The 69,575-nt window shown below is 48.7% G+C and overlaps 10 non-coding genes across 10 annotated transcripts; all 10 read left to right on the top strand.

Moving 5' to 3' along the window:
- Nucleotides 1-15,242: 15,242 nt before the first annotated feature.
- LOC141168107 (U4 spliceosomal RNA) lies at nucleotides 15,243-15,382 on the top strand. The gene has a single exon (XR_012251858.1). It is a non-coding gene; the product is annotated as a U4 spliceosomal RNA (small nuclear RNA).
- Nucleotides 15,383-29,491: 14,109 nt separating this feature from the next.
- On the top strand, nucleotides 29,492-29,631 carry LOC141168166 (U4 spliceosomal RNA). Its single transcript, XR_012251915.1, has one exon. It is a non-coding gene; the product is annotated as a U4 spliceosomal RNA (small nuclear RNA).
- A 2,951-nt stretch (nucleotides 29,632-32,582) lies between these two features.
- LOC141168453 (U4 spliceosomal RNA) lies at nucleotides 32,583-32,722 on the top strand. Its single transcript, XR_012252189.1, has one exon. It is a non-coding gene; the product is annotated as a U4 spliceosomal RNA (small nuclear RNA).
- A 1,909-nt stretch (nucleotides 32,723-34,631) lies between these two features.
- LOC141168291 (U4 spliceosomal RNA) lies at nucleotides 34,632-34,771 on the top strand. The gene has a single exon (XR_012252033.1). It is a non-coding gene; the product is annotated as a U4 spliceosomal RNA (small nuclear RNA).
- A 3,565-nt stretch (nucleotides 34,772-38,336) lies between these two features.
- On the top strand, nucleotides 38,337-38,409 carry TRNAK-UUU (transfer RNA lysine (anticodon UUU)). The gene has a single exon. It is a non-coding gene; the product is annotated as a tRNA-Lys (tRNA).
- A 7,158-nt stretch (nucleotides 38,410-45,567) lies between these two features.
- Nucleotides 45,568-45,640, top strand: TRNAK-UUU (transfer RNA lysine (anticodon UUU)). The gene has a single exon. It is a non-coding gene; the product is annotated as a tRNA-Lys (tRNA).
- A 3,946-nt stretch (nucleotides 45,641-49,586) lies between these two features.
- Nucleotides 49,587-49,726, top strand: LOC141168159 (U4 spliceosomal RNA). Its single transcript, XR_012251909.1, has one exon. It is a non-coding gene; the product is annotated as a U4 spliceosomal RNA (small nuclear RNA).
- A 3,493-nt stretch (nucleotides 49,727-53,219) lies between these two features.
- TRNAK-UUU (transfer RNA lysine (anticodon UUU)) lies at nucleotides 53,220-53,292 on the top strand. The gene has a single exon. It is a non-coding gene; the product is annotated as a tRNA-Lys (tRNA).
- A 1,172-nt stretch (nucleotides 53,293-54,464) lies between these two features.
- On the top strand, nucleotides 54,465-54,538 carry TRNAK-UUU (transfer RNA lysine (anticodon UUU)). The gene has a single exon. It is a non-coding gene; the product is annotated as a tRNA-Lys (tRNA).
- A 2,373-nt stretch (nucleotides 54,539-56,911) lies between these two features.
- TRNAK-UUU (transfer RNA lysine (anticodon UUU)) lies at nucleotides 56,912-56,984 on the top strand. Its single transcript has one exon. It is a non-coding gene; the product is annotated as a tRNA-Lys (tRNA).
- The last annotated feature ends 12,591 nt before the right edge of the window (nucleotides 56,985-69,575 follow it).

Genomic DNA, 69,575 nt, shown 5'->3' with positions numbered 1-69,575 from the left:
TTTAGTATTATAATGTGCTCATGGTATGGCGGTATACAGTCTTTATTTGGTGTTATTATGCGGTCCTGGTATGGCGGTATTTAATCACAATTTCTTATTAGATGGTCACGGCATGACAGTATTGCTTCTCAGCTGCTCTAGCGCCATCATCAGGAAGTCCCTGGTAATGCAATCCTCTAACACATAAGTGAAGGTTTCCCCAGGACGCAGGAGCAGACAGTCTGTATAGTAGGAGGTGGTGACACTATGATCAGATGGAGGATAAACCCTCTCCCCTCCCCCAGCCTGGGGGGCTTTTCTTTCTTCCATTACAGATTTAGGGGAGGGGTGTTATTAGCATATCTACTCCCAGAATCCTTTGCTCCCACAGCCCCCTAATGACTTTGTCTCTCCTCAGTGTAGATGTGACACCCCAGGGGTCTGGTTGCCACAGTGATAGAGATATTACGTCTGAGAGCAGGTGGGAGGTCTCTTGGTCAGGAATCCTATGCATGCCACACCTCCTGCACAGTCCTGGGAGGGGAAGAACTTCCCCTATATAAAACTGGGGCTGAGGCAGGGTTAGTGAGTAGAGAAGAAGTAGAGACAGAGAAAAGAAGCAAATATAGGAACAGAACATCAGGAGCTCTGTGGGAGCAGTGTTACAAGGAGTCAGGGGCTGGCAGCTGCAGAGCTCGCCCTGACTGAGAAGATTTCTTACCGGACCTGGAGTCCGAGGCTGTGGGGACTAACTCCTACCCAGCAGCAGAATCCGTCAGGCAGGGGATTCCAGGTCCTCTGGCCAAGAAACCCGAAGGCACGGTCACACGCATGGGACCAGCACCGCCGTCGTGGAGCGGAAGCTACTAGAAGGCCCCGAGTCACCGGCCATACGGGTGAGCACCACACGGTACACTCAGGGACGTGGGCTACTTATACCCGCCTCTAGCAAGGTAGCCAGAAGAGTACAGTTAGTTTGGGAGGCCTACAACTCCGCCTGGCCAGGGGAGATCCCATCTGCTCAAGGACTGACCAGGCCCCAATCGCTAGCCAGTACTCCGGGAGGGTCTATCTTTGTCACCAGTAAAGACCCTGAACTACACCGTACCGTCTCCGAGTGGTTCCTGCTACCCCCATCATCCACGTCGGCTGCCCTGAGGCCATACCCCTCCCGTTGGGGGTTATACTATCACGCTGCACAATCCTACCACCGGCCTCAGCGGTCTGCCCTGCAGCAGCAGCTCCTTAGCTGTACTCAACGGTTGGCGTAGTCGTCCAACATCTACCGTTGATACATCGCCGCTCAGTTTGACTCCCTGGGCACGGACCGGGTCACCGCCACGAGACTACAACCCTCAACAGATCCGGCTCCGGGTAAGCTCCCGCGTGCGCAACGCAGCGCGACACAGGCCCAGGGGCGCGTCAACTTTTGGCGTAGTCGGCAGGATTTCGTGCCCGCAACCACCGGGTACTGCGTGCCTGAAAAAGACTGTTCAAACTTACCTGTGGTGAAGATTCCCGCCATCCGGCGCCATCTTCAGCCTTCTTCCCGCCATCGGTGAAGATTCCCGCCATCCGGCGCCATTTTCAGCCTTCTTCCCGCCTTCCGTGGAGTTTTCCCGCCGTTGGACGCCATCTTGAAGACGTCGCGCGGGAAGAAGAGGGGCGTGGACTCCGAAAGCGCGCGAGAACTGAAGCCCCGCCTCACGTCCGGACGTCGCGTAAGGTCCTGGAAGGAGCCCAGCAGACGCCGACGTCACAGGAGCGCTACGGAAGGTCCTCAACCCTGACGATCTACTGCGGAGCCGCGGCCTACGGAAGAGGATCATCGCAAGGTAGGCCACGGTCCACTAGGGGGGAGGAGGATGTCGGATACGGAGGAGAGCTTCACTGCCTCAACCCCCGCCAGCGCCACCGCTGCTGCAGTCATGCCTTTCACCATGCCCTATATCCCGGGAGCGGCCTGGCTACCCCAGTACTCAGGGGAGTCACATACCCTGCATGACTTTAGAGAAAAGCTGGATAGCCTCTTCCAGGTGTACCCCCTCACAGAAGAGCAAAAAGTGAGCATCCTGGTGGCCCAATTAACTGGGGCAGCCCGAAGGGAGGTAAAGTCCTGGCCACCTGGGGGGAGGACTGTCGCAGGGATACTAACCCGGCTGAGGGACACCTTTGATACCCGCACCTCAGCCGAGATCAAGCTTAGATTCTACGGGTGCAAGCAGCGAGCATACGAGAGTATAAGGGACTATGCCCTGAACCTACAAGAGGCCCTGAGAGCCATTAAGCAGACCGACCCTGACGGCGTGGCAGACGAGGACAGGCTGTTGACTGAACAATTTATAGAGGGTTTATATTGCAATGCCCACCGAACCCAGTTGCGGGCAATGGCCTTACAGGACCCTCATCTGGGATTTGCACAGTTCAAGGACAGAGCCATCCGGGTGCTCCGAGAACCGGCACCAGGTGGCGTTGTGACCCACAGACGCCCCACTACCACTTACCACCAGGAGGCGGCACCCTTGTCGGCAGGGCCTGTGGGAGCTGATGCGCAGGCTTTGAACAATGACCCGGCTCCAGACCTGCACCATCAGGTCCAAGAGCTAGCTAAAAGCGTTGCTGCGCTAACCCGAACTGTGCAGTCTTTACAGGTTTCCACTTCAGGGAAGATCCAGCTGGCACCCGGACCGGAGGACATCCCGTGGTGTCGACCAAGGAGGACCCCACCGGCCAGAGGGAGACCCAGCGACCGATACAACGAGGACGGACGACCCATCTGCCGCCGCTGCAATCAACCCGGACATATGGCAAGGTACTGTCCTTTAAACTGGAACAACCTGGGGTAGAGGGCCAACCCCCAGGAAAAAGATCACCAGGCCCATCGAACTGGCACGACAAATATGTGGGAGGACGTCCAGTCTTACCCGTGGTACTGGATGGCATTCCTATGAGTGCCCTACTGGACACCGGGTCACAAGTCACCACCATCCCGTACGTGCTCTTCAAGCAGTACTGGAATGACTCGGATATCACCCGCTACCCTGACGACGACTTGAGTATCATCGCCAGCAATGGTCAGCCCGTGCCACAGATTGGATTTAAAGAGGTGACCATTAAAATCGGTAGAGTCGAACTGGCAGCACAGGGACTGATCATTGTAGACATTGACAAACACGAGAGTCACCCAAAGATAACTCTAGGAACTAATGTAATTGAAAATTGTCTTGCAGAGGTGATTTTCCTTTTACAGCAGGTTGCCAAGAACGCCAGCTCCGGCGAGCAGCGAGTGCCCGAAAAAGAGATCCGGGCACTGATGCGACGGCAACAGGTGGAACTCTCCGGCGGTGAGATTGGTAGCGTGAGAATGTGTGACCCTTTCCCTATTGCCATGCCCCCAAAAAGTGAAATAATGATTTGGTGCCGGGCAGCTATTGGTCTGAGAGGTAGAGATTACCAGGCAATGGTAGAACCAGTTTACTCAGACAGTAGGCCCACCATCTTGACAGCACGGGGGGTGGTTAATGTACGCCATGGGAGGGTGCCCGTTCGCATAATCAATATCGGGAAGAGGGAAGTGTACCTGCCCCGGTATGCCACGCTAGCCAAATTATATACCATTAACCAAAATGCTATACAATCTGTGGAACCCTTGCCTCCATCTCACCCGGAGGAAGGTAACGGCTCTAAGAAAACAATGGAGGACTGGTGTCAGCAACTACATTTGGGTACTGACTCCACTCCCTCACACCAGAAACAGGGAGTCTATCGGGTGGTTCAAGAGTACGAGAGAGTGTTTAGTAAACACCCGTTAGACTTCGGGCGAGTCAAGGGGGTAGAACACCACATCCCCACGGGAGACCATCCTCCCATAAAAGAGAGGTATCGACCCGTACCCCCTGCACACTACCAACACGCCAAGGGGATGCTTAGAGACATGAAGGAGGCTGGGGTGATCAGGGATAGCTGTAGCCCCTGGGCAGCTCCACTAGTCTTAGTCAAAAAGAAAGACAACACCATGAGGATGTGTGTAGATTACCGGAAAATCAACCGTATCACACACAAGGATGCGTACCCCTTACCAAGGATAGAGGAGTCTTTGGCTGCTTTAAGATCTGCTAACTTCTTCTCTACCTTGGATCTCACTAGTGGGTACTGGCAGGTTCCTGTAGCAGAGGCGGACCGGGAGAAGACCGCATTCACCACCCCGATGGGACTTAGCGAGTTTACCTGCATGCCGTTCGGACTCTGCAACGCACCAGGAACCTTCCAACGATTAATGGAGTGCTGTCTGGGCCACAGAAACTTCGAGACGGTCCTGTTGTACCTGGACGATGTCATCGTATATTCTAAGACTTATGAGGACCACCTGAAACACCTGGCGGAAGTGTTCGAAGCTCTGGCAAGCTACGGCCTAAAGGTGAAACCCTCCAAGTGTCACCTCCTGAAACCAAAGGTGCAGTACCTGGGACACGTGGTGAGCGCTGACGGAGTGGCTCCCGACCCTGATAAGATCACCGCAATTAAGGAATGGCCAAGTCCCTCCAGTGTAAAGGAAGTGCGGCAGTTCCTCGAGTTGGTAGGCTACTACCGCAGGTTCATCCCCGGTTTCACCAAAAAGGCAGCTCCTATGCAGGACCTCCTGATAGGCCAGTCCCGGAAGGCCAAGAACCAGAAGCCGCCCTTCAGATGGGAGAAGTTGGAAGAAGAGTCCTTCCGCCAGCTGAAGATGGCCCTCACGGGGGATGAAATCCTGGCGTACCCGGATTACAGCCAGCCCTTTATCCTCTACACCGACGCAAGTAACATCGGGCTAGGAGCCGTGCTGTCCCAGATCCAGCAGGGGAAAGAGCGAGTAATCGCTTACGCCAGCCGAAAACTGCGACCCACCGAAAGAAACCCTGAGAATTACAGCTCATTTAAGCTAGAGTTCCTGGCAGTGGTGTGGGCAGTCACCGAGCGCTTTAAGCACTACCTCGCTTCTTCCCGGTTCGTCGTGTACACGGATAACAACCCGTTGACACACCTGGACACGGCAAGACTCGGTGCCCTAGAGCAGAGATGGATGGCCCGCCTGTCCAACTACGAGTTCACCATCAAATACCGGGCAGGACGCTCCAATACCAACGCGGACGCCCTGTCCAGGATGCCAAACCTACCGGACGTAGGAGAAGATCCAGAGGGACTGGAAGAAGTCGAACTCCCCGCGTTTCACCGTCATGGGACTATCCAGTATTCCCATCGGGTAAGGAGTAAGCAAGGCGCTACGCTTAACCCCTTACCTCACTACAACTGGGCGGAAACGCAAGACAGTGACCCTGCTGTCCGGCTGGTGAAGGAGATGCTGACTCAGCCAGAGGCTCGCCTTGACCCAGACGCTCCGGAGGAAGCCAAGCAACTGTGGGCAGAAAAGAGTAGACTGTTCCTTTACAAGGGGAAGTTGTGCCGCAGGATGGTTAACTCCCGGACGCATGAACTAATCTGGCAAGTAGTGGTGCCACGACGAGACGCAGCCATGGTGATGGAGGCATACCACGATGGAGCTGGGCATTTCGGATGGAAGAAGCTGGAGTTCCTGCTGCGCGGGCGGTTCCATTGGGTAGGCATGAGGGGAACCATCGAGAGGTGGTGCAGAGACTGTGGCCCGTGCAACCTGAGGAGGAAGGACCGTGCCAGCCAGAAGACTCCCCTGCAGTCCATCGTCACCCGGCAGCCGTTGGAACTGGTAGCCTTGGATCATGTAAAACTGACCCCAAGCAGAAGTGGCTACGTCTACGCGTTTAACCATCGTGGATCATTACTCCCGGTTCTTGGTTGTCATCCCCGTCAAGGACTTAACGGCTCAAACAGCAGCTACAGCCTTCCAGCAGCACTTCTGCCGTCCACACGGGTACCCGGACCAAGTGCTGACGGACCAGGGACCTGCCTTTGAAGCGGAGGTCTTCCAGGAATTCTGCAATCTGTATGGCTGCCGGAAGATAAGGACGACACCCTATCATCCGCAAACTAATGGACTTTGTGAGAAAATGAACCAGGTGGTAATGGATCTTCTGAAAACGTTGCCCCTGGAAGAACGCAGTCTGTGGCCTGAGAAGCTGCCCGATCTGGTGGACCTATACAACCACATCCCGGTAGGTTCCACCAACTGTACCCCGGCTTACCTAATGAGGGCGAGACCTGGTAAGTTACCTGTTGACCTGGAAATGGGAGTCCTGACACCCGAGGACACTTCACCAGAAGCAGACTGGGACACAGAGAGGCAGCAGCAGTACCGGAAAGTACAGGAGAGCGTGGAGCGAAGTCTCTGTCAGGCTAGGGAGAGACAAGAGAAAACTTACAACCAGTATGCTCCCGCTGTTCCCCTGGTGCCCGGAGAGCAGGTCTTGAAGAGGAAAAGACGGCTCCACAAGTTGGACGACCAGTGGGAAAAGGACCCGTACACCGTACTGCCCTCAAGCCACGAGAACCCGAAGGTCTGTACCATCAGTAAAGACGGAGGGGAGACCACAGCCATTGTATCCCGGGATCACCTGAAGAAGTGTCCTGAACAGCTACGGAACCCTGAAGAGGAACAAGAAGACCATCGACCCGTAGAGGAAAGGGAAGATATGGTTAGTACTGTGCTCGGAGACTTCCCTCGGTCTTGGACTCAAGTCAATGGTGCAGTTGTGGTACCCGTACTCACCTTCCTCCAACCAGCATCCCAAGCACCTACGGAGCAACAGGTAGAGCTGGAAGAACAGCCGGTCCAGGAGGCAGAAGACCCCACACCAGCAGACCAGGAGGATCAACCCTCTGCTTGCAGTGAGCCTGCCATATCCCTAGTGAGCCAAAGGGCCCGTAGACCGCTGCCCAGTTTACCCTTAACAGCTCCTACACCCTGTAGTTCAGGGCCAGACAGTCAGCTCCGTAGGTCCACTAGGGCCACTAGAGGCCAGTTACCCGCACGTTGGAGGATTTGAAGTGTATAAATTGTTTTATTTGTGGTCACCTGTTTTTCTTGTTGCTTGTGTATAATTATGTGTTTCTAGTTGTTTATAGGAGTCTTTGGTGGATTTACCGGGAATCCTGTGTACATAGTTGGAGCGTAACCCAGGACGGACTAAAGACTGTTAAGGACTCGGGGCAGGACAGACCCCTACCTGGTTACGTCTCCCTGTTTTGGTGAAATGGACACCTTGCTTTCTTCAAAGACTGCACCCGGTTACGGACATGCCGTGACCACCTTTATGTGTTTCTTTATTGTATTGTTATTGTTATATCTTGTTATGTTTTTCTAAAATATGTTTAGTCCCGGAGTACTAAATTTCACTAGGGGGGAATGTGACACCCCAGGGGTCTGGTTGCCACAGTGATAGAGATATTACGTCTGAGAGCAGGTGGGAGGTCTCTTGGTCAGGAATCCTATGCATGCCACACCTCCTGCACAGTCCTGGGAGGGGAAGAACTTCCCCTATATAAAACTGGGGCTGAGGCAGGGTTAGTGAGTAGAGAAGAAGTAGAGACAGAGAAAAGAAGCAAATATAGGAACAGAACATCAGGAGCTCTGTGGGAGCAGTGTTACAAGGAGTCAGGGGCTGGCAGCTGCAGAGCTCGCCCTGACTGAGAAGATTTCTTACCGGACCCGGAGTCCGAGGCTGTGGGGACTAACTCCTACCCAGCAGCAGAATCCGTCAGGCAGGGGATTCCAGGTCCTCTGGCCAAGAAACCCGAAGGCACGGTCACACACATGGGACCAGCACCGCCGTCGTGGAGCGGAAGCTACTAGAAGGCCCCGAGTCACCGGCCATACGGGTGAGCACCACACGGTACACTCAGGGACGTGGGCTACTTATACCCGCCTCTAGCAAGGTAGCCAGAAGAGTACAGTTAGTTTGGGAGGCCTACAACTCCGCCTGGCCAGGGGAGATCCCATCTGCTCAAGGACTGACCAGGCCCCAATCGCTAGCCAGTACTCCGGGAGGGTCTATCTTTGTCACCAGTAAAGACCCTGAACTACACCGTACCGTCTCCGAGTGGTTCCTGCTACCCCCATCATCCACGTCGGCTGCCCTGAGGCCATACCCCTCCCGTTGGGGGTTATACTATCACGCTGCACAATCCTACCACCGGCCTCAGCGGTCTGCCCTGCAGCAGCAGCTCCTTAGCTGTACTCAACGGGTGGCGTAGTCGTCCAACATCTACCGTTGATACATCGCCGCTCAGTTTGACTCCCTGGGCACGGACCGGGTCACCGCCACGAGACTACAACCCTCAACAGATCCGGCTCCGGGTAAGCTCCAGCGTGCGCAACGCAGCGCGACACAGGCCCAGGGGCGCGTCAACTTTTGGCGTAGTCGGCAGGATTTCGTGCCCGCAACCACCGGGTACTGCGTGCCTGAAAAAGACTGTTCAAACTTACCTGTGGTGAAGATTCCCGCCATCCGGCGCCATCTTCAGCCTTCTTCCCGCCATCGGTGAAGATTCCCGCCATCCGGCGCCATTTTCAGCCTTCTTCCCGCCTTCCGTGGAGTTTTCCCGCCGTTGGACGCCATCTTGAAGACGTCGCGCGGGAAGAAGAGGGGCGTGGACTCCGAAAGCGCGCGAGAACTGAAGCCCCGCCTCACGTCCGGACGTCGCGTAAGGTCCTGGAAGGAGCCCAGCAGACGCCGACGTCACAGGAGCGCGACGGAAGGTCCTCAACCCTGACGATCTACTGCGGAGCCGCGGCCTACAGAAGAGGATCATCGCAAGGTAGGCCACGGTCCACTAGGGGGGAGGAGGATGTCGGATACGGAGGAGAGCTTCACTGCTTCAACCCCCGCCAGCGCCACCGCTGCTGCAGTCATGCCTTTCACCATGCCCTATATCCCGGGAGCGGCCTGGCTACCCCAGTACTCAGGGGAGTCACATACCCTGCATGACTTTAGAGAAAAGCTGGATAGCCTCTTCCAGGTGTACCCCCTCACAGAAGAGCAAAAAGTGAGCATCCTGGTGGCCCAATTAACTGGGGCAGCCCGAAGGGAGGTAAAGTCCTGGCCACCTGGGGGGAGGACTGTCGCAGGGATACTAACCCGGCTGAGGGACACCTTTGATACCCGCACCTCAGCCGAGATCAAGCTTAGATTCTACGGGTGCAAGCAGCGAGCATACGAGAGTATAAGGGACTATGCCCTGAACCTACAAGAGGCCCTGAGAGCCATTAAGCAGACCGACCCTGACGGCGTGGGAGACGAGGACAGGCTGTTGACTGAACAATTTATAGAGGGTTTATATTGCAATGCCCACCGAACCCAGTTGCGGGCAATGGCCTTACAGGACCCTCATCTGGGATTTGCACAGTTCAAGGACAGAGCCATCCGGGTGCTCCGAGAACCGGCACCAGGTGGCGTTGTGACCCACAGACGCCCCACTACCACTTACCACCAGGAGGCGGCACCCTTGTCGGCAGGGCCTGTGGGAGCTGATGCGCAGGCTTTGAACAATGACCCGGCTCCAGACCTGCACCATCAGGTCCAAGAGCTAGCTAAAAGCGTTGCTGCGCTAACCCGAACTGTGCAGTCTTTACAGGTTTCCACTCCAGGGAAGATCCAGCTGGCATCCGGACCGGAGGACATCCCATGGCGTCGACCAAGGAGGACCCCACCGGCCAGAGGGAGACCCAGCGACCGATACAACGAGGACGGACGACCCATCTGCCGCCACTGCAAGCAACCCGGACATATGGCAAGGTACTGTCCTTTAAACTGGAACAACCTGGGGTAGAGGGCCAACCCCCAGGAAAAAGATCACCAGGCCCATCGAACTGGCACGACAAATATGTGGGAGGACGTCCAGTCTTACCCGTGGTACTGGATGGCATTCCTATGAGTGCCCTACTGGACACCGGGTCACAAGTCACCACCATCCCGTACGTGCTCTTCAAGCAGTACTGGAATGACTCGGATATCACCCGCTACCCTGACGACGACTTGAGTATCATCGCCAGCAATGGTCAGCCCGTGCCACAGATTGGATTTAAAGAGGTGACCATTAAAATCGGTAGAGTCAAACTGGCAGCACAGGGACTGATCATTGTAGACATTGACAAACACGAGAGTCACCCAAAGATAACTCTAGGAACTAATGTAATTGAAAATTGTCTTGCAGAGGTGATTTTCCTTTTACAGCAGGTTGCCAAGAACGCCAGCTCCGGCGAGCAGCGAGTGCCCCAAAAAGAGATCCGGGCACTGATGCGACGGCAACAGGTGGAACTCTCCAGCGGTGAGATTGGTAGCGTGAGAATGTGTGACCCTTTCCCTATTGCCATGCCCCCAAAAAGTGAAATGATGATTTGGTGCCGGGCAGCTATTGGTCTGAGAGGTAGAGATTACCAGGCAATGGTAGAACCAGTTTACTCAGACAGTAGGCCCACCATCTTGACAGCACGGGGGGTGGTTAATGTACGCCATGGGAGGGTGCCCGTTCGCATAATCAATATCGGGAAGAGGGAAGTGTACCTGCCCCGGTATGCCACGCTAGCCAAATTATATACCATTAACCAAAATGCTATACAATCTGTGGAACCCTTGCCTCCATCTCACCCGGAGGAAGGTAACGGCTCTAAGAAAACAATGGAGGACTGGTGTCAGCAACTACATTTGGGTACTGACTCCACTCCCTCACACCAGAAACAGGGAGTCTATCGGGTGGTTCAAGAGTACAAGAGAGTGTTTAGTAAACACCCGTTAGACTTCGGGCGAGTCAAGGGGGTAGAACACCACATCCCCACGGGAGACCATCCTCCCATAAAAGAGAGGTATCGACCCGTACCCCCTGCACACTACCAACACGCCAAGGGGATGCTTAGAGACATGAAGGAGGCTGGGGTGATCAGGGATAGCTGTAGCCCCTGGGCAGCTCCACTAGTCTTAGTCAAAAAGAAAGACAACACCATGAGGATGTGTGTAGATTACCGGAAAATCAACCGTATCACACACAAGGATGCGTACCCCTTACCAAGGATAGAGGAGTCTTTGGCTGCTTTAAGATCTGCTAACTTCTTCTCTACCTTGGATCTCACTAGTGGGTACTGGCAGGTTCCTGTAGCAGAGGCGGACCGGGAGAAGACCGCATTCACCACCCCGATGGGACTTAGCGAGTTTACCTGCATGCCGTTCGGACTCTGCAACGCACCAGGAACCTTCCAACGATTAATGGAGTGCTGTCTGGGCCACAGAAACTTCGAGACGGTCCTGTTGTACCTGGACGATGTCATCGTATATTCTAAGACTTATGAGGACCACCTGAAACACCTGGCGGAAGTGTTCGAAGCTCTGGCAAGCTACGGCCTAAAGGTGAAACCCTCCAAGTGTCACCTCCTGAAACCAAAGGTGCAGTACCTGGGACACGTGGTGAGCGCTGACGGAGTGGCTCCCGACCCTGATAAGATCACCGCAATTAAGGAATGGCCAAGTCCCTCCAGTGTAAAGGAAGTGCGGCAGTTCCTCGGGTTGGTAGGCTACTACCGCAGGTTCATCCCCGGTTTCACCAAAAAGGCAGCTCCTATGCAGGACCTCCTGATAGGCCAGTCCCGGAAGGCCAAGAACCAGAAGCCGCCCTTCAGATGGGAGAAGTTGGAAGAAGAGTCCTTCCGCCAGCTGAAGATGGCCCTCACGGGGGATGAAATCCTGGCGTACCCGGATTACAGCCAGCCCTTTATCCTCTACACCGACGCAAGTAACATCGGGCTAGGAGCCGTGCTGTCCCAGATCCAGCAGGGGAAAGAGCGAGTAATCGCTTACGCCAGCCGAAAACTGCGACCCACCGAAAGAAACCCTGAGAATTACAGCTCATTTAAGCTAGAGTTCCTGGCAGTGGTGTGGGCAGTCACCGAGCGCTTTAAGCACTACCTCGCTTCTTCCCGGTTCGTCGTGTACACGGATAACAACCCGTTGACACACCTGGACACGGCAAGACTCGGTGCCCTAGAGCAGAGATGGATGGCCCGCCTGTCCAACTACGAGTTCACCATCAAATACCGGGCAGGACGCTCCAATACCAACGCGGACGCCCTGTCCAGGATGCCAAACCTACCGGACGTAGGAGAAGATCCAGAGGGACTGGAAGAAGTCGAACTCCCCGCGTTTCACCGTCATGGGACTATCCAGTATTCCCATCGGGTAAGGAGTAAGCAAGGCGCTACGCTTAACCCCTTACCTCACTACAACTGGGCGGAAACGCAAGACAGTGACCCTGCTGTCCGGCTGGTGAAGGAGATGCTGACTCAGCCAGAGGCTCGCCTTGACCCAGACGCTCCGGAGGAAGCCAAGCAACTGTGGGCAGAAAAGAGTAGACTGTTCCTTTACAAGGGGAAGTTGTGCCGCAGGATGGTTAACTCCCGGACGCATGAACTAATCTGGCAAGTAGTGGTGCCACGACGAGACGCAGCCATGGTGATGGAGGCATACCACGATGGAGCTGGGCATTTCGGATGGAAGAAGCTGGAGTTCCTGCTGCGCGGGCGGTTCCATTGGGTAGGCATGAGGGGAACCATCGAGAGGTGGTGCAGAGACTGTGGCCCGTGCAACCTGAGGAGGAAGGACCGTGCCAGCCAGAAGACTCCCCTGCAGTCCATCGTCACCCGGCAGCCGTTGGAACTGGTAGCCTTGGATCATGTAAAACTGACCCCAAGCAGAAGTGGCTACGTCTACGCGTTAACCATCGTGGATCATTACTCCCGGTTCTTGGTTGTCGTCCCCGTCAAGGACTTAACGGCTCAAACAGCAGCTAGAGCCTTCCAGCAGCACTTCTGCCGTCCACACGGGTACCCGGACCAAGTGCTGACGGACCAGGGACCTGCCTTTGAAGCGGAGGTCTTCCAGGAATTCTGCAATCTGTATGGCTGCCGGAAGATAAGGACGACACCCTATCATCCGCAAACTAATGGACTTTGTGAGAAAATGAACCAGGTGGTAATGGATCTTCTGAAAACGTTGCCCCTGGAAGAACGCAGTCTGTGGCCTGAGAAGCTGCCCGATCTGGTGGACCTATACAACCACATCCCGGTAGGTTCCACCAACTGTACCCCGGCTTACCTAATGAGGGCGAGACCTGGTAAGTTACCTGTTGACCTGGAAATGGGAGTCCTGACACCCGAGGACACTTCACCAGAAGCAGACTGGGACACAGAGAGGCAGCAGCAGTACCGGAAAGTACAGGAGAGCGTGGAGCGAAGTCTCTGTCAGGCTAGGGAGAGACAAGAGAAAACTTACAACCAGTATGCTCCCGCTGTTCCCCTGGTGCCCGGAGAGCAGGTCTTGAAGAGGAAAAGACGGCTCCACAAGTTGGACGACCAGTGGGAGAAGGACCCGTACACCGTACTGCCCTCAAGCCACGAGAACCCGAAGGTCTGTACCATCAGTAAAGACGGAGGGGAGACCACAGCCATTGTATCCCGGGATCACCTGAAGAAGTGTCCTGAACAGCTACGGAACCCTGAAGAGGAACAAGAAGACCATCGACCCGTAGAGGAAAGGGAAGATATGGTTAGTACTGTGCTCGGAGACTTCCCTCGGTCTTGGACTCAAGTCAATGGTGCAGTTGTGGTACCCGTACTCACCTTCCTCCAACCAGCATCCCAAGCACCTACGGAGCAACAGGTAGAGCTGGAAGAACAGCCGGTCCAGGAGGCAGAAGACCCCACACCAGCAGACCAGGAGGATCAACCCTCTGCTTGCAGTGAGCCTGCCATATCCCTAGTGAGCCAAAGGGCCCGTAGACCGCTGCCCAGTTTACCCTTAACAGCTCCTACACCCTGTAGTTCAGGGCCAGACAGTCAGCTCCGTAGGTCCACTAGGGCCACTAGAGGCCAGTTACCCGCACGTTGGAGGATTTGAAGTGTATAAATTGTTTTATTTGTGGTTACCTGTTTTTCTTGTTGCTTGTGTATAATTATGTGTTTCTAGTTGTTTATAGGAGTCTTTGGTGGATTTACCGGGAATCCTGTGTACATAGTTGGAGCGTAACCCAGGACGGACTAAAGACTGTTAAGGACTCGGGGCAGGACAGACCCCTACCTGGTTACGTCTCCCTGTTTTGGTGAAATGGACACCTTGCTTTCTTCAAAGACTGCACCCGGTTACGGACATGCCGTGACCACCTTTATGTGTTTCTTTATTGTATTGTTATTGTTATATCTTGTTATGTTTTTCTAAAATATGTTTAGTCCCGGAGTACTAAATTTCACTAGGGGGGAATGTGACACCCCAGGGGTCTGGTTGCCACAGTGATAGAGATATTACGTCTGAGAGCAGGTGGGAGGTCTCTTGGTCAGGAATCCTATGCATGCCACACCTCCTGCACAGTCCTGGGAGGGGAAGAACTTCCCCTATATAAAACTGGGGCTGAGGCAGGGTTAGTGAGCAGAGAAGAAGTAGAGACAGAGAAAAGAAGCAAATATAGGAACAGAACATCAGGAGCTCTGTGGGAGCAGTGTTACAAGGAGTCAGGGGCTGGCAGCTGCAGAGCTCGCCCTGACTGAGAAGATTTCTTACCGGACCCGGAGTCCGAGGCTGTGGGGACTAACTCCTACCCAGCAGCAGAATCCGTCAGGCAGGGGATTCCAGGTCCTCTGGCCAAGAAACCCGAAGGCACGGTCACACGCATGGGACCAGCACCGCCGTCGTGGAGCGGAAGCTACTAGAAGGCCCCGAGTCACCGGCCATACGGGTGAGCACCACACGGTACACTCAGGGACGTGGGCTACTTATACCCGCCTCTAGCAAGGTAGCCAGAAGAGTACAGTTAGTTTGGGAGGCCTACAACTCCGCCTGGCCAGGGGAGATCCCATCTGCTCAAGGACTGACCAGGCCCCAATCGCTAGCCAGTACTCCGGGAGGGTCTATCTTTGTCACCAGTAAATACCCTGAACTACACCGTACCGTCTCCGAGTGGTTCCTGCTACCCCCATCATCCACGTCGGCTGCCCTGAGGCCATACCCCTCCCGTTGGGGGTTATACTATCACGCTGCACAATCCTACCACCGGCCTCAGCGGTCTGCCCTGCAGCAGCAGCTCCTTAGCTGTACTCAACGGGTGGCGTAGTCGTCCAACATCTACCGTTGATACATCACCGCTCAGTTTGACTCCCTGGGCACGGACCGGGTCACCGCCACGAGACTACAACCCTCAACAGATCCGGCTCCGGGTAAGCTCCCGCGTGCGCAACGCAGCGCGACACAGGCCCAGGGGCGCGTCATAGACAGAGCCCCAGATCCGGAGGCCGCAGCTCCTCACAGATGGCCTCCAGCTTTGCGCAGTGGCAGTATCATAGCCCATGAGGTTTATCTGAGGCGTGATTATTGCTAGTTGAAAACTTTTCCCAATACCCCGCCATGAGGGCTTGTAATACAGTCAGCATGGCAATTTTTGACAGTCTCCCAGGAGACTGAGTAGGTGGTTATGGTAGATCTAAGTGTGCTGATAGTTAGGTAACAGTTCTCTAGAAATGATAACATTGCAGGTATGTTTCTATACCAATGAGAATTTGTTCTCTGCAGAAAGAATTATTACTTGTCTTTATTTTACCGTATTGTGAGCTTAAAAATTGGAAATAAATGTCATCCTGACAATCTTCTTTGGGTTTTATTTTCACGGCATTTAGATTGCAGTAAAAACAACCTAATATCTTTGTTCCTCTGCTCAGTGCGGTGATAGCGATATCACATTTATATACGGGGATTTATTTTTTACTAGTTACAAAAAATCTTGCCTCTGTCTCTGTATTCTGAGCCAGAACTTATCATTTTCCGGTTGATGGAGACGTACGAGGACTTGTTTTTTCGGGGCGAGGTCTAGCTTTCATCAGTACTATTTTGGGGTCTATATGACTTTCTTATCTCTTATTATTCCAACGTATTTTGGGAGGTGACCAAAAAAATCCCAGAGAATTTGCCATTTACACTTTCTTCTGTTTTGGCGTGCAGTGTATATAATAAATAGTATTTTTATTGGTTCAGACATTTATGTACCCAGCGATACCAAATGTGTTAATTTTTGATTTGTTTTTGGAAAAGGGAGAGATATGATCTTTATACACACACACACATACAGTGCTGGCCAAAAGTATTGGCACCCCTGCAATTCTGTCAGATATTACTCAGTTTCTTCCTGAAAATGATTGCAATCACAAATTCTTTGGTATTATTATCTTCATTTAATTTGCTTGCAAGGAAAAAACACAAAAGAGAATGGAGCAAAAATCAAATCATTGATCATTTCACACAAAACTCCAAAAAAGGGCCGGACAAAAGTATTGGCACCCTCAGCCTAATACTTGGTTGCACAACCTTTAGCCAAAATAACTGCGAACAACCGCTTCCGGTAACCATCAATGAGTTTCTTACAATGCTCTGCTGGAATTGTAGACCATTCTTCTTTGGCAAACTGCTCCAGGTCCCTGATATTTGAAGGGTGCCTTCTCCAAACTGCCATTTTGAGATCTCTCCACAGGTGTTCTATGGGATTTAGGTCTGGACTCATTGCTGGCCACCTTAGAAGTCTCCAGTGCTTTCTCTAAAACCATTTTATAGTGCTTTTGGAAGTGTGTTTTGGGTCATTGTCCTGCTGGAAGACCCATGACCTCTGAGGGAGACCCAGCTTTCTCACACTGGGCCCTGCATTATGCTGCAAAATTTGTTGGTAGTCTTCAGACTTCATAAAGCCATGCACAGGGTCAAGCAGTCCAGTGCCAGAGGCAGCAAAGCAACCCCAAAACATCAGGGAACCTCTGCCATGTTTGACTGTAGGGACCGTGTTCTTTTCTTTGAATGCCTGTTTTTTTTTCCTGTACACTCTATGTTGATGCTTTTTCCCAAAAAGCTCTACTTTTGTCTCATTTGACCAGAGAAAATTCTTCCAAAACGTTTTAGGCTTTCTCAGGTAAGTTTTGGCAAACTCCAGCCTGGCTTTTTTATGTCTCGGGGTAAGAAGTGGGGTCTTCCTGGGTATCCTACCATACAGTGCCTTTTCATTCAGACGCCGACGGATAGTACGGGTTGACACTGTTGTACCCTCGGACTGCAGGGCAGATTGAACTTGTTTGGATGTTAGTCGAGGTTCTTTATCCACCATCCGCACAATCTTGCATTGAAATCTCTCTTCAATTTTTCTTTTCCGTCCACATCTAGGGAGGTTAGCCACAGTGCCATGGGCTTTAAACTTCTTGATTACACTGCGCACGGAAGACACAGGAACATTCAGGTCTTTGGAGATGGACTTGTAGCCTTGAGATTGCTCATGCTTCCTCACAATTTGGTTTCTCAAGTCCTCAGACAGTTCTTTGGTCTTCTTTTCTTTTCTCCATGCTCAATGTGGTACACACAAGGACACAAGACAGAGGTTGAGTCAACTTTAATCCATGTTAACTGGCTGCAAGTGTGATTTAGTTATTGCCAACACCTGTTAGGTGCCACAGGTAAGTTACAGGTGCTGTTAATTACACGAATTAGAGAAGCATCACATGATTTTTCAAAGGGTGCCAATACTTTTGTCCACCCCTTTTTTAGGTTTGGTGTGGAATTATATCCAATTTGGATTTAGGACAATTCTTTTTGTGTTTTTTTCATTGAAGACAAATTAACCGGTTCAGGACCGCCCACTGTACATAAACGTCGGCGCTGCCTGGGCTCTGTGCAGCGCCGACGTTTAAAAACGGTGGGTGGTCCCGCAGCGCTCAGGACCCCCAGGGTCCTGCTAGCGCTGCGGTACCGGTTCAGAGCGATAGCTCTGACATGTGACATCATGGGGACCTGATTGGATCAGGTCCCCATGATGTTAACCTGTTCCTATCTTCTAGATGCCGCGATCCATAGCGATCGCGGCATTTAAAAGATAGGGACAGCCGGTGGTCGGCGATCGGGACCCCCCACATACCTGTCAGCGGCGGGGATCCCGGTGCTGTGACCTCTGACATCATCGAGACCTGATTGGCTCAGGTCTCGATGATGTCAGCGTCACACCAGCCAATCAGAGAGATCACCAGGGAAGTTTGTTTTAGCAACAAACTTTCCCGGGCGATCTGCCTGATAAATGCAGTTTCTCCTCCGATCTCAGTGAGAGAGCAGAGGAGAAACAGTGTGACAAGAGCTGTCAGCCTTGCCACTGTGAAAGTAAAAAAAAAATAAAATAAAAAAGAAAGTAAGAGTTAGGGTTAGTGAGTCTGTCAGATCAGTCAGTCCTGTCAGATCAGTCCAGTCAGATCTGTCAGTCAGTCAGTCCTGTCAGATCAGTCCAGTCAGATCTGTCAGTCCTGTCAGATCTGTCAGTCAGTCAGTCCTGTCAGATCTGTCAGTCAGTCAGTCCTGTCAGATCTGTCAGTCAGTCCTGTCAGATCTGTCAGTCTGTCAGTCAGTCAGTCCTGTCAGATCTGTCAGTCAGTCAGTCCTGTCAGATCTGTCAGATCTGTCAGTCAGTCAGTCCTGTCAGATCTGTCAGTCAGTCAGTCCTGTCAGATCTGTCAGTCAGTCAGTCCTGTCAGATCTGTCAGTCAGTCAGTCCTGTCAGATCTGTCAGTCAGTCAGTCCTGTCAGATCTGTCAGTCAGTCAGTCAGTCAGTCAGTCCTGTCAGATCTGTCAGTCTGTCAGTCAGTCAGTCCTGTCACATCAGTCCAGTCAGTCCTGTCACATCAGTAAGTCAGTCCTGTCACATCAGTAAGTCAGTCCTGTCAGATCAGTCAGTCAGTCCTGTCAGATCAGTCCGGTCAGTCCAGTCCGGTCCCGTCCTTTCAGTCCGGTCCGTTCAGTCCAGTCAAAAAATATAAAAATAAAATGGCCCGTCAGACTTATACCGCAGAGAAGGTGTATGCCCTGCTGTGTTCTGACACTGATGACAGCGCAATCTCAGATGGAGATATGGATTTTGAGGGCTTTAGTAGCGGCGACACTGAGAGCCCAGAAATGAGCAGTGATTCTGTTCCATCCTCAAGCCCAAGGACCAGTACAGCAATAGGGGCAAATAGCGCTACTGGAGAAACGTCTCCAAATCAGGGAACACTGCCCAGTACAAGCGCTGTCCCTGCTACTAGTGAATTGGTGCACGCCAGTGTACAAGGGGCGTTGCCACATGATCTAGCATTTCCCAGATGGGAGGCTTCAGATTCGGCTGCTCCATTCAGCCCTGATTTCAACGCCATTCCTGGTATAAATGTGGAGGTGGAAGATTTTGGACCAATTCATTTTTTTAATTTGTTTTTTACAGACAGCTTGCTAGAGCATATTGTCGTGCAAACAAATTTATACGCGTCCCAATTCATAAGCCAGAATCCCCGATCTTACTATGCTAGGGCAAATTTATGGACACCAACTAATGTCCCGGAAATAAAAAAATTTTTAGGACTTACATTTGCCATGGGGCTTGTTAAAAAACCGAGCATTCGATCCTACTGGTCCAACCACCCTGTTCAAGCCACCCCTATGTTTTCAGTCATTCTGCCTAGGACCCGTTATGAAATGCTCATGCGGTTTTGGCATTTTAACGACAATAGTCAATGCCTGCCCAGAAATGCCCCAGAACATGACAGGTTATATAAAATTAGACCCATCATTGAAAATTTGTCAGAAAAATTCTTAAGCCTCTACACCCCAACACAAAATATTTCTATAGATGAGTCCCTTGTAAAATTCAAAGGAAGACTGCACCTCAAGCAATTTATCCCATCTAAAAGGGCAAGGTTTGGAATAAAGCTCTATAAAATGTGCGAAAGTTCAACCGGATACACATCCGCTTTTCGCATATATGAGGGGAAAGATAGCCAACTAAACCCACCAGGATGCCCTACTTATCTGGGGACATCTGGAAAAATTGTTTGGGAGCTGATAAGTCCATTTTTTCAAAAAGGCTACAATCTATATGTGGACAATTATTACACCAGCATACCCCTATTTAAAAGTCTGGTTGAACACAACATCGGGGCTTGTGGGACCATCCGTAAAAACCGTCAGGGGTTTCCACAACCATTGGTCAACCAAAAGTTTCAAAAGGGGCAGTCAGGGGCTGTACGCAACGGAGAGCTGCTTGCCCTGAAATATAGGGATAAGAGGGATATTTTTGTCCTCAGCTCGATCCACACAGATGCCACAAGGGCCACTGTAGAACTAGGACCCACCACTCCGAAGCAAAAACCTGTGTCAGTCATTGACTACAACAAACACATGGGGGGTGTGGACCTTGCAGACCAGGTTCTACAGCCATACCAGGTATCAAGAAAGTCCTATACCTGGTATAAAAAGTTGGTTATTTATTTGTTTCAGGTGGCCACATACAATTCTTTTGTGTTGTACAAAAAAGCAGGAAATTCAGATCCTTTTCTTGATTATCAAGAAAAGGTAATTGAAAATCTTGTCTTTCAAAGTGTTAGCCCCGCTCATCCATTAGAATCTGAGGATGTGAAAAGACTCACTGAGCGACATTTTATTGCACTTATTCCAGCAACGGAAACAAGAAGGAACCCCCAGAAAAGATGTCGTGTATGTACTAAGAGAGGAATGAGGCGTGATACCCGCTACTATTGCCCACAATGCCCATCATTGCCAGCCTTATGCGTCACTGACTGCTTTAAAATCTTCCACACAGAACCACGTTTTTAAACTGTAAAAATGTATCCCAATTTGTCATTCAAACATTTGGTTCATTTAGTGAATGACACATTCGAGTAGAGCTCACTTAATTTCCAGGGGGGGTTCTCCAGAATCTAAACCTTCCATTGCGTGCTTGTTTCTGGAAATCATCCATTGAGTTAAAATGGTCACTAAACCCATAGATGAATTCCCAGAGGGGTTTCATTTCCAAAATGGGGTCACTTCAGGGGGGATTATTTAGCTCTGGTACTCTGAAAAGTGCCAGAACAGCATAATCCCCCCTGAAGTGACCCCATTATAGAAATGACACCTCTGTGGGAATTCATCTATGGGTTTAGTGACCATTTACCTATCTACTTATTTTCCCACCACTAGATTAATTTATACAGAGGAGTAGATTGTAAAATTCGGTCACTTGTTGTGGGTTTCCTCTGTTTAGGCACCTCAGGGGCTCTCCAAATGCAACATGGCGTCCGCTATCCATTCCAGTCAAATTTCCATTCCAAAAGTCAAATGGCGCTCCTTACCTTCCAAGCCATGCCGTGCGCCCAAACAGTGGCTTTGCACCACATATGGGGTATCAGCGTGCTCAGGAGAAATTGCACAACACATTTTGGGGTCCATTTTTTCTGGCTGCCCTTGTGAAAATTAAAAATTTGAGGCTAAAGTAGCAGTTTTGTGTTAAAAATGTGTTTTTTTATTTTCACACTTCAACATTATAAAATTCTGTGAAGCCCCTGGGGGTTCAAGGTGCTCACCACACATCTAGATAAGTTCCTTGAGGGGTCTAGTTTCCAAAATGGGGTCACTTGTTGGGGGTTTCCTCTGTTTAGGCACCTCAGGGGCTCTCCAAATGCAACATGGCGTCCGCTATCCATTCCAGTCAAATTTCCATTCCAAAAGTCAAATGGCGCTCCTTATCTTACAAGCCATGCCGTGCGCCCAAACAGTGGCTTTGCACCACATATGGGGTATCAGCGTGCTCAGGAGAAATTGCACAACACATTTTGGGGTCCATTTTTTCTGGCTGCCCTTGTGAAAATTTAAAATTTGAGGCTAAAGTAGCAGTTTTGTGTTAAAAATGTGTTTTTTTATTTTCACAGTTCAACATTATAAAATTCTGTGAAGCCCCTGGGGGTTCAAGGTGCTCACCACACATCTAGATAAGTTCCTTGAGGGGTCTAGTTTCCAAAATGGGGTCACTTGTTGGGGGTTTCCTCTGTTTAGGCACCTCAGGGGCTCTCCAAATGCAACATGGCGTCCGCTATCCATTCCAGTCAAATTTCCATTCCAAAAGTCGAATGGCGCTCCTTACCTTCCAAGCCATGCCGTGCGCCCAAACAGTGGCTTTGCACCACATATGGGGTATCAGCGTGCTCAGGAGAAATTGCACAACACATTTTGGGGTCCAATTTTTCTGGCTGCCCTTGTGAAAATTAAAAATTTGAGGCTAAAGTAGCAGTTTTGTGTTAAAAATTTGTTTTTTTATTTTCACACTTCAACATTATAAAATTCTGTGAAGCCCCTGGGGGTTCAAGGTGCTCACCACACATCTAGATAAGTTCCTTAAGGGGTCTAGTTTCCAAAATGGGGTCACTTGTTGGGGGTTTCCTCTGTTTAGGCACCTCTGGGGCTCTCCAAATGCAACATGGCGTCCGCTATCCATTCCAGTCAAATTTCCATTCCTAAAGTCAAATGGCGCTCCTTACCTTTCAAGCCATGCCGTGCACCCAAACAGTGGCTTTGCACCACATATGGGGTATCAGCGTGCTCAGGAGAAATTACACAACACATTTTGGGGTCCATTTTTTCTGGCTGCCCTTGTGAAAATTAAAAATTTGAGGTTAAAGTAGCAGTTTTGTGAAAAAAGTTAAATGTTCATTGTTTTCTTCCACATTCCAAAAATTCCTGTGAAGCACCTGAAGGGTTAATAAACTTCTTGAATGTGGTTTTGAGCACCTTGAGGGGTGCAGTTTTTAGAATGGTATCACTTTTGGGTATTTTCTGTCATAAAGGCTCCTCAAAGTCACTTCAAATAAGATGTGGTCCCTAAAAAAATGTTTTTGTAAATTTTGTTGTAAAAATGAGAAATCGCTGGTCAACTTTTAACCCTTATAGCTTCCTAACAAAAAAAAATTTTGGTTCCAAAATTGTGCTGATGTGAAGTAGACATGTGGGCAATGTTATTTATTAACTATTTTGTGTGATATATCTCTCTGATTAAAGGGCATGAAAATTCAAAGTTTGAAAATTGCAAAATTTTCTAAATTTTCACCAAATTTCCGATTTTTTCACAATCAAACGCAAGTGATATCAAAGAAATTTTACCACTATCATGAAGTACAATATGTCACAAAAAAACATTCTCAGAATCAGGGGGATCCGTTGAAGCGTTCCAGAGTAATTACCTCATAAAATGACAGTGGTCAGAATTGAAAAAATTGGCCCGGTCACGAAGGCAAAAACAGGCTCTGGCGCGAAGTGGTTAAATGAAGATAATAATACCAAAGAATTTGTGATTGCAATCATTTTCAGGAAGAAACTGAGTATTATCTGACAGAATTGCAGGGGTGCCAATACTTTTGGCCACCACTGTATATATATATCTATATATATAATCGTCTTATCCCGTCTGTCTGTCTGTCTGTCTGTCTGTGTGTCTGTCTGTCCAGGAAATCCCGGGTCGCTCATTGGTCCGGCAGCGGCCAATCAGCGCCGGGGGATTTCGAAAAAAAGATGGCGGCCGTTAGCGGCTCATCTGCGGGACGGAGCTCAGCGGCGATGCAGCCGGGAGATGACCGGCGCGAGGCGCTCATCTCCCGGCCGGCAACAGCAGAAGGAACCCGACCGCCGGACCCATCTGCGGGACGGAGATGCAGCCGGGAGATGAGCGGCGTGAGGCGCTCATCTCCCGGCCGGTAGCAGCGGGAGGACCGCCAGCGCCGCTGACCTCCATGCCGAAGGGAGGACCGGGGACCAGCGCTGCAGGTCGGGATACTTCTGCTGCGAGCGCCCGCGACCAATCACCGATTTGGGCGTCACATTCAAATATCGGCCGCGACCAATCATCGATCTTGGCTCCACATTTAAACACCGCTGTGCGGATTGGTCGCGGACACTATTTAAATGTGGCGCCAAAATCGGTGATTGGTCCTGCCCAGCGTCGGCGACCAATCAGCACAGCGGTGTTTAAATGTGGAGCCAAGATCGGTGATTGGTCGCGGCCGATATTTAAATTTGGCGCCCAAATCGGTGATTGGTCGCGGGCAGCGTCCGCGACCAATCAGCACAGTAGTGTTTAACTTTGGCCGCAAGATCAGTGATTGGTCGCGGGCCAAGTCGGCGACCAATCACCGATTTGTGCGGCAGATTTAAATAGCAGCCGCGACCAATTGGATGTCACGCCCTAGCCGCATGGATGTCAGCGGCGCTGCCTGTGCGGATACTTCCATTCCGAGAACCCGGGACATGAGCGGGCGCTCGCAGCAGAAGTATCCCGACCCGCAGCGCCGCTCCCCGGTCCTCCCTTCACACCCTAGCCGCTGATGTCCCCACAGTATCCGCATGGTGTTACAAAGGTCCGGACATTTGTGTTAAAAATCGGTGATTGGTCGCTGCCGCTGCCCGCGACCAATCTGCGTTTTTTGTGCCAAATTTAAACAACTCTCTGCTGATTGGTCACGGTCACCGGCCGCGACCAATCAGCAGCATTGGGGCCAAATGTAAACCCCGCTCTGCTGATTGGTCGCGGTCGCCGGCCGCGACCCATCAGCATTATTGGTGCCAAATTTAAATCCTGCTCTGCTGATTGGTCGCGGCCGTCAGCCACGAACAATCAGCGAGATTGGCGCCAAATTTAAACACCGCTCTGCTGATTGGTCGCGGTTGTCGGCCGTGACCAATCAGCAGTATTGGCGCCAAATTTAAACCTCACTCTGCTGATTGGTCGCAACCACCGGCCGCGACCAATCTGCGCTTTTTATGCCAAATTTAAACACCGCTCTGCTGATTGGTCGTGGCCGGCGACCAATCAGCGATTTTGGCGCCAAATTTAAACCCCGCTCTGCATCACTCTGCTGATTGCCAAATTTAAACACCTCTTTGCTGATTGGTCGCGGTCGCGACTAATCAGCGATTTTGGTGCCAAATTTAAACACCGCACTGCTGATTGGTCGCGGCCGCCATCCGCCAACAATCAGCGAGATTGGCGCCAAATTTAAACAACGCTCTGCTGATTGGTCGCGGTCGCCGGCTTCGACCAATCAGCGATTTTGGCGCCAAATTTAAACAACGCTCTGCGTAGTTAAACAACTACCTCTTGAAGCTCATCAAGAGAATGCCAAGACTGTGCATAGCAGTCATCAAAGCAAAAGGTGGCTACTTTGAAGAACCTAGAATATAAGACATATTTTCAGTTGTTTCACACTTTTTTGTTAAGTATATAATTCCACATGTGTTAATTCATAGTTTTGATGCCTTCAGTGTGAATGTACAATTTTCATAGTCATGAAAATACAGAAAAATCTTTAAATGAGAAGGTGTGTCCAAACTTTTGGTCTGTACTGTATATATATGTATATATATATATATATATATGTGCGTGTGTGTGTATAAAGATCAAATACAATATATATATTCGTTATATACAGGTGCATCTCACTAAATTAGAATATCATCAAAAAGTTAATTTATTTCAGTTCTTCAATACAAAAAGTGAAACTCCTATACTATATAGAGTCATTACAAACAGAGTGATCTATTTCAAGTGTTTATTTCTGTTTTGGCGTTCCATTATGTTGGTCTTTTTGCACATAGTACAGGCTCTTTTTGCACATAGTACAGGCTCTTGTTGCACATAGTACAGGCTCTTGTTGCTCTCATGTTATGTGTATGGTCCGAGCAAAAGTGATGGGGAACTGTGCAGAGATGGCGCTCAGCCTTGTTGCTCCAGACGGGATTAAGGTGTGACTGCATAGGTGACCCCGTGAACATCGGATGTCCCCCCCCCCCCGTTCAGGGTCAGTCGTAGGGGGCACACAAAGCAGGTGGGAGCTGTGCACATCAGTAGTTATGGTGTGCAGCCTTAGGTCACTTACAGAGGGAAGATAACCTCTGTGACTGACCCTGGCAGGTCCAAGGAGGCATTCATCCTGATTATGTCTGGTATTACTGCTTAGCTCTATTGAAGAGAATGGGGTCTAGCTACAATACCACATACAACCTGTGCACAGGGGTGGCGCTGTTTTTTGTAATTCCGAACAATTCCTATAAACTAGCAGTTGCATTTGTCAGACTGAATCATGTGGGTATAATAGATGTGGTTTCCTATTGTGTGGAGGTGGGAGACCTGACTTGTCTGCAGGCTGACGGTGTTAGTAGTGACCAATGGAGATGGAAGTGTCGGCTTTCTCTCTCTCACTTCTCCTGTTTTAATTATTTTTCCTTTTTCCCAGTTATAATGAGTTCCATATGTTCAATGTGCGGGTGATATTTCCCTCTCCGGAGATGTCTGTGTGGATTTTCATTTTTCTTTATGACAGGGAGGTGGGAAAGTGAGGGGGAGGGTGGGCGAGCTGTAATTTTTATTGGTACCATTTTGGGGTCCTTACGACTTTCAAATCTGTTTTAATTCTACCTTATTTTGGGAGGTGACGCGACCAAAAAACAATAAAATGCGATTCTGACATTGATATTTTTTTCCTCTGTTTCAGTGTGTAGCATATGGGATAAGTAATATTTTATTAGTTCAGACATTTACCAACCTGGCGATACCAAAAGCGTAAATTTTTGACATTTTGGTAAAAAGGGGTCAGATTTTATTTTTTCCTGTCCCATTAAGGGACTTGGTGTTAGAACCCTCCTGTTTGTTTTTTCCATCTTGTGTTTTGCGGTCATGTGACCATCTGCCTTTATATTCCAGCTCCGCCCTTTTGGCTGTGCTGGACTTCAGTGTTTGACTGTTTCTCTAGCCTGGTGCTTCGGTGCCTTTCTCTGTCAGTTCGCTTGGTCCTTCTGGGACCTCTAGTACCTTTTTGTCAGTTAGTCTTTTTGTGTTCTGCAACAACTTCTCTGTTTAGGAGGTGTCCCATTTTTTGTCCCAGTCCTTAGTTCTTTTAGGGACCCCTCCCCTTATGCTATAGGTCTTCGTTCAGACTAGCCGAGGACTAAGGCGGGTCTGTTCGCTAGGAACAGTCAGCCTGCTACATAGTAGGGATTCAGCTTAGTCTTACTGTAGGGACAGCTTTCCCCTATCTTTCCTTAGTACTTGTTGCAGATCATAACACTTGGACCTGCAATTGCTTAATAGTCACCTCCATACAGCCAGTCTCTGTACATCCTATTCTGGCCGCACAGATGGGTGATCGATGTAGTCCAGTCAATGCTCGTGTTGGTCACTGCTGTAGTCAGTGATTGGCTGCAGTGGTTACATTGTAAAAGGTTTTAAAGTAAAACAGTCTACACCCCCTCTTATAAAAGACCGCTGTTGCATTTGTTCTTAGGCCCTCTAAGTGAGGTCTGAACCTCATGCATTTCTTCATGTTGCTGCATTGTTGGCGCTCCATTATGTTGGATGTTTCTCACTTTGTGAATGTAATTATTATAGACTGTTGCTGCACTTATGTTATGTGTATAGAACGTGAGGAAGTGACGGGGGACTATGCAGAGATGACGCTTGGCCGCGTGGCCTCCGGCAGGATACTGTTTGACTGCCTAGGTGACCCCGTGAACATTCAATGGTTTCCGCCACTCAGGGTTAGTGGTTACGGTGTGCAGTCTTAGGTCACTTACAGAGGGAAGATCACCTCTGTGAGTGACCCTGGCAGGTCCAAAGAGGCGTTCATCCTGTGGGCTTCAGTGAGTGTGCATGTAATATAATGTGTTTATATATGGTATCAGTGGTAGATCCCTTCATACTTCCCAGGTGCAAGAACTATTTGCACAGTAAAAGGTGTCAGATGACGATTGGTTCCAGACTGAAATGTTAGCACTCCAATATTTTCAACAGAGCCCAGATAGCTCAGTCGGTAGAGCATCAGACTTTTAATCTGAGGGTCCAGAGTTCAAGTCCCAAGCAGAAGTATTTTTTAATAAAATTGAATAATAAAAATTATTGAAACGACTGCATGAGGGACGGTCTAATCTGTGATATAATATATATTATAATATACAGCATTATAGACACAATATTGAGGGAGGCGGCTCAGTATGGAGGACGAACGGTGATCTCATCTGATGTAGCACGCAAGGTCACCTGCACAGTTTCCTATATTGTGACATCCACAGATTACACCGTCCCTGATGGACCTGGCTTTATACGGATTTCGGGTAAATATAAATGACCGGAGAGGCCGACCCCAGGCATTGTGCCTGTTAATTGTTCAGAAATCACATTAGTCTAATCGTTTTTTCCAGAACCAGGGCCGCATTTCTTCAGGTTTGTCCTGATTTTCCTATTCTTTTTTTTTGGAAAACTTCTTCCGAAGTCGCCAACTCTCAGCATGGTTTATGGACGCATCGACAACACATAACTGACTGCTCAGAAAACCCCCGAGAATCTCCCCGGGGAGTGAATCATGTAGAGAACTAGGCCGCGTCATGTGTCATGTCGTTACATACTATTATTGAAGGTATTGTGGGTATTGCGGTATTCAGTCACTATCTGGTATTATTATGTGGTGATAGTATGGCGGTATTCAGTCTCTATCTGGTATTATTATGTGGTGATGGTATGGCGGTATTCAGTCACTATCTGGTATTATTATATGGTCATGGTATGGCGGTATTCAGTCACTATCTGGTGTTATTATGTGGTGATGGTATGGCGGTATTCAGTCACTATCTGGTATTATTATGTGGTGATGGTATGGCGGTATTCAGTCACTATCTGGTATTATTATGTGGTGATGGTATGGCGGTATTCAGTCACTATCTGGTATTATTATGTGGTGATGGTATGACGGTATTCAGTTTCTATTTGGTGCTATTATGAGGTAATAGTTTGGCGGTATTCAGTCACTATCTAGTGTTATGTGGTGATGGTATGGTGATGGTATGGCAGTATTCAGTCACTATCTGGTGTTAATATATGGTATGGCGGTATTCATTCACTAATCAGTCAATGTTTAATGCTATTTTGTTGTTACTGTATGGCGGTATCCAGTCACTATTTGGTGCCGTTATACGACCATGGTTTTGAGGCATTCAGTCACTACTTGTTGTTATTATGTGGTTATAGTATGGCGGTATTCAGTCACTACTTGTTGTTATTATGTGGTTATAGTATGGCGGTATTCAGTCACTACTTGGTGTTATCATGTGGTTATAGTATGGCGGTATGTCAGCTGCTCTCCTGGCATTTTTAGCGGGGGTCACTAGTAACATAATCCCCTAATACATAAGTAAAGGTTCCTCTCCAGGAAATCGGATCTGGTGCTGAGTTCGTGTAGTAGAAGATGGAGAAACTGTGTAACCGGAAATGAGGAGCCGTCAGACGGCGGAGAGACCCAGCAGAAAGTCCTGACCTCAGAGAGTCTGTACAGAAGCCCGGATAGCTCAGTCGGTAGAGCATCAGAATTTTAATCCCTGTTCAAGTCCCTGTTCAGACGGAAGCTTTTAATCAAAAATGTTGAAACGTCTCTTGTTTCTTCCATGACAGACTTAGGGGAGGGGTTTATTAGCATATCGTATGCTCCCAGAATCCTATGCTCCCAGAATCCTTTGCTCCCAGAATCCTATGCTCCCAGAATCCTATGCTCCCAGAATCCTATGCTCCCAGAATCCTATGCTCCCAGAATCCTATGCTCCCAGAATCCTTTGCTCCCAGAATCCTTTGCTCCCACAGCCCCCTAATGACTTTGTCTCTCCTCAGTGTAGACAGAGCCCCAGATCCGGAGGCCGCAGCTCCTCACAGATGGCCTCCAGCTTTGTGCAGTGGCAGTATCATAGCCCATGAGGTTTATCTGAGGCGTGATTATTGCTAGTTGAAAACTTTTCCCAATACCCCGCCATGAGGGCTCGTAATACAGTCAGCATGGCAATTTTTGACAGTCTCCCAGGAGACTGAATAGGTGGTTAATAGTAGAAAAACTGTTATTCTTGTTTAGCTAGAGTAATTCTATATACAGTTGTATTGGAGCTCTGTGTTATATGTGGGGCTGAGAATTATATGTAAAGTTTAATTTCCCTCAGGCCAGGGGCGTACATAGAAATCATGGGGCCCCCAAGAAAAAAATAATAATAGTCAGATCACAGAAGAGCAGATCTCACAACCTTCCAGCCTTTACATAGCGATTTTCCTCCTGCTGAAGTCATAGATTCCTCTTTCATTGCCCCCATAAAATATCTAAACAAATGTGCCCCCCAAACACAGTATGATACCCCCATGATGAATTCATCTACACACATTATAATGACCCTACTGTACCCCACTTCAACTCCACAGGCAAAGTATGGTGATCCCCCAAACTGTGACCCCCACACAGCCCTCCATGCACTATAATGGGCCTACATACAGTATAATAGCCCGCACTAGCCCTCCAAACAGTATAATTGCTTGCATACAGTATAATAGACCCCCACATATTATAATGGCCCCACATAGCCTTCCATATAGTATAATGCGTCCCCCATAACTATCCATATAGTATAATGCACTCTCCATGGTCCTCCATAAAATATAGTGCACTCCCCATGGTCCTCCATACAATATAATGCACCCCCTATGGTACTCCATACAGTAGTATGAACCCCCATGGTCCTCCATACAGAATAATGTGCTCCCATGGTCCTCCATACAGAATAATGCACCCCATGGTCCTCCATACAGTATAATGCACCCCCATGATCCTCCATACAGTATAATGCACCCCATGGTCCTCCACACAATATAATGCGCCCACCATGACCCTCCAGACAGTATAATGCACCTGCATGGTCCTTCCCACAATATAATACACCCCACATGGTCCTCCATACAGTATAATGCACCCCCATGGTCCTCCATACAGTAGTATGCATTACCATGGTCCTCCATACAGTAGTATGCACCCCCATGATCCTCCATACAGTATAATGCACCCCCATAATCCTCCATACAATATAATGCTCTTCCGTGATCCTCCTTTCAGTAGTATGCACCTCCATACAATATAATGCACCCCCATGATCTTCCATACAGTAGTATGCACCATTAATGGTCCTCCATACAGTAGTATGCACCCCCCTGTTCCTCCATACAGTATAATGCACCCCCATGGTCCTCCATACAGCATAATGTATCCCCATGGTCCTCGATACAGCATAATGTACCCCCATAGTACACCATACAATATAATGTAACCCCATGATCCTCCATACAGTTGTATACACCCTCATGATCCTCCATACAGTTTAATGTGCCCCCATGGTCTTCCATACAATATAATGCACCCCCTTGATCCTTCATACAGTATTATGCACCTCCATGATCCTCCATACAATATAATGCACCCCCATACTGTATTATGGCCACCAGTCACTGATTAAAAAAAAAATACAGTACTCATCTGTCCTTTTTGCGCCCAATGCTCCAGTCTCCTCAGCGTGTGGTGTGAAGCGCTGGACACCTCGTCTGACGTGTCAAAGCAGTGGGCGCGATGACGTCATTACAGGGCGCCCGCTGCTCTGACACGTCAGACGCCGAGGAAGAATGATGCTGATGCTCCCTCCTCCATCATCATTTCTCACACTGGGCCCCCCTCCGGCCATCAGCGAGAGCAATGAAGATAGAGGAAGGAGCGTCAGTAGACACTTCCACCCCCATCATTCTGTGTGGGCGGCTGGGCAGCGCTGGTGCTAACAGGCAGAGGCGGGGCTCAGTGCGGTGCCTGCTGCGGTGAGGGGCCCCATAGCAGTGGTGTGGCCTGCCGCCATTGGCGTTACGCCAGTGCCTAAGGCCAAAAGAATAAGCAAAGAAATGTGGAGAATCAATTACAGAATTAATGTCTAGTCAGCTGCTTCCCTGGAGATTACTCCAAATAGAGTCATGTTATGGTTTTGGGGTGCTGTTATATGGTCATGTTATGGCGGTGTTACAGTCACTATTTGCTTTTGTGTGTTCATAGTATTGTGGTATTATTCAGTCACTATTTGCTTTTGTGTGTTCATAGTATTGTGGTATTATTCAGTCACTATTTGCTTTTGTGTGTTCATAGTATTGTGGTATTATTCAGTCACTATTTGGTATTATTGGGTGTTTATGGTACAGTCACTATTTTTTTTGTTTTTTTTCATTATAAGCTTCTGGTAACAGCCTCCCCGACCCCCAATTCATCATAAGTCCCTGTTTAGTGTTCTCTTCCACCCCTATTTCATTGATAGCGTCCCCTCCCACCCCCAGTTCATTATGAGACCCTCTTAGTATTTTTCCCCACATCAGAATTTTCCTAATTTCTACATAAATTTGACCTAAAACGACATCAGCTTTTCACAAGTGGATGAAGAACCAAATCAAATGAGTCCAAAACATTAAACTTTTACACTTTTTTTTAAAGAAAATAATGCAATCTCACATGTCTGTGAGTGACAAAAGTATGTGAACCTTTAAGGTTAGCAGATAATTTGAAGGTAGGATCGATAGGGAGGGTTAATATATGGCGGTATTTAATCACTATTTGTTATTATATGGTCACAGCATGACAGTATTGCCTCTCAGCTGCTCTTCTTGCGCCATCATCAGGAAGTCCCTGGTAATGCAATCCTGTAACACATAAGTGAAGGTTCCCCCAGGACGCAGGAGCAGACAGTCTGTATAGCAGGAGGTGGTGACACTATGGTCAGATGGAGGATGAACCCTCTCCCCTCTCCCAGCCTGGGGGGCTTTTCTTTCTTCCATTACAGATTTAGGGGAGGGGTGTTATTAGCATATCCACTCCCAGAATCCTTTGCTCCCACAGCCCCCTAATGACTTTGTCTCTCCTCAGTGTAGACAGAGCCCCAGATCCGGAGGCCGCAGCTCCTCACAGATGGCCTCCAGCTTTGCACAGTGGCAGTATCATAGCCCATGAGGTTTATCCGAGGCGTGATTATTGCTAGTTGAAAACTTTTCCCAATACCCCACCATGAGGGCTCGTAATACAGTCAGCATGGCAATTTTTGATAGTCTCCCGGGAGACTGAGTAGGTGGTTAATAGTAGAAGAAGAGTTATTGCTGTTTAGCTGGAATAAATCTATATACAGTTGTGTTGGAGCCGTATGTTACATGTGTCGGGCTGAGAATCAGCAAAGAAACGTGCGGGATCAATTACAGAATTACTATCTATTCAGTACCTTCCCTGGAGATTTCTCCATATATAGTCATGTTATGGTTGTTTTTTGTTTTTATGTGGTGATGGTATGGCGGTATTACAGTCATTATTTGGTGTTACTATGTGGTGATGGTATGGCGGTATTCAGCCACTATTTGGTGTTATTATGTGGTGATGGTATGGCGGTATTCAGTCACTATTTGGTGTTATTATGTGGTGATGGTATGGCGGTATTCAGCCACTATTTGGTGTTATTTTGTGGTGATGGTATGGCGGTATTCAGCCACTATTTGGTGTTATTATGTGGTGATGGTATGGTGGTATTCAGTCACTATTTGGTGTTATTATGTGGTGATGGTATGGCGGTATTCAGCCACTATTTGGTGTTATTTTGTGGTGATGGTATGGCGGTATTCAGCCACCATTTAGTGTTACTATGTGGCGATGGTATGGCTATATTCAGCCACTATTTGGTGTTATTATGTGGTGATGGTATGGCGGTATTCAGTCACTATCTCGTGTTATTATGTGGTGATGATATGGCGGTATTTAGTCACTATTTGGTGTTAGTATGTGGTGATGGTATGGCGGTATTCAATCACTATTTGGTGATATTATGTGGGGATGGTATGGCGGTATTCAGTCACTATTTGCTGTTATTATGTGGTGATGGTATGGCGGTATTCAGTTATTATTTGGTGTTATTACGTGGTGATGGTATGGCGGTATTCAGTCAATATTTGCTGTTATTTTGTATTGATGGTATGGCGCTATTCAGTCACTATTTGGTTATGTGGTGATGGTATGGCGGTATTCAGCCACTATTTGGTGTTATGTGGTGATGGTATGGCTGTATTCAGCCACTATTTGGTGTTATGTGGTGATGGTATGGCGGTATTCAGCCACTATTTGGTGTTATTATGTGGTGATGGTATGGCGGTATTCAGCCACTATTTGGTGTTATTATGTGGTGATGGTATTGCGGTATTCAGTCACTATTTGCTGTTATGTGGTGATGGTATGGCGATATTCAGTCACTATCTGGTGTTATTATGTGGTGATGTTATGGCGGTATTCAGTCACTATCTGGTGTTATTATGTGGTGATGGTATGGCGGTATTCAGCCACTATTTGGTGTTATTATGTGGTGATGGTATGGCGGTATTCAGTCACTATTTGCTGTTATGTGCTGATGGTATGGCGATATTCAGTCACTATCTGGTGTTATTATGTGGTGATGGTATGGCGATATTCAGTCACTATCTGGTGTTATGTGGTGATGGTATGGCGATATTCAGTCACTATCTGGTGTTATTATGTGGTGATGTTATGGCGGTATTCAGTCACTATCTGGTGTTATTATGTGGTGATGGTATGGCGGTATTCAGCCACTATTTGGTGTTATTATGTGGTGATGGTATGGCGGTATTCAGTCACTATTTGCTGTTATGTGGTGATGGTATGGCGGTATTCAGTCACTATTTAGTGTTATTATGTGGTGATGGTATGGCGGTATTCAGTCACTATTTAGTGTTATTATGTGGTGATGGTATGGCGGTATTCAGTTACTGAAGAGCAGTCAGGTGGAGGATGAACCCTCTCCCCTCCCCCAGCCTGGGGGGCTTTTCTTTCTTCCATTACAGACTTAGGGGAGGGGTTTATTAGCATATCCACTCCCAGAATCCTTTGCTCCCACAGCCCCCTAATGACTTTGTCTCTCCTCAGTGTAGACAGAGCCCCAGATCCGGAGGCCGCAGCTCCTCACAGATGGCCTCCAGCTTTGCGCAGTGGCAGTATCATAGCCCATGAGGTTTATCCGAGGTGTGATTATTGCTAGTTGAAAACTTTTCCCAATACCCCGCCATGACGGCTCGTAATGCTGTCAGCATGGCAATTTTTGACTGTCTCCCAGGAGACTGAATAATGGTGTTAGTATTAAAAGAAGTGTTTCTCAGAGATAATTATGTGTATACAGTTGTATTGGAGCCGTATGTTACATGTGTCGGGCTGAGAATTATAAGTGACATTTCACTTCCCTGAGGACAAGAGAATCCGCAAAGAAACGTGCGGGATCAATTACAGGATTACTATCTAGTCAGCTGCTTCCCCGGAGATTTCTCCATATGGAGTCATGTTATATACACTGCTCCAAAAAATTAAGGGAACACTCAGATAACACATCCTAGATCTGAATGAATGAAATATTCTCATTGAATACTTTGTTCTGTAGAAAGTTGAATGTGCTGACAACAAAATCACACAAAAATCATCAATGGAAATCACATTTATTAACTAATGGAGGCCTGGATTTGGAGTCACCCCCAAAATTAAAGTGGAAAAACACACTACAGGCTGATCCAACTGTGATGTAATGTCCTTAAAACAAGTCAAACTGAGGCTCAGTATTGTGTGTGTGGCCTCCACGTGCCTGTATGACCTCCCTACAACGCCTGGGCATGCTCCTGATGAGGCTGAGTATTGTGTGTGGCCTCCATGTGCCTGTATGACCTCCCTACAATGCCTGGACATGCTCCTGATGAGGCTGAGTATTGTGTGGCCTCCACGTGCCTGTATGACCTCCCTACAACGCCTGGGCATGCTCCTGATGAGGCTCAGTATTGTGTGTGGCCTCCACGTGCCTGTATGACCTCCCTACAACGCCTGGGCATGCTTCTGATGAGGATGAGGTTGTGGATGGTCTCCTGTGGGATCTCCTCCCAGACCTGGACTAAAGCATCCGCCAACTCCTGGACAGTCTGTGGTGCAATGTGACGTTGGTGGATGGAGCGAGACATGATGTCCCAGATGTGCTCAATCGGATTCAGGTCTGGGGAATGGGCGGGCCAGTCCATAGCTTCAATGCCTTCATCTTGCTGGAACTGCTGACACACTCCAGCCACATGAGGTCTGGCATTGTCCTGCATTAGGGGGAACCCAGGGCCAACCGCATCAGCATATGGTCTCACAAGGGGTCTGAGGATCTCATCTCGGTACCTAATGGCAGTCAGGCTACCTCTGGTGTTCTGTGGCAAATGTCAAGCATCCTGCAGTGTTGGGCTGTGAAGACAACCCTCATCTGTGTACGTCGGGCCCTCATATCACCCTCACTGAGTCGGTTTCTAACCGTTTGTGCAGACACATGCACATTTGGGGCCTGATGGAGGTCATTTTGCAGGGCTCTGGCAGTGCTCCTCCTGTTCCTCCTTGCACAAAGGCAGAGGTAGCGGTCCTGCTGCTGGGTTGTTGCCCTCCTACGGCCCCCTCCACGTCTCCTGGTGTACTGGCCTGTCTCCTGTAGCGCCTCCAGCAGCTGGACACTACGCTGACAGACAAAGCAAACCTTCTTGCCACAGCTCGCATTGATGTGCCATCCTGGATGAGCTGCACTACCTGAGCAACTTCTGTGGGTTGTAGAGTCCGTCTCATGCCACCACGAGTGTGAAAGCACAACCAACATTCAAAAGTGACCAAAACATCAGCCAGAAAGCATTGTTGCTGAGATGTGGTCTGTGGTCCCCACCTGCAGAACCACTCCTTTATTGAGGGGGTCTTGATAATTGCAATAATTTCCATCTATTGTCTATTCCATTTGCACAACAGCATGTGACATTGATTGTCAATCAGTGTTGCTTCCTAAGTGGACAGTTTGATTTCACAGAAGTTTGACTTACTTGGAGTTATATTCTGTTGTTTAAGTGTTCCCTTTATTTTTTTGAGCAGTGTATTTTTTGTGTTATCATGTAGTCATGGTATGGCTAGGGTGTCGGCACCATTGAAATTGTTCCAGAAAATGAAGTATTTCTCCCAGAGCATTATTACAATTCCCCGTATTTTGTACACGTTTGTGAGTGTTGGAACAAAATATAAAAACAGAGGAAAAAAAAGGCAAATTGGACATAAGTTTACACAAAACCCCAATAATGGGCCAGACAAAATTGTTGGCGCCTTCAACTTAATATTTGGAATGTGGAATAAATATCTGCAATCAGTCGCTTCCTATAACCATCAGCTTCTTACACCTCTCAGCAGGAATCTTGGACTCTTCTTACAATCTGCACCAGGTCTCTCATATGTGAAGGGTGCCTTCTCCAAACAGTAATTTTAAGATCTCTCCACAGGTGATCAACGGGTTTTAGATCCGGACTCATTGCTGCCACTTCAGAACTCTCCAGCAATTTGTTTCCATCCATTTCTTGGTGCTTCTTGAAGTATATTTGGGGTCATTATCCTGCTGCAAGACCTATGACCTAAAATGCAATCCCAGCTTTCTGACACTGGGCAATACATTGTGGCCCAAAATCCTTTGGTAATCCTCAGATTCCATAATACCTTGCACACAGTAAATCACTCAGTTCCAGAGGCAGCAAAACAGCCCCAAAACATCTTTGAACCTCCACCATATTTGACTCTAGGTGCTGTGTTGTTTTCTTTGTAGGTCTCATTCTGTTTTCGGTAAACAGTAGAATGATGTGCTTTACCAAAAAACTCTATCCTGTTGTCATCTGTCCATAAAACCCTTTCCCAGAAGGATTTTGGCTTACTCACTTACAATTTGGCAAACTTCGGTCTAGCTTTTTTATGTCTTTGTGTCAGCAGGGGGGGTCCTCCTGGATCTCCCACCATAGCGTTTCATTTCATTCAAATGTCGGTGGATAGTTCGTGCTGACACTGATGCACCCTCAGGTTGCAGGACAGCTTGAATTTGGGGCTACTTTTCCTCAGACTATCCTGCGTTGCAACCTTTCAACAATTTTTCTCTGCCGTACACGTCCAGGGAGATTAGCTGCAGTGCTATAGGTTGTAAACTTCTTGATTATGTTGTGCACCGTGGACAAAGTAACATCAAGATCTCTGAAGATGGACTTGTAACCTTGAAATTGTTGATATTTTTCAACAATTTTCGTCCTCAAGTCCTCAGACAGTTCTCGTCTCCTCTTTCTGTTCTCCATGGTTAGTATGGCACACACAGATATACAATGTAAAGATTGAGTCAACGTCATCTCTTTTTTTTTTTCATCTGGTTTCAGGTGTGATTTTCATATTGCCCACGCCTTTAACTTGCCACAGGTGACTTTGTCCAGTCCCTGATATCATCCTCTCCCACCGCCCAAGTCATTATAAGTCCCTGATGATGTCCTCTCCCCAATTCAAACGTTATGTCTTATGGGATTATCTCTGCATTGCTGGACAAGTCTGGAATACAGAAGTGATTTTTTTTTTCCAGAACGTGGAAACCAATGGACAGTATGAATAGTTGGAAGTAGTGATAGTGTGTAACCCGAAAAGAGGAGCAGATGGCCGATAATTCAGGAGAAAGTCCTTGTGTCAGAATGTGTGCACAGGTGGTGATACTGTGTAACTGGAAAGAAAAGCAGATAGCTGTAGGAGAAAGTGTGTGTGTGACACTACGTAACCAGAAAGGAGGAGCAGACGGCCGACAGCTGCAGCAGAAAATCATTGTGTCAGTGATCATGTACAGAATCCTGGATAGCTCAGTCGGTAGAGCATCAGACTTTTAATCTGAGGGTCCAGGGTTCAAGTCCCTGTTTGGGCGGAAGCTTTTAACAAAGAGTAAAACAATAAATGTTATTTCATGAGGATATAAATGAGACCTAGAGAAGGACAAATGATTTTGGACAGTCTTGGGTGGTGACCATGTTCTCCTTAGCTGCTCTCTTGTCGCCAACAACAGGCGATCACTGATAATGTAATGTACTAGAACATAAGTGAGGGCTCGTTACATATTCCACGTAGTAGGAACTTGTAGACAGTCAGTATAGAGGGACTATATGAAGGTATTCAGACCCTATTTGGTGTTATTATATGGTCTTGGTATGGAAGTAATCAGTCACTATTTGACAATATAACGTGGTCACCGGATGGCAGTTTTAGGTGAGTATTGGTTTAATCATGTGTTCCAGGTATAACCGTAATCAAAATTAAAAGCAAAACCACAGTAAGAGGAATTAGAATCAATTCATTTTGGGGGAAATTTACAATTATGTGTTTATAGTATGGTGGTTTTCAGTCACTATTTTTAGTTCTTATCACTATAAGTCCCTGCCTATCCCTGAAATCATTATAAGCCTCTGATAGCAGCCTCTCCCACCCACAATTCATTACAGCTCCCTGTATAGTGTCCTCTTCCACCCCTATTTCATAATATATCCCTGATAGTGTCCACTCCCAGACCCCAATCCGTTATGAGTCCGTTTGGGTATCCTCCCCAACGTCAATTCATTATAAGTCCCTGTATAGCATCTTCTCTAACCAACTAATTCATTAAAAGTCCATGATGACGTCCTCCTCCTTTTTCTCCCAATTCAATATAAGTCCCTGATAGTGACGCGCCCCCTGGGCCGTGTGGGGAACCCAGAACTGGGCCTTTTAGTGGATGCTGGGGGTTGTAGTTGACGCGCCCCCTGGGCCAGTGTTGTTGGGGATACCCGGAGCCGGATCAGATGGGGGTTGTAGTCTCCGAGTGGCTGTGACCCGGTCCGTGCCCAGGGTGTCAAGCTCAGTGTGTGGCAGTCCTTATGATGTTACTAGATGTTCTTTTGTGTCGACTACGCCACCAGTTGATTTGCGGTCAATACGGCCGCCGCTGCAGCAGGGTCCACTGAGGCTGATCATGTGAGTGCAGCTTAGGTAGTATAACCCCCAACGGGAGGGGTATAGCCTCAGGGGGTCAGCCGTGGAGGATGGTGGTTGTGAAGATGCAGCAAGGAGACTCAGAGGCATAAAATGCAGTTCCAGGGTTTTACTTACTGGTGTTGCTCGGGTCACTGTGTACAGCAGTGACCACCCAAGCCGTGCTGCGTCCACCAGGTCCTGGACTCGGTCAACTCCCAGGCAACTCCGGAGTGTGGTCCTGAGCTCCTTTCTGTCTCTCCCTTCTTCTGGTCGTTCCCACCAGGGATCCACCTAAGTCCGGCTCCCTCGGGCCTCTTGTTGGTCAAGCCTCCTCTGGGCTCCCTGACCCTATTCTTGGTCTGCCTTCCAGGTGGATTTAGTGGGTGATCGTGGCAGATCCTGCCCACGACCTCCGGTTCCTGGCTAAGGTGTGCTGTAGCCTCTGCCAGCTTGGGATCCGGTACCCTGTTGCCGACCCTTCACCCTATTAGCTCTCTTATGGGCTCTTGGGGTCCCCTCTGCGCCTCTGGGTCTCTCTCTCTTCTCCTCTGCTCTGCTTCTCAGGTTACACTCTGACAGACTGACTGACTGACGTCTCACAGACTGACCCTGATCTAAGATGGTTCCCACCTTATATACTCCCTCTATGTGTGAGCTCAGGTGACCAGCACCCAATGAGCTCCTAGCTTTACCCAGGCTGCTCCCCCTATCTGCCCCTACACTACTGGGATGTTCCACCCCCCCTCCCACTCCAGCCAGGAACAGACACTGTCGTACCTGCACATTTCTCTAGTGGGAGTACCATCGGTCTGTTCCCCGGAAATGGGATGTGTGTAGTGCATGCAGCCTACTAGCTCAGTTCCACACTCCATCCTTACCCGGGAGTGGAATATCACACCTCTGGGTTGAGGTGCAATACCCCTGTAGCAGCCGAATCCTCAGGGTGCTACATTCCCCCCTGGTAAATCACAGCACGTCCTCGGGCTGTAAAATATAAACATCCAAAACATACATTTTTTTTTTTCATAAACATAAACATATAAAACATATAAAACATCATATACATCATCAGCAGCAATAAACTCTTCATATAAAAACTTTTCATAAATAACATTCTTGTTTCTGGTTCCTCCGGTCACGGTGCAACTTGTGACCGGGTAAAGTGCTACAGTCTCTTGAAGAAAACAGTTTCCTATAAAACCAGTAGGGGGCGCTTTAGGAAGCGCAACTATATACAAGGGGATATGGCCGCTCTCAGTCCTCGGCCAGGTATTAGGAATTAGGGACACACGGGCATCAGTTCAATTGGCTGGTCCCAACGGGGACTATATTTTAACTAGAACAGTTCTTATACCCTGACGGGTAACTATGTACAGTCTCTCTCTACCGTACTTCAACGACGGCGTCCTCCTGCTCTTTCTTGTTGGTTGGTTTCAGTTTCAGACCCGTCCGGGTCCTCTTGCTCCTCCTCACACCGCAGCTCCTCCTCCGTCAGGCGATGCACATGGAGGGCGTAGGGTCCTTTGGCACACTTGTGCCGGGTGAAGGTGACCTCGTCCCCTACATACAGGTCACGACCTCTGTGTCCCTCCGGCAGATGGCTTTCTACGTCTCTGCGGGTCACAAAGACGTCGCCGGGGGTATGATGGTCTCTAATGAAGCCACACCCATGCTGCATGTTGAATTTTATCACAGTCCCGGTGGAAGGGGGACCATGAGCTGCACGGGGATTCCTCCTGGTCCGGCTCTTCTGCTCCGCGCTCCTTATCTGCATCTGCTGTTCCCGGACCCGCCTCTCTCTCCGCTCCCTCTCGAAGACCTCGAGCTGCTGGCGGCAGCACTCTGCACGCTCCGCTGCGGCCGCCCGAGTCTCCTGAGTGAACCCCATGAGGTCTTCTCCAGTGGGGTCCCACTCGAACTGGATCTCCTCCAGTGGGGGCGAGGTCCTCTTTACGGGCTTCGGAGCCGGAATCAGGGGTTCGCACATGGGCCTTGCTCTCTGGAGTTCCAGCTGAATATACTCCTGGGGCCATACAAAGGGCTGCCCATCCGGGCACGTATGCTGGGCAAATAGATTTTCACCCAGGTGCGGCACTGTAGATGTTGAGGGCGCGTTGATGGTAGCGGCGCCCGGGTCGACCAGGCCTTGCGACCAGGCTTGGGGCACCCTAAAGGCAAAGGGCACCGTAAGAACGGCGGCGCCCTGGGTTTTCTCGGCCCTGCGACCAGGCCGGTGGCTCCGCGGAGGTAGGGGGCGCTGTTGGTATTGCGGCGCCCGGAGGTACTAGGCCTTGCGACCAGGCCGGTGGTATTTCCTGCTTTGCCACGCTCGAGGTCGAGGCGTGTGACGTCACAGGGGTTGCGGCCGCGGTTTCCGGTTGAGGCCTAGTCGGCGGCGGTGACGATGCAGCGACGGGCACGGCAGGGGGAATTTCGGGCTCTGCGACGGGGAGCTGGGGCAGGCACGCGGTTTCCCGGTTCGGGGTAGAGACGTCCCCTTTACCTGCCTCCGTCCGTTCAGCTCCCTTCTCGGCGCCGTCTCCTGCCTTCATTCCTCCTGCGCCATCCTCAGAGGCGGTCTGTCTCCTCGTCTCAGGCGGCGTGCTCCGCTGACGGGTTCCGGTCTGCTGGGCCATCTCTCGGCTCCACTCCGCCAACGTCTCCCGCTGCACCCGGGTCATCCTCCGTGCGAGGCCCTCCAGCGCAGTCTGTGCACATTCCCGGTCTCGGGGGAGCTGTGCCAGGACCTCCACTAGGCCTAGTGGGGTTGTGGCTTGTAGCAGGCTCCTGACCACTGGGTCGGTGCTGCCTGACTCTCTCTCCATCTCCGGGTAGGCTCTCTCTGGACTCCTCTCCAGACTTCTTGTCTCCGGGTGCGCTCTCTCCAGACTCCTCCAGGCTGCACCCATCTTCGTTCTCTTGTTCTGTCTACGCCCATCCCGAGGGCGGTCCTGGGGCAACTTTGTGATTGCCAGTTCCAGGGGCAGTTCTCTCACGCTGATGGACATATCAATCATCACAGTCTCTGCTGGTGGGGGCGGTTTCCACTTTTGGCGTCATTCTTCGACCTGGCCCACGATGGGAGGTGGCCTTTTGCCACCCTCTGGCACGCCCATAATGGCGTCCGCTCTTCCAAGGCGGGAAATCTTCGGAAATGGCGGGAATCGTCTCCCAGTGGCGGGAAACTCCATGGATGGCGGGAAAAAGCTGCAAATGGCGGACAACCGGCAGGAAACGACCTGTGATGGGGTCCGTTGGCGGGGACCCTCCGGAACCGGCAGGAGACTTGTTTTTGAGGTAACGGTGAACTTTTCTTCAGGCACGCAGTACCCGGTTGTTGCGGGCACGTTATCCTGCCGACTACGCCAAAGTTGACGCGCCCCCTGGGCCAGTGTTGTTGGGGATACCCGGAGCCGGATCAGATGGGGGTTGTAGTCTCCGAGTGGCTGTGACCCGGTCCGTGCCCAGGGTGTCAAGCTCAGTGTGTGGCAGTCCTTATGATGTTACTAGATGTTCTTTTGTGACGACTACGCCACCCGTTGATTTGCGGTCAATACGGCCGCCGCTGCAGCAGGGTCCACTGAGGCTGATCATGTGAGTGCAGCTTAGGTAGTATAACCCCCAACGGGAGGGGTATAGCCTCAGGGGGTCAGCCGTGGAGGATGGTGGTTGTGAAGATGCAGCAAGGAGACTCAGAGGCATAAAATGCAGTTCCAGGGTTTTACTTACTGGTGTTGCTCGGGTCACTGTGTACAGCAGTGACCACCCAAGCCGTGCTGCGTCCACCAGGTCCTGGACTCGGTCAACTCCCAGGCAACTCCGGAGTGTGGTCCTGAGCTCCTTTCTGTCTCTCCCTTCTTCTGGCCGTTCCCACCAGGGATCCACCTAAGTCCGGCTCCCTCGGGCCTCTTGTTGGTCAAGCCTCCTCTGGGCTCCCTGACCCTATTCTTGGTCTGCCTTCCAGGTGGATTTAGTGGGTGATCGTGGCAGATCCTGCCCACGACCTCCGGTTCCTGGCTAAGGTGTGCTGTAGCCTCTGCCAGCTTGGGATCCGGTACCCTGTTGCCGACCCTTCACCCTATTAGCTCTCTTATGGGCTCTTGGGGTCCCCTCTGCGCCTCTGGGTCTCTCTCTCTTCTCCTCTGCTCTGCTTCTCAGGTTACACTCTGACAGACTGACTGACTGACGTCTCACAGACTGACCCTGATCTAAGATGGTTCCCACCTTATATACTCCCTCTATGTGTGAGCTCAGGTGACCAGCACCCAATGAGCTCCTAGCTTTACCCAGGCTGCTCCCCCTATCTGCCCCTACACTACATGGGATGTTCCACCCCCCCTCCCACTCCAGCCAGGAACAGACACTGTCGTACCTGCACATTTCTCTAGTGGGAGTACCATCGGTCTGTTCCCCGGAAATGGGATGTGTGTAGTGCATGCAGCCTACTAGCTCAGTTCCACACTCCATCCTTACCCGGGAGTGGAATATCACACCTCTGGGTTGAGGTGCAATACCCCTGTAGCAGCCGAATCCTCAGGGTGCTACATAGTCACCGTGGCGGTGACCCAGTCCCGTGGCTCAGAGTGGTCAAACCAGTGGCAGTCTATTTATGTGGTTTTTATGATTATTAAATGTCCGACTATGCCACCTGTGGATTGCGGTTAGGAGGAACCGCCGCTGCTGGGCAGGCTGCTGAGGCTGATGAGGTGTGCAGCTAGATGGTGTGACTCCCCACAGGAAGAGTATTGCCTCAGGGCAGCGTGAGTGGATGATGAGAGTTGTGGTGCAAGGGCGCAGCAGAAACTACTCAGAGTCTTTGCAGTGCAGTCCAGGGTTTTTACTCATAGTTGTTAATCCAGATTATTACGGCCGGTCATAATCTCCCGCGTCGTACTGTGTTCGCCAAGTGAGGGGCTCGGCCGACTCCCAGATATCTTTGGAGTACTTATCAGGACCCCCTTCATGTGTCCTTTCTCTGGCTCTTCGTGCCTCACACCTTACACCGCTTCTGTCCAGCTGCCTCGGGTCTTGGCGGGCGACGTGTGTTCCGTTCCCTGGACCCTATGTGGTCCCTTCCTAGCGTGGACTGTGAGGGGCTGTGACACATGCAATGCCACAGCCTCCGGTGACTAGCTGAGCGTGGTTTCTGCCTCCACTAGTTAAGGGAACCGGTTCCCTGTCTTGGCCTGACCCCCCTACCTCCAGGTAGCGGCGGGCGTACGGCCGGCTTGCTGCATGGCCCGTACCTCTGGGATCCCTTCACTCCTTCTCCTGGAGCCTTTCCTGCTCCCTCTCCTCTCTGCTCTTTCTCTTCTCAGTCTTGGGCCTCTCAGGCTAGGCTCGCCTCCTGGAGCAGAGCTCCACAGAGCCCTGCTCTTTCACTTCTCCCCTCTGACTGAACACACTTCCTAAGATGGCTCCCCTCTTTATACTCCTACTCAGTGCACCCAAGATCTGCACTCTCCATCCACACACCACTGGGTTCCCCCTTTCCTAGGTGACCCCTCCCCACTCCTGCCAGGGATCAGGGACAATTGTGCTCTCCCGTGGGAGCATTGTCGCCCTGTTCCCCGGAAATGTGGTGTAATGCATGCAGGTGTCAGGGTCCTGAGCCATACTCCATCCTTACCTGAGAGTGAGATATCGCACATCTGGGTGAGATGCAATACCTCTGTAGCGACCGAACCCTCTGGGTGCTACACTAGCGTCCGTCCTCACTCTCCAGTTTATTATAAGTCTCTAATATCATCCTCCCCTACCCCCAAGTCATTACAAGTCCCTGATAGCGTCCGACCTCACTCTCCAGTTTATTATAAGTCCCTGATATCATCCTGTCCCATCCACAAGTCATTACAAGTCCCTGATGACGTCCTCTCCCCAATTCAATCGTTGCCTCTTATGGGATCATCTCTGCATTGCTGGACAGGTCTGGAATACAGAAGAGACGGTTCCCTTCCAGGACGTAGAAACCAATGGACAGAACGTATAGTGGTGAGTGGTGATAGTCTGTAACCAGAAAGGAGGAGCAGACGGCCGACAATACAGGAGAAAGTCATTGTGTCAGTGATCATGTACAGAAGCCCGGATAGCTCAGTCGGTAGAGCATCAGACTTTTAATCTGAGGGTCCAGGGTTCAAGTCCCTGTTCGGGGGGAAGCTTTTAATAAAGTTTAATTAAAGAATATTCAAACAATATTTCGTGGGACAGATACAGATTTGTGAACTCAGGCACAGTATGGAGGATAAGGTCACATGTACTGTTTGTTACATTGTCGCTTTAAGGAATGTATAAATAGCTGAAGAAGCCGACCCTAGAAATTGCTATTATGTGGTGATGGTATGGCGGTATTCAGTCACTATTTGGAGTTATTATGTGGTGATGGTATGGCGGTATTCAGTCACTATTTGGAGTTATTATGTGGTGATGGTATGGCGGTATTCAGTCACTATTTGGAGTTATTATGTGGTGATGGTATGGCGGTATTCAGTCACTATTTGGAGTTATTATGTGGTGATGGTATGGCGGTATTCAGTCACTATTTGGAGTTATTATGTGGTGATGGTATGGCGGTATTCAGTCACTATTTGGAGTTATTATGTGGTGATAGTATGGCGGTGTTCAGTCACTATTTGGTGTGATATAGTTATACTATGGCTGTGTGCCCACTATGCATTTTTTAAGCTTTTCCGCAAGCAGCAATTCCGCTGCAGAAATGCTTAAAAACCGCTTGGTAGAAGGTCTGCCATGTTCTCCAATGATAATCCGCATGTGCTGTGCACATGCTGCGGAAATTCAACTGCGGATTATCATTGCGGAAAAATATGCAGCACTACCAATTATTTTGCGGAATTGTGGCGTTTTCGCCGCCATTGACTTTCATTGGACCGCAAGACATCTGCATCACTGCATCTGTACATGCGGATTCCATGTGGTTCAATGTGCGGATGGTACCCGGGTTTGGAGAAGAGGAGACTCTCATCCAGACCCAGGTACCATAGTATCTGTAAAAAATATAATAAAATAAAAAATATACATTATACTTACCTTCTGATGACGGCCGGAGTCCTTGTCCTGGCATGCCGGCAGCTCACGGTAGACTAAAAGGACCTGCAGTGACGTCATGGCAGGACAAGGACTCCGGGGGTCATCAGAAGGTAAGTATATATTTATTTTTACCATTCTTTTACGGGCACACTATATAAATCTACGCCGGCTGCATGGATTTATATAGTGTGACCAAGTTGTCAAGCACTTTCCAAGTGATGCTAAAATCGCTTGGAAATCAGGAAAAAATAAAAAGATTCATCCAGTCTATTCAGCGCTCCCAAACGACAGGCACCAGGTAGAAGTATTATAGATCTTCAGAAATTTACTTAGGATAAAAATCATCATAAAACGATACATAGAACAACGCGTTTCGGCTATATATTTATACAAAATAGCCTTCCTCATGTGAGATATGGCAATATATATGTGTAGAACAGGCAAGAAAGCCTGTAAAAGAACTTCAACATGACGTTTCAAGGATGGAGCGAGACTGCCATCTACTGGCCAGATACAGTCAAGCGGAACCAAAATATGCAAGGGAAGTTGCAGGGAGAGCAGGTTCAGATGCTGGACCCGATCAGGTGACTTCCAGGAAGGAGTTCCGGGAGATAAGAGGCCAGCGCGCCAAACCAGAGGGTTCTTTGGCGCCAAGCAGCAGAAAGGAGCAGACGTGCTCCCTGCGTCCTGAGAAACCCCGCGTGACAGGCCAAATCCAGAGGCCTGAGAGGTGCTCCAGCCGGGCACCGGTAAAAGAGCTCTGGATCCCTCACAGTTGTGACCCGAGTGCTGCGCCTGCTGAGGAGACTAGGAACCTGATCGCGGTGCTGAGTGAGTTCGCGGAACCCGACGTCACCCGCCGACAGACGAGGCCTGGACCCCCCTATCCAAGGCTCGAGAGACTGCCTCCAATGGCCAAACAGAGAGGAGTTGAGAGACGGTTGCCCCAGGAAAGTCATGCCAGCGGAGACAGAGTAGCTGCATACGTGAGCAGGGCAGTCACTTCCACTGTTCACCCACGGTACTGGGGACAATTGGGTTTAGGTACTCAGGTTGGGAGAGGAACGGTTGGGGCTAAAGTAGCACAACATGATTTAATTGAATTTATCCGGAAGAGACTCACGGCCAAGCGGGAATAACCGGTGACCCCCGCTAGAGCCAAATGCACAGTTAAAGAACTTGCGTGGTGTCTCCCATGATTGAGGGCATCACCTTACTTTGAGAGACTGCGCCTTACTTTGAGAGACTGCGCCTTACTTTGAGAGACTGCGCCTTACTTTGAGAGACTGCGCCTTACTTTGAGAGACTGCGCCTTACTTTGAGAGACTGCGCCTTACTTTGAGAGACTGCGCCTTACTTTGAGAGGCTGCGCCTTACTTTGAGAGACTGCGCCTTACTTTGAGAAATTTCGTATTTTTCTGATATTTCAAACCACTGTTCATTACCCTTGTTGCTAATCCCTTGTTTCAGTATACCTGTTGTATAAAACTGTTTACAATCATCTCTGACTGTTCTCGCCTTGGGTCTCTGTGCGTTGCATTCCGGCACCTGCTTTACATATGTATAAATCTATAGCTGAAACGCGTTGTTCTATGTATCGTTTTGTGATGATTTTTATCCTAAGTAAATTTCTGAAGATCTATAAAACTTCTACCTGGTGCCTGTCGTTTCGGAGCGCTGAATAGACTGGATGAATCTTTTTATTTCTTCCTGATCTTCATTCCACGGTCTCCTGGCTGAGAGATCCGTTGTCTCCAGACTATAGCTGCACATCAAGGAGACAAGGCATCTCAGTCAGACCTAATAGGTCGATACGCTATACCACAAGCTACATCAAAGGTGAGCAAATCAGCTTCTAAAAAAGAATATATAAAAAAGAGAGTTGTACTAAATTATCTGCACTTAGACCTGCGCCCGTGTTTTTTGTCTTTCCCCCTCTCCTAGACCCTATAGCCTTGGGGTCATAAACCTCTGACCAAAATCACCTGGAAAGCGCATGACAACCCGCATGCGGAAATGCATGTGAAGAACGCTCCACATCCGCATGTCCCTGGCAGGAAAAACACATGTACAATCCACATGTACAATCCGCATGTACGATCCGCATGTACAGTCCGCATGTACAGTCCGCATGCACAATCCGCCTGCACAATCCACATGTACAATCCACATGTACAATCCGCCTGTACAATCCGCATGTACAATCCGCATGTACAATCCGCATGTACAATCCGCCTGTACAATCCGCATGTACAATCCGCCTGTACCATCCGCCTGTACAATCCGCCTGTACCATCCGCCTGTACAATCCGCCTTTACAATCAGCATGTACAATCCGCATGTACAATCCACATGCGTTTTTTCTGCCAGGGAGATGCAGAAACGCTCAGGAAAAATCCGGAGCATTCTGCATCATGGGCACATAGCCTTAGGTGGCATTCAGTCACTATCTGGTGTTATGTGGTGATGGTATGGCGGTATTCAGTCACTATTTGGTGTTATTATGTGTTGATGGTATGGCGGAATTCAGTCACTATTTAGTGTTATTATGTGGTGATGATATGGCAGTATTCAGTCACTATTTAGTGTTATTATGTGGTGATGGTATGGCGGTATTCAGTCACTATTTAGTGTTATTATGTGGTGATGGTATGGCGGTATTCAGTCACTTTGTGGTGTTATTATGTGGTGATGGTATGGCGGTATTCAGTCACTATTTAGTGTTATGTGGTGATGGTATGGCGGTATTCAGCCACTATCTGGTGTTATTATGTGGTGATGGTATGGCGGTATTCAGTCACTATCTGGTGTTACTATGTGGTGATGATATGGCGGTATTCAGTTATTGAAGAGCAGTCAGATGGAGGATGAACCCCCTCCCCTCCCCCAGCCTGGGGGGCTTTTCTTTCTTCCATTACAGATTTAGGGGAGGGGTGTTATTAGCATATCCACTCCCAGAATCCTTTGCTCCCACAGCCCCCTAATGACTTTGTCTCTCCTCAGTGTAGACAGAGCCCCAGATCCGGAGGCCGCAGCTCCTCACAGATGGCCTCCAGCTTTGCGCAGTGGCAGTATCATAGCCCATGAGGTTTATCTGAGGCGTGATTATTGCTAGTTGAAAACTTTTCCCAATACCCCGCCATGAGGGCTCGTAATACAGTCAGCATGGCAATTTTTGACAGTCTCCCAGGAGACTGAATAATGGTGTTAGTATTAAGCACTTCTTTTATTGGAGATAATTACGTGTATACAGTTGTATTGGAGCCGTATGTTACATGTGTCGGGCTGAGAATTATAAGTAACATTTCACTTCCCTGAGGACAAGAGAATCAGCAAAGAAACGTGCGGGATCAATTACAGGATTACTATCTAGTCAGCTGCTTCCCCGGAGATTTCTCCATATAGTCATGTTATATATTTTTGTGTTATCATGTAGTCATGGTATGGCTAGAGTGTCAGCACCCTTGAAATTGTTCCAGAAGCTGCAGTATTTCTCAGAACATTATAATTCCCCGTGTTTTGTTCTACACGTGTTTGTTTCCTTTGTGAGTGTTGGAACAACACAAAAAAAACAGAGAAGAAAAGGCAAATTGGACATAATTTTACACAAAACCCCAATAATGGGTCGGACAAAATTGTTGGCACCCTCAACTTAATATTTGGTTTCACCCTTTGGAATAAATATCAGCAATCAGTCGTGTCAGGAAAACTTGCCGGCCGGTGAGTGCAGCTCTCTGGCGCCCCCATGCCTCTCAGGTCAGTCAAGGTACTGCACCTAGAGTAAGTAGTGCCAGGAAGCTGCCACCAGCGGGGGAAGACACTGGGGTGTGTTGTCCCTTGCACGTCACAAATCCGTGATGCCACAATACAGGCACAACTCTCTGGCGCCCCCTCGCCTCTCAGGTCAGTCAAGGTACTGCACCTAGAGCGAGTGGTCGCCGGAGAGGCCGTCCTGTAGCCCACTGGGTATTTGAGGCCCTCTGCAGTGAGGGCGGTATATATATATTTCCCTGGCTGCGCCAGTAATATATATCCACACCTCCGACCGTCACTGCCAGCCTTCCTCAAATCCCCCAGATGGTATGCTGCCACCAGTTCTGGTTTGATACAGCCCGGTATTAATGGACTTGTATCGGTTCAGGAACCAACCCGGTAGCGTTTATGGCTTCGGGGAGGAGAACGATTACAGAACAAAAGAAACAGAACTATTAAATTTTATATTTAATCCAAAAGGGAGGCAGTGTTTAGGAAAAATATATACAAGGATGTTACAAAGGGGACAATAAAATACATAAACAGTTACATAAAATAAACAGGGTAAAGAGTGAAAATTACTTACACTACACGATCGCCGAGACGATTCAATATAGTGGGAGGGGGGGTTCTCCAGATTGCTGTTATTGAACAGGACCCTTTGCGTATAATTCGTATTCCCCCCAGCAATGAGTACTTCTGTCTTGCCCATAGATTACTTTATACCTAAGGAGAGATCTGGCCACACGCCCCTTGCGGTGACATCATGTGGGCCGGTCTTCAGCCTGTAGATTTTTATTAGAAATGCTGACTTTTGCGATAACTCATCACTCGTTAATCGCAGAAGCTCGCAAACTACGCCATATTTTCCCTCATGATTTTATCTTTCTTTTGATATTACACATCACATCGCTGCAGTCTGCTATTCCGGGGTTCTTGCACTACGGCCCCCCGATGTTGGTTACGGCCGTGGAAAAATACCTGCATATTCCAGGGCTGATTTGCTTACTCCACATATGGGTCCCGTTATTGTCGGACCTATAGAACTCATATTATTTCATATCTAATATCGGAGTCATCATGTCTGCAAATTCCCCTTTGAAGCTGGGGAACTGGTCTTCAACAGTTACATGTAAATTAGCGCAAGCCCGCATAGTAATTACCCCCTGCTCTCTCAGAGACAAGAGGCTTGGTTCCCTAACGAAGTTTTCACACTTCTTCCCTGGCCGTGTGTGAATAACTATTTATCAGCCCTGCGTTAATTCGGGCTTTGTGCTGGCAGAAGGAAAATGGGACAGCTCGGTGCTGACAAGTGGTGATAATTTGCATTAGACACTGTATGATTGTCATCTCTGGACAAACACTACAGCAGAGGGCATGGGAGAAGGGCTAATATTCTGTTAAGCTGTCACTGATATCAATATTTTATAATATTCCTGACAAGTCGGTTCCTATAACCATCAGCTTCTTACACCTCTCACCTGGAATCTTGGACTCTTCTTTTGCAAATTGCTCCAGGTCTCTCATATGTGAAGGCGTCTTCTCCCAACAGCAATTGTAAGATCATTCCACAGGTGAGCAATGGGATCTAGATCCGGACTCATTACTGACCACTTCAGAACTCTCCAACGCTTTGTTTCCATCCATTTCTGGGGGCTTCTTGAAGTATGTTTGGGATCATTGTCCTGCTGGAAGACCCATGACCTAGGATGCAATCCCGGCTTTCTGACACCGGGCAATACATTGTGACCCAAAATCCTCAGATTCCATAATACCTTGCACACAATAAATCACCCAGTTCCAGAGGCAGCAAAACAACCCCAAAACATCTTTGAACCTCCACCATATTTGACTCTAAGTACTGTGTTGATTTCTTTGTACGTCTCATTCTGTTTTTGGTAAACAGTAGAATTATGTGCTTTACCAAAAAGCTCTATCTTGGTATCATCCATAAAATGCTTTCCCAGAAGGATTTTGTCTTACTCGCGTACTATTTGGTCTAGCTTTTTTATGTCTCTAGGTCAGCAGGGGAGTCCTCCTGGATCTCCCACCATAGCGGTTCATTTCATTCAAATGTCGGTGGATAGCTCGCGCTGACACTGATACACCCTCAGCTTGCAGGACAGCTTGAATTTCTTTGGAACCTGACTGGGGCTCCTTTTGCCAGGACTATCCTGCGTTGCAACCTTTCAACAATTTTTCTCTGCCGTACACGTCCAGGGAGATTAGCTACAGTGCTATGGGTTGTAAACTTCTTGATTATGTTGTGCACCGTGGACAAAGGAACATCAAGATCTCTGAAGATGGACTTGTAACCGTGAAATTGTTGATATTTTTCAACAATTTTGATCCTCAAGTCCTCAGACAGTTCTCGTCTCCTTTTTTCTGTTCTCCATGCTTAGTATGGCACACACAGATACACAATGTAAAGATTGAGTCAACGTCGTCTCTTTTTTTTTTTAATCTGGTTTCAGCTGTGATTTTCATATTGTCCACGCCTTTAACTTGCCACAAGTGACTTTGTCCAGTCCCTGATATCATCCTCTCCCACCGCCCAAGTCATTATAAGTCCCTGATGATGTCCTCTCCCCAATTCAAATGTTATGTCTTATGAGATCATCTCTGCATTGCTGGACATGTCTGGAATACAGAAGTGAATTTTTTTTTCAGCACGTGGAAACCAATGGACAGTATGAATAGTTGGAAGTGGTGATAGTGTGTAACCCGAAAAGAGGAGCAGATGGCCGATAATTCAGAAGAAAGTCATTGTGTCAGAATGTGTGCACAGGTGGTGATACTGTGTAACTGGAAAGAAAAGCAGAAAGCAGATAGTTGTAGGAGAAAGTGTGTGTGTGATAATATGTAACCAGAAAGGAGGAGCAGACGGCCCACAGCTGCAGCAGAAAATCATTGTGTCAGTGATCATGTACAGAAGCCCGGATAGCTCAGTCGGTAGAGCATCAGACTTTTAATCTTAGGGTCCAGGGTTCAAGTCCCTGTTTGGGCAGAAGCCTTTAACAAAGAGGAAAACAATAAATGTCATTTCATAAGGATATAAGAGACCTAGAGAAGGACAAATGATGGAGACTATTCAGGAAAATATCAATGTTAGCAGAATTCTTTTGATTTTGGACAGTCTTAAGTGGTGACCATGTTCTCCTTAGCTGCTCTCTTGGCGCCAATAACAGGCAATCACTGGTAATGTAATGTACTAGAACATAAGTGAGGGCTCGTTACATATTCCACGTAGTAGAAACATGTGGACAGTCTGTATAGAGGGACTATATGGCGGTATCCAGTCCCTATTTGGTGTTATTATGTGGTCTTGGTATGGAAGTAATCAGTCACTATTTGACAATATATTGTCACGGGATGGCGGTTTTAGGTGAGTATTGGTTTAATTATGTGTTCCTGGTATAAACGTAATCAAAATTAAAAGCAAAGCCACAGTAAGAGGAATTAGAATCCCCCTCCACCAATTTAATTTTGGGGGGAATTTACAATTATGTGTTTATAGTATGGTGGTTTTCAGTCACTATTTTTAGTTCTTACCACTATAAGTCCCTGCCTATCCCCCAAATCATTATAAGCCGCTGATAGCAGCCTCTCCCACCCACAATTGATTACAGCTCCCTGTATAGTGTCCTCTTCCACCCCTAGTTCATAATATATCCCTGATAGTGTCCACTCCCAGACCCCAATCCGTTATAAGTCCCTTTGGGTATCCTCCCCAATGTCAATTCATTATAAGTCCCTAATAGTGTGCTCCCCTGTCCCACAATTCATTATAAGTCCCTGTATAGCATCTTCTCTAACCAACTAATTCATTAAAAGTCCATGATGACGTCCTCCTCCTTTTTATCCCAATTCAATATAAGTCCCTGATAGCGTCCGTCCTCACTCTCCAGTTTATTATAAGTCCCTGATATCATCCTGTCCCATCCACAAGTCATTACAAGTCCCTGATGACGTCCTCTCCCCAATTCAATCGTTGCCTCTTATGGGATCATCTCTGCATTGCTGGACAGGTCTGGAATACAGAAGAGACGGTTCCCTTCCAGGACGTAGAAAGCAATGGACAGAACCTATAGTGGTGAGTGGTGATAGTCTGTAACCAGAAAGGAGGAGCAGACGGCCGATAATACAGGAGAAAGTCATTGTGTCAGTGATCATGTACAGAACCCGGATAGCTCAGTCGGTAGAGCATCAGACTTTTAATCTGAGGGTCCAGGGTTCAAGTCCCTGTTCAGTCAGAAGCTTTTAACAAAGAGGTTATTTCATAAGGATATAAGAGACCTAGAGAAGGACTAATGATGGAGACAATTGGACAGTTTTGGGTGGTGACCATGTTCTCCTTAGCTGCTCTCTTGTCGCCAACAACAGGCAATCACTGGTAATGTAATGTACTAGAACATAAGTGAGGGCTCGTTACATATTCCACGTAGTAGGAACTTGTGGACAGTCTGTATAGAGGGACTATATGGCGGTATTCAGTCCCTATTTGGTGTTATTATATGGTCTTGGTATGGAAGTAATCAGTCACTATTTGACAATATAATGTGGTCACGGGATGGCGGTTTTAGGTGAGTATTGGTTTAATCATGTGTTCCTGGTATAACCGTAATCAAAATTAAAAGCAAAGCCACAGTAAGAGGAATTAGAATCAATTCATTTTGGGGGGAATTTACAATTATGTGTTTATAGTATGGTGGTTTTCAGTCACTATTTTTAGTTCTTATCACTATAAGTCCCTCCCCATCCCCCAAATCATTATAAGCCTCTGATAGCAGCCTTTCCCACCCACAATTGATTACAGCTCCCTGTATAGTGTCCTCTTCCACCCCTAGTTCATAATATATCCCTGATAGTGTCCACTCCCAGACCCCAATCCGTTATAAGTCCGTTTGGGTATCCTCCCCAATGTCAATTCATTATAAGTCCCTGTATAGCATCTTCTCTAACCAACTAATTCATTAAAAGTCCATGGTGACGTCCTCCTCCTTTTTCTCCCAATTCAATATAAGTCCCTGATAGTGACGCGCCCCCTGGGCCGTGTGGGGAACCCAGAACTGGGCCTTTTAGTGGATGCTGGGGGTTGTAGTCACCGTGGCGGTGACCCAGTCCCGTGGCTCAGGGTGGTCAAACCAGTGGCAGTGTATTAATGTGTTTTTTATGATTATTAAATGTCCGACTACGCCACCTGTGGATTGCGGTTAGGAGGAACCGCCGCTGCTGGGCAGGCCGCTGAGGCTGATGAGGTGTGCAGCTAGATGGTGTGACTCCCCACAGGAAGAGTATTGCCTCAGGGCAGCGTGAGTGGATGATGAGAGTTGTGGTGCAAGGGCGCAGCAGAAACTACTCAGAGTCTTTGCAGTGCAGTCCAGGGTCTTTACTCATAGTTGTTAATCCAGATTATTATGGCCGGTCATAATCTCCCGCGTCGTACTGTGTTCGCCAAGTGAGGGGCTCGGCCGACTCCCAGATATCTTTGGAGTACTTATCAGGACCCCCTTCATGTGTCCTTTCTCTGGCTCTTCGTGCTTCACACCTTACACCGCTTCTGTCCAGCTGCCTCGGGTCTTGGCGGGCGACGTGTGTTCCGTCCCCTGGACCCTATGTGGTCCCTTCCTAGCGTGGACTGTGAGGGGCTGTGACACATGCAATGCCACAGCCTCCGGTGACTAGCTGAGTGTGGTTTCTGCCTCCACTAGTTAAGGGAACCGGTTCCCTGTCTTGGCCTGACCCCCCTACCTCCAGGTAGCGGCGGGCGTACGGTCGGCTTGCTGCATGGCCCGTACCCCTGGGATCCCTCCTTCTCCTGGAGCCTTTCCTGCTCCCTCTCCTCTCTGCTCTTTCTCTTCTCAGTCTTGGGCCTCTCAGGCTAGGCTCGCCTCCTGGAGCAGAGCTCCACAGAGCCCTTCTCTGTCAGTGCTCCCCTCTGACTGAACACACTTCCTAAGATGGCTCCCCTCTTTATACTCCTACTCAGTGCACCCAGGATCTGCACTCTCCACCCACACACCACAGGGTTCCCCCTTTCCTAGGTGACCCCTTCCCACTCCTGCCAGGGATCAGGGACAATTGTGCTCTCCCGTCGGAGCATTGTCGCCCTGTCCCCCGGAAATTTGGTGTAATGCATGCAGGTGTCAGGGTCCTGAGCCATACTCCATCCTTACCTGAGAATGAGATATCGCACATCTGGGTGAGATGCAATACCTCTGTAGCGACCGAACCCTCTGGGTGCTACACTAGCGTCCGTCCTCACTCTCCAGTTTATTATAAGTCTCTAATATCATCCTCCCCTACCCCCAAGTCATTACAAGTCCCTGATAGCGTCCGACCTCACTCTCCAGTTTATTATAAGTCCCTGATATCATCCTGTCCCATCCACAAGTCATTACAAGTCCCTGATGACGTCCTCTCCCCAATTCAATCGTTAAGTCTTATGGGATCATCTCTGCATTGCTGGACAGGTCTGGAATACAGAAGAGACGGTTCCCTTCCAGGACGTAGAAACCAATGGACAGAACGTATAGTGGTGAGTGGTGATAGTCTGTAACAAGAAAGGAGGAGCAGACGGCCGATAATACAGGAGAAAGTCATTGTGTCAATGATCACGTACAGAAGCCCGGATAGCTCAGTCGGTAGAGCATCAGACTTTTAATTTGAGGGTCCAGGGTTCAAGTCCCTGTTCAGGCGGAAGCTTTTAATAAAGATGAAACCAATAAACGCTATTTCTAAAGGATATAATAGACCTAGGGAAGAACAAATGATGGCGACTGTTCAAGAAAATATCACGGTTACTGTAATATCTTTGATTCCAGTTAGTTTTGTTCTCCTTAGCTGCACTTTTGGCGCCAACAACAGGCGATCACTGGTAATGTAATATAGGAACTTGTGAACAGTCTGTATAGAGGGCACTATTTGGCGGTATTCAGTCACTATTTAGTATTATAATGTGGTGATGGTATGGCGGTATTTAATCACTATTTTCTGTTATTATGTGCTGATGGTTTGACGGTTATAAGTCACTATTTGTTATTATATGGTCACTAGTGTTGAGCGATACCTTCCGATATCAGGAAATATCGTATCGGATTGGATCGGGCCGATACCCAAAAAGTATCGGATATCGCCGATTCCGATACCGGAAACCAATGCAAGTCAATGGGACACAAATATCGGAATGAAAATAAACCCTTTCTTTCCTTGTAGGTTAATTCTACATGAAGTAAAACAACTAAGAATAATGTAGAATGACATGAAAAGCCGGCAATTCATCAGCGGCATACACCGGTACCCGACAATTTACAACAGAAAGAATAGAGCATCACACATAGATTAGATAGATAGAAACATGTCAGTCACATATATATGAAGTACAGTGACAGTGTTGATTACTGTACTTGTCATTTAGTGTTAAAATAAAGGATTTATTTAAAAAAAAATTGGCGTGGGGTTCCCCTTAATTTTAGGCTCTAGCGGAGGTTAAGCAGACAGCTGGGGCAAATGTTTGAAGCCTGGGAAGGGGGTAATACCCACGGAGCTTCCCAGGCTACTAATATCAGCCCCCAGCTGAATACCTAGCCTTTACTAGCTATTAAAATGGGGGAACCCCCCCAAAAAAATAACGTGGGGTCCCCCCTAATTTAATAGCTAGCACAGGCTAGGCAGACAGCTGGGGGCTGATATTAATAGCCCAGGAAGGGTGCCATGAATATTGGCCCCCTCCCAGGCTAGAAACACCAGCCGTCAGCCGCCCCAGAAATGGCGCATCCATAGGATGCGCCAATTCTGGCACTTAGCCTCGCTCTTCCACGCTGCCCTGGTGCGGTGGCAGGGGGTAATAGGGTTGGGGTTGATGTCAGCTTATAATGCCAGCTGACATCAAGCCCAGGTTAGTAATGGAGAGGCGTCTATAAGACACCCCCATTACTAACCCCATAGTCAAAGTTAAAAGAAAACACAAACACCCAGAGTAAAGTCCTTTAATTGAAATAAAGACACAATTCTTTATTGTTCTAAATTAAACCATACTTACCATCACGCCCATTCCAGCTGAAGCCAACGATCTCCTGCAATAAAAGAAAAATAATAAAGCAACCTCATCCTTACCTTTCGATGGTTCCCAGGACAGCTCCAGCTCTGCTACATCGAGATGACAGGATGGACCGCAGCAGAACGCTGCCATCCATCCTGTCATCCCGCAGACACAGAGAAGCACAGGCATGCTTGCGCTCCTCAGTGTCTCTCTGTGACGTCATCCAGATGAGCCGAGTTCATGTCCAATGAACTCAGCTCACCTCATGCACGTCACTGACAGCGTGGGAAAGTTCTCCTGCACTCAGCGCTTCAGCGTGAGAATTCTCCCACGCTGTCAGTGACATACATGAGGTGAGGTCATGTCCAATGAACTCAGCTCACCTCATGCACGTCACTGACAGTGTGGGAAAATTCTCACGCTGAAGTGCTGAGTGCAGGAGAATTTTCCCACGCTGTCAGTGACGTACATGAGGTGAGCTGAGTTCATTGGACATGACCTCGGCTCATCTTTATGCCGTCACAGCCAGACATTGAGGAGCACAAGCATGCCTGTGCTTCTCAGTGTCTGCGGGATGACAGGATGGATGGCAGCGTTCTGCTGCGGTCCAGCCTGTCATCTCGATGTAGCAGAGCTGGAGCCGTCGTGGGAGCCATGGAAAGGTAAGGATGAGGTTGCTTTATTATTTTACTTTTATTGCAGGAGATCGTTGGCTTCAGCTGGAATGGGCGTGATGGTAAGTATGGTTTAATTTAGAACAATAAAGAATTGTGTGTTTATTTCAATTAAAGGACTTTTTTCTGGGTGTTGTGTTTTTTTAAATACTTTACTAGAAATTCATGGTGGTCATGTCTAATATTGGCGTGACCCCATGAATTTTGGGCTTAGGGCCAGCTGATAATACCAAGCTGGCCTTAACCCCTTTATTACCCAGTGAGCCACCGCACCAGGGCCCTGGATGAGTTGGGTACAGCGCCAGAAGATGGCGCTTCAATGAACGCGCCATTTTCTGGGGCGGCTGCGGACTGCAATTTGCAGCGGGGGTGGCCAAGAAAGCTTGGGTCTCCCTGCGCTGCGGATTCCAGCCCCCAGCTGCATAGTTGTATCTGGCTGGACACAAAAATAGGGCGAAGCCCCAAGCATTTTTTTTTTTAATTATTTCATGAAATTCATGGAATAATTAAGAAAAAAAGGGCTTTCCTATATTGTTGTGTCCAACCAGGTACAAATAGGCAGCTGGTGGTTGGGGGCAGCCTGTTCCTGCCTGCTGTACCTGGCTGGACACAAATATAGGGCGAAGCCCCACGTCAATTTTTTTTAAAATAAATCCTTTATTTTAACACTAAATGACATTTGAGGAGTTAATAAAGATGCAGTCCCTAAATTATTATTTATTTTTTAATTAATTTTTCCCAAAACTTTTGACGTGGGCTTCGCCATATTTTTGTATGCCAGCCAGGTACAGCATCCAGCTTCTATGAACGCGCCATTTTCCGGGGTGGCTGCGGACTGCAATTTTCAGCGGGGGGGGGGGGGGAGAAAGCTTGGGCCTCCCTGCGCTGCAGATTCCATCCCCCAGCTGCCTAGTTGTACCTGGCTGGACACAAAAATAGGGAGAAGCTTCACGTATTTTTTTTTTTTAATTATTTCATGAAATTCATGAAATAATTAAGAAAAAAAGGGCTTCCCTATATTGTTGTGTCCAACCAGGTACAAATAGGCAGCTGGTGGTTGGGGGCAGCCCGTTCCTGCCTGCTGTACCTGGCTGGACACAAATATAGTGCGAAGCCCCACGTCAATTTTTTTTTAATTATTTCATGAAATTCATGGAATAATTAAGAAAAAAAGGGCTTCCCTATATTGTTGTGTCCGGCCAGGTACAAATAGGCAGCTGGTGGTTGGGGGCAGCCCGTTCCTGCCTGCTGTACCTGACTGGACACAAATATAGGGCGAAGCCCCACATAATTTTTTTTTAATTATTTCATGAATTTCCTGAAATAATTAAAAAAAAATTGACGTGGGGCTTCACACTATATTTGTGTCCAGCCAGGTACAGCAGGCAGGAACGGGCTGCCCCCAACCACCAGCTGCCTATTTGTACCTGGCCAGACACAACAATATAGGGAAGCCCTTTTTTTCTTAATTATTCCATGAATTTCATGAAATAATTAAAAAAAAAAAAACGTGGGGCTTCTCCCTATTTTTGTGTCCAGCCAGGTACAACTAGGCAGCTGGGGGCTGGAATCTGCAGCGCAGGGAGGCCCAAGCTTTCTGCCCCCCCGCTGAAAATTGCAGTCCGCGGCCGCCCCGGAAAATGGCGCGTTCATAGAAGCTGGATGCTGTACCTGGCTGGCATACAAAAATATGGCGAAGCCCACGTCAAAAGTTTTGGGAAAAATTTATTAAAAAATAAATAATAATTTAGGGACTGCATCTTTATTAAGTCCTCAAATGTCATTTAGTGTTAAAATAAAGGATTTATTTTAAAAAAAAATGGCGTGGGATCCCCCATAATTTTAGTCTCTAGCGGAGGTTAAGCAGACGGCTGGGGCAGATGTTTGAAGCCTGGGAAGGGGGTAAAACCCACGGAGCTTCCCAGGCTACTAATATCAGCCCCCAGCTGAATACCTAGCCTTTACTAGCTATTAAAATGGGGGACCCCCCCAAAAAAAATGACGTGGGGTCCCCCCTATTTTAATAGCTAGCAAAGGCTAGGCAGACAGCTGGGGGCTGATATTAATAGCTCAGGAAGGGTGCCATGAATATTGGCCCCCTCCCAGGCTAGAAACACCAGCCGTCAGCCGCCCCAGAAATGGCGCATCCATAGGATGCGCCAATTCTGGCACTTAGCCTCGCTCTTCCACGCTGCCCTGGTGCGGTGGCAGGGGGTAATAGTGGTGGGGTTCATGTCAGCGCCAGCTGCCATGAAGCCCAGGTTAGTAATGATGGGTGTCTATAAGACACCCCCATTACTAACCTACAAAGTGTTAAAAAGAAAAAACACACTACACCCAGAAAAAAATAATTTATTTGAAATAAAACACCATTTTATTTAATTCTTAGTTTACTAAAAAAAAATAGTTACCTGTCCACGTTCCTGCGCTGATCTCCCATGCACAGCTGTCACATCTGGAGATGGTGACAGCTGTGCATGGCTGCTGTAAGCTCACGCTGCCGGGAACACGTCCGCTCCCGGCAGCGGGAGCCACTGACTGAGGTTACCGGAGTGCATTCAGGCAGCGCAGCTCCGGAGACCTCCTTTACGGCAGTGCTGTACCGTGGGAATTTCTCACGATACAGCAGTGCCGTAAAGCAGCTAACCGGAGCAGCGCTGCCTTAACTCTGGTGAACCCTTACGGCCCCGTCATTCTAGCGGCGGCAGCGGTTCAGAGCGGTCACATTCTATGTGGCTGCTCTGAACTGGAGATCTTCGTGGGACACTCGTGGACTGCTACGGAGGGGTAAGGATAAGGTTGTGGTTTATTATTTTATATTTTATTACAGGAGATCGATGGCTTCGGGGAATTAGGTGTCTAGGTGAGTATAGGTGTAGTTTTTTATTTTTTACTTTATTTTAGGTGACGATCGGCGGGGACAGGTAATGTATAAACTAATTTCTTTTAGGTAACCACTGGCCACCAATGACATGTATCTAACATTTATTGGGGACACAGTAGGGCAATTTATATAGCAGGATCAGGCTGATGGGAACTACTGCTCCCATCGAGCTGATCCTGCTGGCACGAGTGGACGGGGGACAGACATAGGCCGATGGGAGTAGTAGTGTCACATCGGCCTATGTCTGCCTGCACGCACAGACACCCCGCACACACACCCCGCACACACACACCCCGCACACACACACCCCGCACACACACCCCGCACACACACACACCCCGCACACACACACCCCGCACACACACACCCCGCACACACTAATCATGACGGGTCTGGGAGGTGAGGCTGACCTGTGCGGCCGTGGGAAAGTTCATGTGAGTTCATGCAGTCAAGCATGAACTCACATGAACCCTCTGAGGGCACCGCGGCTACTTCAAATGAACAGCTGATCGGCATCACCTGATACCTCAGCTGTTCATTTGAAATAACCGGCGGGAAAGCGCAGCACAGAACGGGAAAGCCGGCGGTGAAGTCTTTTCACTGCCGGCTTCCCCGCCCGGTCCTTCGCTCCTTGGTGCTGCGCTCCCCGCCCGGTCCTAATTTACGATTGGGATTGGAGGTGGCGAGGGGAGCGGAGGATCGGGGTGGGAGGCTGCGGGGAAGCAGTATGGGGCTGTGTGATTGTTTAAAAGCCGGCGGCTTTTTACCGCCCGCCGGCTTTTAAACAATCAGGAGAATTCTCCCACGCTGGGATGGCATTCTGATGACAAGCTGGATCGCAGCTGAGCGCTGCCATCCAGCTTGTCATCCTTCACAGACACTGCAGAGCGCAGGCATTATGGGAACTTCCGATTCCGGTATTCGATATTATAAAAGTATCGGAATTAAGTATCGGAATTCCGATACAGTGAATATCGGCCGATACCCGATATTTCAGTATCGGAATGCTCAACACTAATGGTTAGTGTTGAGCATTCCGATACTGAAATATCGGGTATCGGCCGATATTCACTGTATCGGAATTCCGATACTTAATTCCGATACTTTTATAATATCGAATACCGGAATCGGAAGTTCCCATAATGCCTGCGCTCTGCAGTGTCTCTGAAGGATGACAAGCTGGATGGCAGCGCTCAGCTGCGATCCAGCTTGTCATCAGAATGCCATCCCAGCGTGGGAGAATTCTCCTGATTGTTTAAAAGCCGGCGCGCGGTAAAAAGCCGCCGGCTTTTAAACAATCACGCAGCCCCATACTGCTTCCCCGCAGCCTCCCACCCCGATCCTCCGCTCCCCTCGCCACCTCCCATCCCGATCGTAAATTAGGACCGGGCGGGGAGCGCAGCACCAAGGAGCGAAGGACCCGGGCGGGGAAGCCGGCAGTGAAAAGACTTCACCGCCGGCTTTCCCGTTCTGTGCTGCGCTTTCCCGCCGGTTATTTCAAATGAACAGCTGAGGTATCAGGTGATGCCGATCAGCTGTTCATTTGAAGTCGCCGCGGTGCCCTCAGAGGGTTCATGTGAGTTCATGCTTCACTGCATTGCATGAACTCACATGAACTTTCCCACGGTCGCACAGGTCAGCCTCACCTCCCGGACCCGTCATGATTAGTGTGTGCGGGGTGTGTGTGTGTGCGGGGTGTGTGTGCGGGGTGTGTGTGTGCGGGTGTGTGTGCGGGCAGACATAGGCCGATGTGACACTACTACTCCCATCGGCCTATGTCTGTTCCCCGTCCACTCCTGCCAGCAGGATCAGCTCGATGGGAGCAGTAGTTCCCATCAGCCTGATCCTGCTATTTAAATTGCCCTACTGTGTCCCCAATAAATGTTAGATACATGTCATTGGTGGCCAGTGGTTACCTAAAAGAAATTAGTTCATACATTACCTGTCCCCGCCGATCGCCAACTAAAATAAAGTAAAAAATAAAAAACTACACCTATACTCACCAAGACACCTAATTCCCCGAAGCCATCGATCTCCTGTAATAAAATATAAAATAATAAACCACAACCTTATCCTTACCCCTCCGTAGTAGTCCACGAGTGTCCCACGAAGATCTCCAGTTCAGAGCAGCCACATAGAATGTGACCGCTCTGAACCGCTGCCGCCGCTAGAATGACGGGGCCGTAAGGGTTCACCGGAGTTCAGGCAGCGCTGCTCCGGTTAGCTCCTTTACGGCACTGCTGTATCGTGAGAAATTCCCACGGTACAGCACTGCCGTAAAGGAGGTCTCCGGAGCTGCGCTGCCTGAATGCACTCCGGTGACCTCAGTCAGTGGCTCCCGCTGCCGGGAGCGGACGTGTTCCCGGCAGCGTGAGCTTACAGCAGCCATGCACAGCTGTCACCATCTCCAGATGTGACAGCTGTGCATGGGAGATCAGCGCAGGAACGTGGACAGGTAACTATTTTTTTTTTAGTAAACTAAGAATTAAATAAAATGGTGTTTTATTTCAAATAAATTATTTTTTTCTGGGTGTAGTGTGTTTTTTCTTTTTAACACTTTGTAGGTTAGTAATGGGGGTGTCATATAGACGGCCATCATTACTAACCTGGGCTTCATGGCAGCTGGCGCTGACATGAACCCCACCACTATTACCCCCTGCCACCGCACCAGGGCAGCGTGGAAGAGCGAGGCTAAGTGCCAGAATTGGCGCATCCTATGGATGCGCCATTTCTGGGGCGGCTGACGGCTGGTGTTTCTAGCCTGGGAGGGGGCCAATATTCATGGCACCCTTCCTGAGCTATTAATATCAGCCCCCAGCTGTCTGCCTAGCCTTTGCTAGCTATTAAAATAGAGGGGACCCCACGTCATTTTTTTTTGGGGGGTCCCCCATTTTAATAGCTAGTAAAGGCTAGGTATTCAGCTGGGGGCTGATATTAGTAGCCTGGGAAGCTCCGTGGGTTTTACCCCCTTCCCAGGCTTCAAACATCTGCCCCAGCCGTCTGCTTAACCTCCGCTAGAGACTAAAATTATGGGGGATCCCACGCCATTTTTTTTTTAAATAAATCCTTTATTTTAACACTAAATGACATTTGAGGACTTAATAAAGATGCAGTCCCTAAATTATTATTTATTTTTTAATAAATTTTTCCCAAAACTTTTGACGTGGGCTTCGCCATATTTTTGTATGCCAGCCAGGTACAGCATCCAGCTTCTATGAACGCGCCATTTTCCGGGGCGGCCGCGGACTGCAATTTTCAGCGGGGGGGGGGAGGGCAAAAAGCTTGGGCCTCCCTGCGCTGCAGATTCCATCCCCCAGCTGCCTAGTTGTACCTGGCTGGACACAAAAATAGGGAGAAGCTCCACGTTTTTTTTTAATTATTTCATGAAATTCATGGAATAATTAAGAAAAAAAGGGCTTCCCTATATTGTTGTGTCCGGCTAGGTACAAATAGGCAGCTGGTGGTTGGGGGCAGCCCGTTCCTGCCTGCTGTACCTGGCTGGACACAAATATAGTGTGAAGCCCCACGTCAATTTTTTTTTAATTATTTCAGGAAATTCATGAAATAATTAAAAAAAAATTATGTGGGGCTTCGCCCTATAATTGTGTCCAGCCAGGTACAGCAGGCAGGAACGGGCTGCCCCCAACCACCAGCTGCCTATTTGTACCTAGCCGGACACAACAATATAGGGAAGCCCTTTTTTTCTTAATTATTCCATGAATTTCATGAAATAATTAAAAAAAAAAATGTGTGGCGCTTCGCCCTATTTTTGTGTCCAGCCAGGTACAACTAGGCAGCTGGGGGCTGGAATCTGCAGCGCAGGGAGACCCAAGCTTTCTGGGTCCCACCCGCTGCAAATTGCAGTCCGCAGCCGCCCCGGAAAATGGCGCGTTCATAGAAGCGCCATCTTCTGGCGCTGTACCCAACTCATCCAGGGCCCTGGTGCGGTGGCTCACTGGGTAATAAAGGGGTTAAGGCCAGCTTGGCATTATCAGCTGGCCCTAAGCCCGAAATTCATGGGGTCACGCCAATATTAGACATGACCACCATGAATTTCTAGTAAAGTATTTAAAAAAAACACAAACACCCAGAAAAAAGTCCTTTAATTGAAATAAAGACACAATTCTTTATTGTTCTAAATTAAACCATACTTACCGCCACACCCATTCCAGCTGAAGCCAACGATCTCCTGCAATAAAAGTAAAATAATAAAGCAACCTCATCCTTACCTTTCCATGGTTCCCAGGACAGCTTCAGCTCTGCTACATCGAGATGACAGGCTGGACCGCAGCAGAACGCTGCCATCCAGCCTGTCATCCCGCGGACACTGAGAAGCGCAGGCATGCTTGCGCTCCTCAGTGTCTTTCTGTGACGTCATCCAGATGAGCCGAGGTCATGTCCAATGAACTCAGCTCACCTCATGCACGTCACTGACAGCGTGGGAAAATTCTCCTGCACTCAGCGCTTCAGCGTGAGAATTCTCCCACGCTGTCAGTGACGTGCATGAGGTGCGCCGAGTTCATGGGACATGACCTCACCTCATGCACGTCACTGACAGCGTGGGAAAATTCTCACGCTGAAGCGCTGAGTGCAGGAGAATTCTCCCACGCTGTCAGTGACGTACATGAGGTGAGCCGAGTTCATTGTCGGCTCATCTGGATGCCGTCACAGCCAGACACTGAGGAGTGGAAGTATGCCTGCGCTTCTCAGTGTCTGCGGGATGACAGGCTGGATGGCAGCGTTCTGCTGCGGTCCAGCCTGTCATCTCGATGTAGCAGAGCTGGAGCCGTCGTGGGAGCCATGGAAAGGTAAGGATGAGGTTGCTTTATTATTTTTCTTTTATTGCAGGAGATCGTTGGCTTCAGCTGGAATGGGCGTGATGGTAAGTATGGTTTAATTTAGAACAATAAAGAATTGTGTGTTTATTTCAATTAAAGGACTTTTTTCTGGGTGTTTGTGTTTTTTTTAAATACTTTACTAGAAATTCATGGTGGTCATGTCTAATATTGGCGTGACCCCATGAATTTCGGGCTTAGGGCCAGCTGATAATGCCAAGCTGGCCTTAACCCCTTTATTACCCAGTGAGCCACCGCATCAGGGCCCTGGATGAGTTGGGTACAGCGCCAGAAGATGGCGCTTCTATGAACGCGCCATTTTCCGGGGCGGCTGCGGACTGCAATTTGCAGCGGGTGGGGCCCAGAAAGCTTGGGCCTCCCTGCGCTGCAGATTCCAGCCCCCAGCTGCCTAGTTGTACCTGGCTGGACACAAAAATAGGGCGAAGCTCCACGTTTTTTTTTTTTTAAATTCATGAAATTCATGGAATAATTCAGAAAAAAAGGGCTTCCCTATATTGTTGTGTCCGGCTAGGTACAAATAGGCTGCTGGTGGTTGGGGGCAGCCCGTTCCTGCCTGCTGTACCTGACTGGACACAAATATAGGGCGAAGCCCCACATCAATTTTTTTAAATTATTTCATGAATTTCCTGAAATGATTTAAAAAAAATTGACGTGGGGCTTCGCACTATATTTGTGTCCAGCCAGGTACAGCAGGCAGGAACGGGCTGCCCCCAACCACCAGCTGCCTATTTGTACCTGGTTGGACACAACAATATAGGGAAGCCCTTTTTTTCTTAATTATTTCATGAATTTCATGAAATAATTAAAAAAAAAAAATACGTGAAGCTTCTCCCTATTTTTGTGTCCAGCCAGGTACAACTAGGCAGCTGGGGGATGGAATCTGCAGCGCAGGGAGGCCCAAGCTTTCTGCCCCCCCCCTCCCCCCGCTGAAAATTGCAGTGCGCAGCCACCCCGGAAAATGGCGCGTTCATAGAAGCTGGATGCTGTACCTGGCTGGCATACAAAAATATGGCGAAGCCCACGTCAAAAGTTTTGGGAAAAATTAATTAAAAAATAAATAATAATTTAGGGACTGCATCTTTATTAACTCCTCAAATGTCATTTAGTGTTAAAATAAAGGACTTATTTTAAAAAAAATTGACGTGGGGCTTCGCCCTATATTTGTGTCCAGCCAGGTACAGCAGGCAGGAACAGGCTGCCCCCAACCACCAGCTGCCTATTTGTACCTGGCCGGACACAACAATATAGGGAAGCCCTTTTTTAAAAAAATTATTTCATGAAATAATTAAAAAAAAATTGACGTGGGGCTTCGCACTATATTTGTGTCCAGCCAGGTACAGCAGGCAGGAATGGGCTGCCCCCAACCACCAGCTGCCTATTTGTACCTGGTTGGACACAACAATATAGGGAAGCCCTTTTTTTCTTAATTATTCCATGAATTTCATGAAATAATTTTAAAAAAAAATGCGTGGGGCTTCGCCCTATTTTTGTGCCCAGCCAGATACAACTAGGCAGCTGGGGGCTGGAATCCGCAGCGCAGGGAGACCCAAGCTTTCTGGGCCACCCCCGCTGCAAATTGCAGTCCGCAGCCGCCCCAGAAAATGGCGCGTTCATAGAAGCGCCATCTTCTGGCGCTGTACCCAACTCATCCAGGGCCCTGGTGCGGTGGCTCACTGGGTAATAAAGGGGTTAAGGCCAGCTTGGCATTATCAGCTGGCCCTAAGCCCAAAATTCATGGGGTCACGCCAATATTAGACATGACCACCATGAATTTCTAGTAAAGTATTTAAAAAAACACAACACCCAGAAAAAAGTCCTTTAATTGAAATAAACACACAATTCTTTATTGTTCTAAATTAAACCATACTTACCACCACGCCCATTCCAGCTGAAGCCAACGATCTCCTGCAATAAAAGTAAAATAATAAAGCAACCTCATCCTTACCTTTCCATGGCTCCCACGACAGCTTCAGCTCTGCTACATCGAGATGACAGGCTGGACCGCAGCAGAACGCTGCCATCCATCCTGTCATCCCGCAGACACTGAGAAGCGCAGGCATACTTCCACTCCTCAGTGTCTGGCTGTGACGGCATCCAGATGAGCCGAGGTCATGTCCAATGAACTCCGCTCACTTCATGTACGTCACTGACAGCGTGGGAAAATTCTCCTGCACTCAGCACTTCAGCGTGAGAATTTTCCCACGCTGTCAGTGACGTGCATGAGGTGAGCTGAGTTCATTGGACATGACCTCACCTCATGTATGTCACTGACAGCGTGGGAGAATTCTCACGCTGAAGCGCTGAGTGCAGGAGAATTTTCCCACGCTGTCAGTGACGTGCATGAGGTGAGCTGAGTTCATTGGACATGAACTCGGCTCATCTGGATGACGTCACAGAGAGACACTGAGGAGCGCAAGCATGCCTGCGCTTCTCAGTGTCTGCGGGATGACAGGCTGGATGGCAGCTTTCTGCTGCGGTCCAGCCTGTCATCTCGATGTAGCAGAGCTGGAGCTGTCCTGGGAACCATCGAAAGGTAAGGATGAGGTTGCTTTATTATTTTTCTTTTATTGCAGGAGATCGTTGGCTTCAGCTGGAATGGGCGTGATGGTAAGTATGGTTTAATTTAGAACAATAAAGAATTGTGTCTTTATTTCAATTAAAGGACTTTACTCTGGGTGTTTGTGTTTTCTTTTAACTTTGACTATGGGGTTAGTAATGGGGGTGTCTTATAGACGCCTCTCCATTACTAACCTGGGCTTGATGTCAGCTGGCATTATAAGCTGACATCAACCCCAACCCTATTACCCCCTGCCACCGCACCAGGGCAGCGTGGAA

This window comes from Phyllobates terribilis, unplaced genomic scaffold (genome assembly GCF_046119375.1).
Source record: "Phyllobates terribilis strain yellow unplaced genomic scaffold, ASM4611937v1 Scaffold_11__3_contigs__length_659146591, whole genome shotgun sequence".
Lineage (NCBI taxonomy): Eukaryota > Metazoa > Chordata > Amphibia > Anura > Dendrobatidae > Phyllobates > Phyllobates terribilis.
The sequence above is the reverse complement of the archived record's forward strand: the minus strand, read 5'-3'. Positions and strand labels throughout refer to the sequence as shown.